Here is a 72,089-nt window from a genome sequence, read left to right on the forward strand (position 1 = left end):
TTTTGTCCCACCTGGGAAACTACCCTAACACAGTATGCCTGGCTTTTCTAAAGAACAGTGCTTGCAAACTCTGATATTACTTTGTTGATGTTAATGACTTGTAAATTATATTGGCTTAAATCCAGAAAGAGTTCCTGGAAGAGTTGTCTGAATGGCAGATGAGCATTCCTCATCTGAGTGGGAAAACTGAAAGTGTTCTGCTCAGCTGCCTTGTGCACATGATCACTGAGCTAACACACCAAGGTTGAGATTTGAGCTCCCTGGGAACACAGAAATTAATTGTTAGGCAGTCACCTGTTAGAAACATTTGTATACAGATTTCAGTTCTGAGTTCAAGACTATTTAATGCAGTAAATTACATACATATTCAATGTTTATTGATATGAGAAAGCCAAACTCCTAAAGCAGAAATGCTAATGTGGAGCTTCATTTTTTTTCACCATCATTTCCTCTGGAAATGGTGAAAACCTGAAGTATCATGCAAAAGTTGCATGGAGTAAAAAAGTTTGAGTGAGAAAGACATAACTGGATCAAAAATACATGCTTTTCAACAACAACTTATCACAATCTATGAAATATCTAAAGCAAATGAGACACGTTAATTTTTTCTAGAAAGGTCTGAAATTTAATCGTGTTTATTTGGCTTGAAATCAGAATTAAACCATCACATTAAAATAAGCCATTTTCAAGTCAAATCTTTTTCACTGAGTAAATGTGTAATTTCATAACAGGAAACAGGGCAGGGAAGGCTGATTCTGATTGCACATGGGATGATGACAAATGCACACTTTAAACAAATTGTATGGAACTTAATGAAAATAGTGTAAGATTTCTGACATTTTTAGTAGTAATATTTAGGCAAAAATAATCAGAAACTGATTTTGGTTGTTGTTGTTTTCCTTTCAGTTTCAATGGGAACTTCAGAACTGTTTGCTCACTGAATTCTTCCAACCTGTGTTGAAGTAAAGCAAGTTCAGATTATCATCTCCATTTTTCAACATCCTACCCAGTTAACATCACACAATTTGTAAGTAAAAGACAGTTGAAGCCTAACTTCAACTGATGTTGCTACTGCTTCTTATTCCATATGCTACAGTAGTCATAATTAAACAGAAGTGTGAAATAACAATAAGTTTAGTTAGTGGGGAGACAGGCTAGATCAGAAAAGATTCAGGTTGAAACACTGAAGTCACAGTCTTACATGTTTATTCAATTTATGAGATTTTCAGAGCTACCAAACATAAAATCAGTTTTGTTACTCAGTTGATTAGATGTGTAAATAAGCACAGGAAAGGTAGATCTTATTCACACACACACACAAAATAAATCTTTCATTACTCCTTCTGCAGCAGAAATGGGATTTTATCATGTTTCATATATACACATTTTTTGGTTTTGTTTTACTACAGTTTCTCGTGTGAATTTTAAGCTTGGGAAGAACTAATGCATGGTCCAAAATTTCAAAATCTTCCATTTCAAGAGAGAGAAATGATTCTTTGGTAACACTTCTGTGCATTTTGAAACTCACTCTACAGTGCCCTTAGTTCCAAATGAGTCAGCTTTTGTTTGGTGATAGACATTGTGATGTAGGAATTGACTCATCTCTCCTATGAAGTGGTTCACAGCCACGCAACTACCATGATGTTATCAGGTGGGGGACAGTTTGTGCTACAGTTGACAGCAGTAACTAGGAAATTTCAATGTAACAGCCACCCGTTCCATCCTCAATCCACTGTAGCACCTTTGCTCATAACTGCTATTGTTTCATTTTAAATGGTGAGAAAATGCAAAAGAATCTGTTACATTAGGATCTACTTGGGTCATGAAAAATCAGAAATTGCAGCTTGCAATAAGATATCTGTCTGAACTTTCTGCTTCTTTATTGGCTACTTATGGCAGATACTTCAAAAGGTAACAGAGAACCTGTGCACATACTTCATGTTGCCTTGGCTTTGCTTTGCTGTTTAATTGTGTACTTTTATGGGATAAAAATTGACATATGATGATGTGAGGGATGGACTAAAGAAAGAAAAAAAAATAGGAAGGTACTGAATAGAAAGATCTGGTGAATGAGCTGTTGTGTCAGCAAGAAACAGTAATACAGCACAGTAAAAATGGGAAATTGGTACAATGAAACAATTTCTGAAAATAAAATATTATTATTAAAACAAAGTGGGTATTGGCATTTAAAATTGAAGCTTTTGTCTGTAAGAAAATCTGCACTATGCAACATACATTCATACCGTGTAAGAATTTTACAATGAATGAACCGCGTTTTTTGCCAGCATCTTTGCAGACCTGTGAGTTGCTGATATTGACTGAGACTGAAGTGCTGCAGATGGCCTCATGCAGATAAAATACAGGTGCACTGAACAGCATACAGTCTAAACAGCATCCTCCAAATAAAAGAAACACAGTTATGAGTTTCCAGCATAATTTTCACCAAAAAAATGTTCAACCTTGAATATTCTTGTGGGGATTTTTCTTTTCAGGAATGTGTGCTTCTAGAATGGACAGGTATGTGCTATACCTGTAATACTGTCAACGTAGCTGCAGAGCTCTGTACATTTTCTTGATATCCTAGTAAGAAATACCTCACTGCTTGTTGAGATAGAGATTTGTATACAGATAACTTAGTTGCTTAGTCACCTAGCTATTTCTCTTGCTTAGTCTTTACTTACTCAGATGATCAAAAGAATTGTTTGAGGAGGGAGAAACTCAGTCAAAATCAATCTAGCTTTGAAGAAATCAGATTCAAGTCCATGAGAGATTCTGGACATGAGACTAGGTAAACGTAATAGTTTACCTAGACAAAAGGCCAAACTTCATTCTCTAATATTAGGGGAAAGCTTAGAGAGCATTTGCTGTTAGTAGTATTGCAATTGCTTGAAAAAACAGGTAAATTGCCTCTAGACATATTACAGCCATGTTGCACACCCCTAAAAAGTCAAAACCCAAACAAACTCTTGCACTTTGTTTTTACTTCAGAGGAATCTTCCTAAATTTAAACTGTAGAAGATAACATGTAAGTGTTGCTTACCAGCATTTTAAATCTGACCCAGCTTTGAGCTTTCAGTGAGAGAGATCTCAACCCTTCCTCCCTACATACGTTCCTACCCCATCCCTGGTACTTAATCTGGGGTTTATGTACCTATTGACTAGAGGACCCTTTCCCATAACTTATGAAAATCATGTAAATGATTTGTTTCACATTCCATTAAAACACTTTTAAGCACCCAATTGTGCCATATAATTTTCTCTTTCTAATTGTAGATTCTTATTTGGCAGTGACTGGCTCCACCCCTGTCTGCCTTCCAGTAGCTGAATCTCTGAATCATCGTCTTTGTCCCATCTGGTAAGTGTGGGCTCAGGTAGTCTCTTACTGCAGTTTCCTATACAACTGCTATCAGGATTGTAAGATAAAGCCTTCTTCAGGTCACAATTAGCTTGTCATTGACCTCAGTAGAGTTTTCATAAAAGAACTAACAGGGAATTTGCTTTACAGAGTATTTGCTCAGTCTGCTGAGCGCTCTGGGTACACATGAATGAAATTCTAAAGTTCAGCTTGGTATTCCATAAAATCCCAAAACATAACAAAAAAGTTGTTGAGTATCATAGAAATCTCTTGCTATTTAACTTTCGACAGATTTCATGCCCTTCATCCTCATTTTCCCTCCGAACTGAAAAAGCTGAGCTTTTTCTTTATTTTTTTCATATTACTATCTGCTTTTTGATGTCTTTCATTTTTGCAAGAAAAATCAAATCAAATGTAACAGAAAATGTTGAAAAGAAGCTTTCATTTTCCTTCACTAAATAAATGTATTTATTTGCCCGATTTGAAAATTAAGACACAAAATATTTTTAGTTCCTTCCTTTTTTTTTTTTTTCCTTTTTTTCTTTTTCTTTTTCTTTTTCTTTTTCTTTTTCTTTTTCTTTTTCTTTTTCTTTTTCTTTTTCTTTTTCTTTTTCTTTTTCTTTTTCTTTTTCTTTTTCTTTTTCTTTTTCTTTTTCTTTTTCTTTTTCTTTTTCCCTATTGGAATTGATAGTAAACTGAGATTTTAATGAGTCACATAGCTCTAGGCTTAAGTTCTTTCTTACAAAGCTTTTATGTTCATTAGGAGACATTAGTTCCCTATTGTATGTTAATCCTTCTCCCACCACTTCAGTGAAAGAGAATCTCTCATCTTCAGTCTTCCTAGGATGGTATGCTAATCTGTCTGTCATCAGCATCTACATACACGCTGAATGCATTTCTGAGCTGCGTACAGCTGTAGCTAAGACATGCATTCAGTCAACATGGGAAAGGCTTTTTTTTTGTTTTGTTTTCAAATTATAAGCTTTTTTTTTTTTTCTTTTCTTATGATAGAGCCTTTTTTGACCTACTCTACTTTACTTTGAAGTTTTTTCATTGTTAGCAGTGAAGTTTAAAAGGTATAAGAATTTGCTTCATTTTAGATAAATGTTTGCAAGTATGAATGTGTTCAGATGTTCAGGTACCTTGATGACTGTCTGCTTTAAAACTACTAAAATGAAACAACAGACTTTGTTTGGAGAGTTCCAGTAATTTCTTTATGCAGCTTGACCAAAAGATAAGCAAAATAACTGAGTGTATAGTGGACTTTGGTTTACCCAGTCCAAAGCACCATCTCAAGTGATTTGGGGAAATAAAAGCCTAATTAACTGCATGTCAAGAGGTTGGACATTAGTAGAACAAAATAACTTGTGAACTAGATGAAATAATGGAAGATAATATAAATCTGGGAGCAAATCACAGAAAAGAGGATCATCAGAGTTAGACAGAGAGTAGCTGAAAAAAAAGTGGAAAAAGAGAGGATGGAACATCAAACTAGCTTTTCAAAACTCAGAGTGGAGAAAGCAGTTTGTTTTTTTATTTGTTTGTTTTTGTTTGGTTGGTTGGTTTTGGCAGGCAGAGGGGAAGGCAGGGGAAAGGTTGGTTTTATAAGCCATTTCATCAGTCTCTTGACATCATGCCTTCAACATTTTAATGTTTTTCTTGATTCTTGAAAAGCCTGCAGTTATCCCTTTCCATTAGGAGGAGAATTTTAATTATTTTGGATGTCAGATTTCTCAACTGACTTCCAGTTGATAAGCAGAACATACTAGAAATTTAATCAACCTGTAAAAATTGGAGTGAATTCATAGAGGTTGTATGCCACTACTGGCCATTATAGGATATCCATCCAGCTACAGCTCCTTGTCTAGTGGGTGTTCTGGTGTGTTATTGTGTATTGGTTTCAGAGCTGTGATGGAGTTTTAAAACAGCATTGGTTAAATATTTTTTTGCTCCACTCCCACCCCTCTAAAAAAAGCATCAGAATCTGGAGGAGGAAAAATTATCCTAGAATCTCAGCCTGGGTGACCATTCTATTTATACTCAGTGTAAGTAAATTTTAGCTTCAAGGTAGGTGAAGTATCTTACCTCAATTGCCAGTGTGATATTAATAATGTTTTGTGTTTTTTTTTTGTTTTGTTTTGTTTTTTGTTTTTTTTTTTTTTTTTTGTGCACATCTTTTACATTTTTTTTTCAGAGGATACATATTTTTCTAAGAAATTAATCTATTTTTTCACATCTGGCTGCTGAGCCAAACTTCCAGTCCTATTGTAAAGATTATGTGGCAGGTCACATTATTCTCTCTGCTTCAACAAAAATTAATTTTAGTAAGATGGGGTAGGGAAAATAGCTTAGCTATGAAGTATTTTTGAGACCTATTTTTGAGTACCCGTATGAAGAGGAAGGGCTAAGTTGTGTGGTTAATTTTAATTTTAAAATGGGCAGAAATCACCAGGACATAATCATTGTATTTTTTCATATATAAAGTCTGAACTGTCCTCCCTTCCTCTTTGTCTCACTGTTGCATCTATGCCATTTCACTTTGCAGAAACAACTCTTGGGAATGATCTTTCCAAGGACCTCGTGAGGCTAGGTCAAGTTCAATCCTTGTGTAATATTCTCTGTGGTAGCAGCAGTTCTACAGCTGAAGTATGGGCTGGATTTGGTGCTCTTTGTTTAATAAGCATCGTTGTAGCACAGTTTATAAAGTGATTTATAGCCTGAGATATCTGCTGTAACGTGTGCTTTGTTCGCTAATGACTCAGTTGTGTTTTATCCCAGCTTAGCCTTAGGAAGGAGGAAAGCTCTGTCTCCCTATAGGCAGAACAGAGATGCCTATTGGAGAGCTGCTAGAGTTACAGAAGGGTATGGGAGCTCTTCTCAGTGCTATTTCAAGAGAAGAGACACGGTGAAGGTCTGTTCCATCTTTCAAAGCAGAGCTGGCAGGACACAGGTGGGTGGGTCTGGCACATTATAGGAAGTTTGAACTGGGCATTCTTCCATGGCATCTTATAAACCTCCAGATGTCAAATCAGATGTTCTCACAACAACACAGATCCACTGCTAGTCTCCTTGAAGACAATAAGGATTGTACTATGGATTTCAGCTAGGTCAAGATCACATCAGTGCTATTTTATGTTCTGCTGTTACTTGAAGGGAATAGGAAAAATCTTTCTGAAATGCTGTGTGCTTCCTCCAATAAGAAACATAAACACACTGAAAAGAATTGCAGCTCTTATGGCATATACAAGAAGTATGCAAGAATGAAAGAAAAGGGAACTGCAATTTGCAGTGTCCTTGCCTTTTCCAAGAAGCAACAATGTCTTCATAGAGTGCTGTCCTTGTTCACTGCTGATAGCTTGTTAGCTTTTGTAGCTGAGTATCTTAAAACTTCTCTGCTGTCTTTCATTTCTCCTACCATTCTGTTATCAAAGGAAAAAAATGTTAAAGCTTAGAATATTAGAGATAAACATATTCTGTAATTAATGTATATACTAACAGTCTGAAAATGAGTGACGTTTACAGAAATAATATATATTATACTTCAGCATTGGTGGCAACCAATCTCTTCTTACTTCCTTTTCTTTTCTCACAATTTCCCTTGAAAATGATTGCTGGAGTCTCATCACTCACAAGAAAAGAATGTTTCACTATTCTTAGTGTCTTGCACTTTTTTCTTTGCAAGGCTTTGCATTCTGTGCAATGAAGACTCTTAATTCTTTTAAGTTTTCAGATGTGATTCCTTTACCTTGCAGAATATCTTCATATGTTACTTTGTGTCTTTGCTGTTTTCTTATCTTTCTTGTCTTTAGTTATCACAGTTCTAGAATTCATAGAATCCTGCAGCTTCTCATGTTTCTATGCAAATAACATGTATCTTAATAGCATAGTACAAATGTATGTCTGTAGTGCAGGAAACACCAATCACCTATAACATAGCTGTTAATAGCATCACAGAAAGCCACTTGATACAATGCAAGTTTGAATTTTCTGCATTGTTGCAGGATTTGTGGTACCCTAGTATGCGGTATTGGGCTTCATATTCTTTAACTAGAAAACATAATTATAATACTAAGATTAAAAAATAGTTTCTTAAAAGTCTATCATTTGAACTTTCACTCTGCACATACGCTATGATGCACCCTCTCCTAGATTCCAAAGTTAAGTTCAAACTCGATATGTGTAACTGCAGTACTTTCAATACAGAAATCATTAGAAATGAATATCAATTGATAGAACATCTTTTCCCAGAGGTGGGGAGAGCGGAACAAAGGATTTTGGTCACATGCATTCAAATTTCTCTCCTCAGCACAGGAAGAATAGGAATGAGAGGCTGTGCTGACAGTGACCACTGGCAGGGGACTGGCAAGTCTGCACTGACCTCCACAGTCCTCTGGGTAGTGCTGGCTGTAAGGTGCTGCTAAATGGTGTAGGAAGCACTGTAGGAACAGGACTGGAATGCCTTTTCTAAAGGCTGACACCAGAGGTTGACATGTCTTATCCATAGTCCTTCACACAGTCAGTCACCTCGCTTCTTCTCATCTCTTCTGATTCCCTTTGCCAAGGACTGACCCAGCAAACTAAAGGGAAGCTCACCAGCTGGGCTCCAACACAGGTAACACAGAAACAAGCCCTAAAAGTGGCTTAGTGTTATCAGAAGATGTATGAGCACATACCAAGTAAATGGATCATACCTCAGTAATTACAAGGAAAAGAGTATATGGATATATACCAAGCATTTCATTAAACAACAAAGTAATTTCTCCTTTACACTTCTTGAATTCCAAAAAGGTTTAGAACAGGTGTATTATGTTAAGTTTATTACACATAAGTGTTTAAATAATGTATATTCCATTCTTCCATTCTGTAGTACTAGCAAGGTCTTCTCTTGGCGGTTGCTAAATGTAAATAACAATACATAGTGACATTGCCCCCCCCCCCTTTTTTTTTTCAATCGAATCTACAATCACTCCTGGGGCAACTTAGCAGCAATTAAAACTTTGTCTCCTGAGACAAACCTAAATGTGCATGAAATTAGGTGAGGCCCTAAGGTTATAGCAGTTTAAAGGTACAGCCCATTGTTATGCTTAAGGGTGGCCTATATACCACATTCGTTATTTGTCTTCCCTAACCTGACATCGTGTTTGCGTAACTTACTAGCTCTCTGCCACACAGTTCTGTGAACGCTCGCTCTGTTTTTGTTTTCCTGCCCATAGCCTCTTTTCCTAGTCTTTCAGTGTTTCCCAGACAATTTTCACTGTATTTTCATAGTACTCTGCTGTCATTTCCCCACAGGTATTGGAGATCATTAACAGCTTTGCTGATGGCTGAGTTCTGAATAGGGACTATGCAAGTGTTCACGTGGATTGACAGTGTAACGTGATACCACACTGCATACCAGAATGTCAGTGCGGATAGGTATTGTAACTTATTATCCCTATTTGCACATGTATTAACTGAAATCATATATGTTTTTGTACTGTGTGTAATTTGTAAAAGAGCTACAGGTGTCTCTGCATTGTAAGGCACTCTTTGCCAACTTCAAAAGTTTTGACTGACTTGTCTAAACAGACTGCAAGACCTCTGAGGGTCATTTTTCCCTCCCTGTCAAAGAAGATTCGAAGTATCTCCCCACAACACACATATATCTTACTAATGAATCCAGAATTGCCTCAGAAGAGATTTACTCCCAAGGTCACTAAACTTTATTTATGCCTCCACTTGCCTCTAGGAACTCTATTGCAGTTCTTAAACAACAAATTTATTCTCAGTACCCAGCAGGGTCATCAGCAGTGGTAACAGATGAACCTTCTGTCTAACACAGGGGCACTTTTGGGGGGCCCTTTTTGTCATGTACTGAGTCTTCAGGCAGCCATATACAACTTCAAAGTATAAAGTTGTCATTTTTTGGGGTGTCACACATTGACAATAGCTACCATTAACAAGCTACTAGTCTGAGTACTGACATGCTTGTTACCATGATAAAGCATTCAGTGAGTCATTGCAGGCAGCCAGTAGTTAGATAGAAGAGTATCCACTGCTTCCCAAAATGGGGCTTCAGAGGCATGGAGTAGTCTGGTACCTTTGTTTCCTGCCCCCCCCGCCCCCTTTTTTTTTTGTCATCAGTCCTTGGGTTGACACCTATTCCTCACTCAAATCTTACTTGTGTCTACCATTATATTGCATGGCAATACTCAAATATACTTTTTCACAAAACAGTTGCCTCAGAAGCTTCAGCCATAGTTACATAGTTACACAGCTGTGCCATTGCGAAGTTCAGACTTTGCTTTCCCTAGAATAGGGCATTGCAGACTGATGTCTCACCATCTTTTGGGCAGTCGTGTGTGTGCATGTGTGTCTGAACCCCTGTATCCATGTCACAATGCACGACTGGATCCTCTGAAGTAAGTCAGAATAATTCTTGAGAATAATTATTGTCCTTGATTTGTTTCCTTTCTGCCTACACAATTTGTAGTATCATTAGACTCTCTTAAAAGTAATATGACTTTTGGGCTTAAATTTGCTGTTCTTTTGAAGGAAGGCAGAATTTGTGGGAACACCGATTTTGACGAAGTTCCCAGCAGGAAAGTTTTTGAAGTCCAGCTGAGTCTTATGGTCACTTTCAGAAATAAGAGAATGACTAAAAGATCCAGAAAATTGGCTTACTTCAAAACAAAAATGTACCTGACACACTTTCAGTGTGGAAGAATGACATAGTTTGCCACTTCAAAATTTCTCACAGAATTAAATTGTCATTCTCCAGCCAGCTCTACCCCATAATACTTCACTAGAATAAAAAATTGTTTTATACTGCAACGATACATGTTTTGCTCTGGAAAGTCTATATAAATCTTTCTGTAAATTCCCTGCATTTTCCTCCATTTCTCTTCCTTTAAAGTTCATTTGAAAGACTATTTGTCTCAGGTAATGTATTCCTTGTCTTTCTACAGCACTGAGGCTCCTCCAAGTCTTTACCATACTTATCCACAGAGTGTGGTGGTTTCACCCTGGTGGACAGCTGAACTCCACCACAACCGCTCTCTCACTCCCCCTCCTTAAAGGGAGAGATGGGGAAGAAAGTATGATGTGAAAGAAAAAAGGCTGGTGAGTAGAGATGAGGATATTCTATGTGCAGGATAAGGATAAATTGAGCGCAGAGCACAGCACTGCATAGACTGCTGTGGGTAAAGTTAAGTCCATCCCAGCCAGCCCCTCCATAAAGAGGAAGAAGGAATCAGGTGCACAAAAAAAAAAAAAAAAAAAAAAAAAAAAAAAAAAAAAAAAAAAAAAAAAAAAAAAACCTACAAAAAATTGGTTTGGTTGTGTTACACTTTTACAACTATTGTTATGCAGACCTTTCTTTCTTTCTTTCCTTTTCTTTTCGCACACCCATCAGCCTCTCTCCACACCAGTGTGATCTCTCTGCACAGGGTAGAAACTTTTCAGAAAAGGACTTGTCCAGATTCTGCCACTAGAGTTGGGATTGTCTGTGTCTGGAACATACCCACAACAGTGTTCAGCATGAATAACAATCATATTTAACTAATCCTGTACTTCTGTGGATTCCCATTACCTCAGACTTTGCTCTCAAGTAGCAGTCATGGATGGGTTCAGAGATTTGTTTGCCAGGACCTCAACAAGCTGGAGGAACCGGCCTACCACCGGGACCTCATGAACTTCATCAAACACAAATCCAAAGTCCTGTACCTCAGACAGAAAATCTCTGTATCATCTGAGGACCCCATCAGTAGGCTGCAGCTGTGCAAAGAAAAGTATCTGGGAGTTTGGAGGGACAAATGAAATGTGAATAAGCAGCGCTTCATTGCAGTAGTGACTGCAGTAACAAGTAAATAGCTGCCTGGACAAGGCTTAGTGTCATGCATGGCCTTCACTGAAATCATCTAATTCTCAGCTCTGACCCCCGTAAGATTATATTAAATGTACATTAATGTATATTAGTGTATATTAAATGTAGCTAATGAAGCTATGGATTTCAAGAAGACAGCCATTTTCACAGAATCACAGAATCATCTGGTTGGAAGAGACCTCCAAGATCATCTAGTCCAACCTCTAACGTAACACTAACAAGTTCTCCACTAAAACACATCATTAAACTCTACATCTAAACGTCTTTTAAAGACCTCTAGGGATGGTGACTCAGCCACTTCCCTAGGCAGCCCATTCCAATGCCTAATAACCCTTTCGGTAAAGACGTTCTTCCTAATATCCAACATAACCCACCCCAGCACAACTTCAGCCCATTGCCCCTCGTCCTGTCACCGAGCACATGGGAGAATAGACCAATCCCCGTGTCACTACAGCCTCCTTTAAGGTACATACAGAGATTGATAAGGTTGCCCCTGAGCCTCTTCTTCTCCAGGCTGAGCATCCCCAGCTCCCTCAGCCGCTCCTCATAAGACTTGTTCTCCAGACCCCTCAACAGCTTCGTTGCTCTTCTCTGGACTCACTCAAGCACCTCGATGTCCTTCTTGTAGTGAGGGGCCCAAAACTGAACACAGTACTCGAGGTGGGCCTCACTAGAGCTGAGTACAGGGGGACAATCACTTCCCTAGCCCTGCTGGCCACTCCGCTTCTTATACAAGCCAGGATGCTGTTGGCCTTCTCCCAGGTCCTTCTTTGCCCCGCAGCTTCCTAACCACTCATCTCCCAGCCTGTAGCTCTGCTTGGGGTTGTTGTGCCCCAGGTGGAGGACCTGGCACTTGGCCTTGTTGAACTTCATACAGTTTGCTTCAGCCCTTCGGTGCAGCCTATCCAGATCCTCCTGCAGAGCCTTCCTACCCTCGAGTAGATCGACACACACCTAACTTGGTGTCGTCTGCAAACTTACTGAGGGTGCACTCGATCCCCCTGCCCAGATCACTGATAAAGATATTAAAGAGAACTGGCCCCAGTACTGAGCCCTGGGAGACTCCACTAGTGACCAGCCTCCAACTGGATTAAATCCATGAACCATGACTCTTTGGGCCTGGTTACCCATACAGTTTTTAACCCAACGAAGTGTATACCTGTCCAAGCCATGAGTGGGGAAGTATTTTGCATCAGGCACCAAGCTGCAGAATGAGCCATAGTGGAATTAGGATATACAGTCCAAAGACAGCAGGGTGAGGATTAAAAATAAACAAAACAGCAACAAACAGCAACAACAGGTGGTATAAGGAAGGTATGTGTCATGGTCTTGACTAGGACAGAGTTAGTTTTCTTTACTGAGGCTCGCATGATGGCTGTGTTTTGGATTTTTGGTGAAAATAGTGGTGATAATACACTGATGTTTTAGTCCTCATGCTGTCCTGCCAGCGAGGAAGCTGGAGGTGCACCAGGAGGGAACTCAGCCAGGACAGCTGGCCCAGGCTGGCCCAAGGGATGTCCCACACCATGTAGTGTCATGTTCAGCAATAACAGCTGGGGGAAAGAAGGAGGAAGGGGGGAGCGAGGGGATTGCTGGGGAGATGTTCAGAGTGATAGCATTTGTTTTCCCAAGAAACCATTATACGTGGTGAGCCCTGCTTTCCTGGATGTGGCTGAACACCTTACTCTGATATATCAGGTCTGAGATGGGGTGACTATGAGCTGACAATACTTCATCACCATTAAAAGAATATTTTGCATGGTCCTGTGCAGCTGATTCCTTGTGCAAGGGATATAACTGAAATTCTGGAGGTTCTAAATGTAGAAATTGAGTAAAAGTTTGCATCCATTTTATAGATTCACTTGCTTCTTCTAAGGTGCACAGGTCTTTAGAGATGGAGAGCTGGGTGCTACTACATGCAAACTATAGTGCTCATTAGGACAAGCTGAAATACTGTTGTGCTTGGAGCTGGGAGCACGTGTCTGAAGTGCTTACCGGAATGTCTTCATCCTCTAATAGGTACATCTTGAGGAAAATTAATATGCACTAAAACATCTATGACTTTGTCTTTGCAAAGAGATGGCATGCATATATAAAAACATAAGCAATAGGTGAAGCACAGAGTCTCTTCCTGATCCACTTAAAGCCATTACTGAAGACCTGACCCAGAGATTATATTAGGAGTTTCTGACTTTCCTTACTGTAGGAAGCTGCAAAATATCATTATTACATATGTGCTCCAGAGGCTGGTAGCTGACATCTTGCAGCACTTGCCAAAGCTGAAACAAAGAATATGTGAGCTGATGAGAAAGAGAGGAGAAGTAAAATTCTGAAGCAGTTAAACTGCACTCTTTAATATATATATTGTTATTAAATGAAAACAGGAGAAAGCTTCAATTCATTACTGGAATAGTACTGAAAATGAAATCTTATGTATAGCTAGAGCATGTTTTCCAGCCAGAAATTTCCTGTCTGTTCAGAGGTAGATGAAAATTTTATTGTTTAAAAACAAAGTCTTCAAAAGTAAACAAACATGAAGCCCAGCTGTATCTGAAAAATAGAATTTACAGTGAAGATTTCAACCTTATCAGACTTGGTCAACAGGATTCTTGCATAATCGGGTTTATGAATAATTCAGGGAAAGTTGGACAAGCTACCGTGCATTTATAAACCTCTCAATTGTAATATTGGCTGCTGTAGCTCCAGCAGGAAAAAAAAAAATCAATTTATTTAATTAATGTACTAAGTGCATTTCTCTCTTTAAGGGTGTACTTAGGTTATTTAAATTGCTCCAAATTTAGACAGAAGATAGCAGAGCTTTGTACCACTTATGTGCTTGCATTTTAGGCAGTCTGTAATTCAGTGATTATTAGCATATATGGTCCTGATTTGTCTGAGGGAGGACAGAAGGGTTAGGTCTACATATTATGATGCAGAACCAAGCATAATAATAGTATGTGCTCTTACTTAGGACTGGGACTTGTGTAGTCTCTCCTGGTATGCATCTACATAATACCTGAGATTGGAATGCTATCCAGGTTTGCATTTCCGTGACTAACAGGCTTTCAGGTGCTATCCCTTTCACTCTGTACTCAGCATCTCACAGACCTCAGGCCTTGACTGACAAGCAGCAGAAGCAGTGAGACTGGTTACTGCCTGTTGTTGCTTTACTTTGGGGTATGGCTTCTTCATCCTTCGGGAGATCAATTATTCTTTGGTGAAAACAAGTAGAAACAATGGTGACCGATGCAGGGATTGTTCAATGCCCAACTTAAACTGTTGCTGTAGTTTCCAGATCTTGCTTACTTTATTCTTATTTTATATTTTGCTAAGCAAAAAACACTTGATCTCATACTGATATAAATGTCTTTTTGCAAGGAAAACATTGTTATCTTTTCTCTTTTCTCATTTTTCGTTTACATTGAAAAACTATCTCTGGAAGAAATGCGGGGGGAAATTGCTCTGCTACTTTCCCAGTTGTTATAGATAGCTTTCTCTGAAGTGTTCTTTTTCCTTGCTAGGAGTCTTCTAGTCTTGCTTGTTGATCTTATGTCAATAAGGGCTTTATGCTTGCAATGGATATCAGTGGCTTGTGAAGAACTAAGCAGAGCTTTCAGAGACTTCAGTACTTGCTTAAATGCCCTACTAAACTGAAAAGGAAATGCTTCTCAGATTAAAATATCCTGATAGAGGGAGTGGAAGAGAAAGCAGTGGGAAAGAACTGCTAGCTTTTGGACAACACTGAAGCTGGAAAACTTCCTTCATAACCGTGCCATGCTATATAACTTACAGCTTTTAGGTGTGTGTTGATTTCCTTTCCTGAAAGATAGGTCTAACTGGAAAAACAACTTCTGTTTCTTCCCGAGAACTAGTCATGATCATGTTCTGTTAATTCAAGGTTTGTTCTTCTAACATTGAAAAACTTAAATGCACAATTTAGAAATCTCCAAGTAATCCTGTATTTTGAAAGAATATGGGAAAGTCATGTGAACTTAAGTTCGTTGTGCTAAAAGACCATACTGGGTAATAGAGATGATGACAAGCATCATCAGAAAGACATAAATAACATTTCATGGGAGATGAAGGGGGACAGGGAAGTCAGTGTTCTGCTTTACCGTCTGTGGAAGTAGCCTAATGAGGAATTAATGTTGCTTGCGTGATACACTGCTATTTCTCCTCTCTGTTCAACAGTATTGACTGGTGCCATTACAAAAGGAATAGCATGGATAAATTCTCTAAACCAGATAGCAAGCTCAGTTCCTGCAACTGGTATTTTAGAACACAGTTGGAAAGAATGCCAAATTCTTTACTGGTTTGAAAACTCAAATAGCTCAGAAGCGACAGCATTTGGATCATGTCAGTGAAGAGCAAGAGCTGACACCACTGTCCTGGAGAATTTTTTTGCAGTAATACATAGGATACAAAATACTTCAAGGAGTTGGGAGCATAACAGAATTGGATTTGGAGATAATACTCCAACAAAATCAATTTGGAGGAAAACATGGGGTGATATTAATTGGGTAGGCCAATGCGCTGTTTTGCAGTAGTGTATTATTTATGACATACTCTAAGCTAGTGTATTTTGCTTCATCATACTGTCTTCTTCAGTTTTCTAAGACAACCCATTAGCCAGTATTCTGACCTGTCTACTAACTGAACTCCCTATTACCTCAAATGTAGATTATTGTATTTTTATTTTCTTGCCCCATTTTTTGTTTCTGAAATGCTCCTAGAAACTGTGACTCTCTTGAGAGTGATGGCTGCTATTAACTCCTCAGAGAAATTAATCTTTTCCACTGTAACACTAATGCTGGCCAGCATTTTGCATTATAGTAATTATTAGTAATTAAAAATGAATGAAGCCCAAAATATTTAAAATCAAGTCTTAGTGTTCTGGAATGTGTATGTGCATTGATTTTTAGACTGAATGGAATACATTTCCCTAAAGAAAAGACGCATCTGTTTCAGAATGTGAAGATCTAAAAATAAAGATATTCCACATCCCACCCTCCTATTGAATAGTGGGAACTACAACAGACTAGTGTGCTACTCCCTAGAGCACATCCACAAAGCAACTAAGCTTTCCATTTTGTGGGATATGGTCTCATGTGTACCTGAAACTGTACACAAAAAGCTACATCTAATATCATACCCCCTGAAGTTACATTTAATAATTAAAACCTGCCATTTTGCTCCAAGGTATGCTGCACAGTAGTGCCTTTGGCTTATATGTGAAGTAAGGGAATCATACACATGACAAATTACCTCTTTTATGGCTCTTATTTCTATATAAAAGCTTTTGCTTCAACTGCATACCTACCTTTATTTTATTTTATTTTATTTTATTTTATTTTATTTTATTTTATTTTATTTTATTTTATTTTATTTTATTTTATTTTATTTTATTTTATTTTATTTTGCCCTTTGTGCTAGCTGAACTTTGATAGTTCAAATAGTAAAGCAATGGCTGGCTGATCATAATGTCTGCCAAGGGTGATTAACTTCTTCACTTGTTTTTGGTCTTTAATCTGTTTTCCAAGATTAATTACTACAGCTGGTTATTAGCTAGTTTATTAAAAAGAAAAAAAAAAAAAAAGCCAAAAAGCCTCTGCAGAGGGCAAATAGCCTTATATTTAAGCAACAGGATTGCAGATTAAGGAACTCCAACTCAGTTGTCAGCTCTATTACACTCTTAAGCTTAACTACATGAAGTAGTTAAAAACAATGAACAAATTAAAAAACAAACAACAACAACAACAAACAGCATTGTAAATACAAGCTTAGTGCACTTTATATTCTTTCTCGAAAGAACAGTTGGCTTACAGCTGTAAGCCCTTTCTTGTGCCCTTTTACCTTGTATAGGTATTTCCTAAGTTAATGTAGTGAATTCCATCCTGAGCAGCAGTGAATACTACTGGCTGTGCAGATAACTCCTGACATCAGAAGGGCTGAGCTATCCATCATTCTCAACCCTTACTGATGCATTGCGTACATTTCTGCTCCCTAGCCGACAACTCCAAACTGAGGCTCTTATTTCCTGCCTGAACGTTTTGTAAATAGTAGCTATGTTTAGCTGCAGCACCTGCCCAGTGTGTTACGATCTGGAGGGGCTCTAGGAAGCTAGAATAGGTCTGTTCATGGAAGATCTGCTCTGTCTCTGGGCAGTACTGGCAGGATCACACAATCAGATTCTCATCTGCAGGCAGTCTGGCAATTTTAGCTGATTTCTACTTTAGCAGAATTTTGACTGTGCCTTCTTCAGGAAAGGGAGAAGTACAATATGCTCAGCATCAAGTCACAAATTAAACAGCAAACTTAGTTTTTTCCTCAATTTGCCATTGTACTATAAAACCATGTTCACACAAGTATACTTTGAAGCCACAAAGTCATATACAACTTACTGTAGTGGTGAGCTTGCAAGGTATGCAAAATTTAGCACAGATTTTAATCATTTTAGTGTCAATCTCTTGGATTTAATTTTCAAAAGGCAAAAGGTCCACTTTAGCAAAATAGACCTTTTTCAAAAGGCAAAATTGGTCCACTTTAGGTACCATAAGATCATTGATTATCCAGAACTTAAGAAATTTTAGCAATAGAAAGATAAAATGGGAATTTAAATCTCTCCTAATCCTATGAACACTTCCCCAACAGTATTTCAGGAAAGACAGCATTTTGTTCTTTGCACAGTTGTGTTCTGGCTTTTTAAGGTAACACTTTAAGCAACAGTCAGCTGTTTGTTTTGTTGTTTGCCTTATGTGTGTATATGTGCATAAATATGCATCAATTAGAATTAAAAATGGAAAGTTTGCCTTTGGCTGAAGGAGTAGAAAGCAACATGTATCATCCAAGCCATCCAATAAATCTGTTTGCAAATCAGTCTATTGGTTAAGTTCATCCATTCTAGTCCCAATTTCCTCTGCAGTTTATTGTTTTTCGATGTGCCATCCTCTAAAAGGCATAGGCAAAAAACTGTCCTAGTTTTGATTCACAGTCCTTACGAAGGAGTCATTAGACATAAGGAATTTACAGACATTTGTTGCTATCAGGGTTTAATAGGGTTGTCTTACACATTTAAAGAATTCTTAGATCTCTTAACACAACACTTCCCAGTTCAGAATAAAGGCAGCTTTGTTTCCTGTTGCTGAGTATACAGTTAGGACAAGTGCTTTGGTTTGATTGGTTTGAAACTGTTTGAAACTATTTCCTTATAGAAAGCATTGGACATGGAAATAATTGCTAGGCACCATGTATGCCTTATATGCCTTCTGCTATGCATTACAGTGTTACTACTTGACCTTAAGACAAACGCAGTATTCAAACAAGTACTCAGTAGCTGTAATCAGATAATGTCACTACCCTTACTACCCTATGGAAAAAGCAGAGGCTTAAAAGACTTGGGAAAAAAAAAATAAAAATAAAAATGTGACTCTCATGTGTGTGAGAGCATTATCCAAATGCTTCCTGAACTCCATCAGGCTTGGGGCTGTGACCACTTCCCTGTGGAGCCTGTCCCTGTGCCTGACCACCCTCTGAGTGCAGAACCTTTTCCTAACACTCAGCCTGACATTCCCCTGTTGCAGCTCCATGCTGTTTGCTCGAATCCTGTAGCTATCAACAGAGATCAGTGCCTGCACTCTGCCTTGTGAGGAAGGTGCAGGCCACCATGAAACCTCCCCTCTGTTCTCTTCTCTAGGCTGAACAAACCATATGAACTTGGCTACTCCTCACATAACTTCCCCTCCAGACCCTTCACCATCTTTGGTGATCTCCTTTGGAGGCTCTCGAATAGTTTTATGCCTTCCTTATGCTGTGGTGCTACAAACTGCACCCAGTATTCAAGGTGAGGCTGCACCAGGCAGAGCAGCACAGGACAATCCCTTCCCTCCACCAGCTAGCAGTGCTGTGCCTGATGCACCCCAGGGAACAGCTGGCCCTTTGGGCTGTTACGGCACACTGATGGCTCATATACAACTTCCTATGGATCAGAACCTCCAGATCCCTTTCTGCAGGGCTGCTTTCCAACCTCTCAGACTCCGCTCTGTACATAGACACAGCATTTCCCCTTCCCGGGTGCAGAATCCAGCACTTGCTCTTGTTAAGCTTCATATGGCTGGTGACTGCCCAGCCCTCCAGTTGGTCAAGATCTCTCCACAAATCCTCTATACCCCTGAGGGAGTCAAGAGCTCTTCACTTAGTGTTGTCCACAAACTTACTATACTTTCAAGTCCTGTATCCAAGTCATTTATAAAAAACAAACAAACAAACAAAACTATGAATTGGCTTGATTTTAAAAAACTAAAACTAAAAATTAATAAAAAGAAAACCTAAAAAAATAAAAAATGGTATTTTTTTAAAAGAAAAACTATCAATTCAAATATCAAGTGATCGCCAGCTGCCCTGAGCCAATTAAAAAGAAAAAAATAGGCTGCTACCACACCTTATTCTGTAAAGGAGGGAGGGTTTGAGTTTCTGTTTGCTGTATTTGAAAAGTTAAGTTAAAAGGGGCTTTTATTGTAGTGGGAATTCTGCATTTTGTTGGGAGTACAGAATAGGAAGAAGGCCTGGCTTTCATAAGGTGAGTGAACTGTATCTAAGATGTGGGGGAAAAAAATGTGATTTTTTTTTTCCTGTTAAGGATACATAGGGAGGGAGTAGTGCAGCCTTCCCCTGGGGTTTGACTTCTCATTTGGAGCACAGTATGGGGAATCTAACAGTGGGTCTGGTATATGTGGGGTGAGCAAGTGGTGATTGAGACCCTGAAGAAAGGGGAGAGGATTCAGGAGTGAACTGAAAATTCTGTATTGAAGCTAGAAGTACTTGAAGCCTGCAATGGAGCGGCTTTTGTTTTGCAAGTCTGTCCCCTAATATTGTACTGGTTTTGTTGGTGTTCTGCTAGGACGTGATATATTTTTATTTTTTTCCTTGCTTGAAATAGCGAACTGTTTAAATTACTCCAGGCTTAGAAAAATCTGTCTTTCTCAGCATAAAGTATTGTTGAAGTTAAGGAAGAAATCTGAGGTTAGTGACTGTAAATGTTTTTAGCTGGTGTTGTACTCCTAAGACAGAACACAAGCAAATTTCATGAGTTTGTGTTTTTTGCTGTATTGCAACATGCAAAGATAAACTTGTTGATGTTTGTGACAGTAAAATGCTTATGCAAATACTATGCCTTATTGTCTACTTGCAGATCTTCATAGAGAAGCTCTGTCCAGTGTATGCTGTATTTAGTCTGATCTTTTTTTTCCACGTTCCTGTACTGTGATGTCTAAACTTTACTTAAAATAATTGTGAACCACCTGTATCTCTTCTGTGTTTTGTTTTGTTTTGTTTTGTTTTGTTTTTTTTTCTTTCTGTATCTGTTTTATTCTTTAAAGATTTGTTTTTAAACAAAAAACTAAGAATTGGTATCTACTAAATGAGACCATGACTTTAAAAAAATAGCTTGCTTGTATAGATCTGGAAAAAGCCTTGTTCAAGTATATCCTGCCCAGCTGCTCTCATAAAGGTTAAACACATAATGCTTACCTGTATAGCTCTGTATTTTATTTACTCTTGGAGCCTGTTGGTTGTGAGTTACCTTTGTATGTCCAACCAACCACAGATTCACTGTGTTCATGTCTTCATGTCCTGCCACAGCAGAGTATGCTCTCACAGCTCTATGCTCAATACAGCATACAGTAGTCTGTCTCTGATGCTGATTGATACACCCTAAAGGGAACTTGTTTTTACAGAAATCTGTATTTATGGACTGTTTAAATGGAAAATAGAGTGGTTAATTCCATTGACTAAACTTCTTGTCATATCCACGCGTACTTGACAAAACTTTATTTAATAAAAAGACTAGTTTGAACCAGACTACATGATAATAAGTGTAATCAAATAATAATATGCCTTTAAAAGTAGTTATGTATATAAATTCATGAGTTTGTGAAGATAGTCCTTTATATCAGAGAGCTGATGGGATTGGTGGAGGTGGATGAGTTATATATACTGGAGATATATATACTGGAGGTAGCCCTGGGCTATCACCAGTCACAGCTGATATAGGAATGAGTGTGGAGTACATGAGCTAGATATAAAACAGGTGTAAAAGCATATTTCCACTTGAAATGGAAAAGACATTATAGGACTGATAGGACTTTAAACTATGTGGTAATTCTCCATTTTCAGATGGTTGTTGTCTCTTACAGTCCTATTTGTGTTTACCTTTTTAAAATTGTAAATCTGACTTTGCTTCATGTTGTACTGTATTTCCATAACAAATTGAACCTTGTTAGTCAGAAGAAACTGCACATGTTCTTGTAACATACTCTTGCTTTCTGAAAGCTCATTTTTTCGCCTTTGTTCTCCAGCAAGTTTATCTTATATTCCTGCAATTCTATGAATCCATGTTCTAGAGTATCTTTTCTAATTCATCAAATGCAACAGTTTGTTCAAGAATTACTATTGAGCTTTGTTTTTTAAAGCCTTCGAAGTTGTGAATGCACTTCCCCCAAACACCATTTGTTGTATTATTAGTTATCAAGTCCCAAGCAGCAAGAATGTATTCAAAGGCTTGTTGAAGCTCTTCCAAAAATTCAAGCATTGATGATTTGTGTGGTTTGTCAATCACTTTAAGTGAACACATCAATGTTTGTTGTAAATAAATCATCCTAAAATTAGCAACTACTTCCTTGGTCTAGTAATTGCAAAAATGAGGTAGTGCTTAGCAAAAATATAAGTAGGACATTTGGATGCAAATCAGAAAGACTAGGTGGATGTCTTGGTGCATTAATGAGAATCAGCAAGACTTTGAACATCGAGCTATGCACATAGCAACACTGTGTAGTATTGTAGCTAAAGCAGTTCATTAGCAGTCTTTTATAACTGAAATTAAGCCAGGCTTTTTGTTCAAATGATAGTGAACAGACAAAGTGTGTAAGCTTAAGCCTTTTAGCACTTGTGAATTTTATATATGTTATACTGATAAGAGGCTGTACTCAGAGTTACCAGCAACATTGCTATATAACAATCAAGGACACAAAGACCATTGAGCTGCACTATTGAAGTTTACAGTTCTCAGTGACAAAGGTCACGTATATTCCCATTAGCCCTGTTGTATTCACACTGGATGCTTGTTGTGGTCTGCAGCCTCCCACCGTATCTTTCAGATGATCAGGAAAATCAGAGGGAGCCCTTGTGACTGGCACAGTACTTTGTACTGTAAATATGGTTATGAGGGGACTCTCAACACTTTTTCTTTTGAATCATCCTTTTGTTATCCATAGGTTTATGCATGATTTGCCTTGCTGATAAGTATGCAGATTTAGAAGTCACGGAGAAGTCTTTAATTAAATAATTAAATATATAATTCTGCAGAATCAGGTGCTTAGTGATCTTTTGCAAAGGAAGCACACCAGTGACTTGAATCACCTTCGGTAACTTGTGAAACTCTCTCTTTGGCTACTTCTGATTGGTTGTTTTATCTTGTCTAATTTCTCTATTGAGTCTGCATGTTACAGACGACCAGCAGGAGGAACACCAAGTCCTACTTTTGCATACATTAGCATTTTGATGGGTGTGTTTTCTAATGTGTTATTGACCCTTAAAGAGCAAAAGGTCAGTCTGGAATCTTCCTTCAGCTGTATACCTCCTTGTTTTTTTTAAGCTTTCATCCCTCATCTCCCTTGCTTCTGCTAGCTCAAGGCTACCAGTATCCCTGTTTTCTTCAAGGTTTCCTTGTTTTCTTCACTTTAAGACTACGCTTTACTGACTTGAAAGTCCTTGGCTGCTGAAGTGCTACTATATTGTTAACGTATTTAAGAGTAAACTTTCAATGCTTCTACCAAATTAAAGTAGAGCTTAACAGCAAAGTTCTACCCTTCATCTTCTACCCATGGTAAAGGGGTTTGTTGCTGTATCAAAGGCTCCTTGTGTGATTGGTTACCTTCATGGATATAAATTGCTGTGTTTCGCATTGAAATATTTCTCTAGTGATTCAGTGCTTAGTCTATTGATCTTATGTTAAATTTGTTCACATTATGACAAACAGCAGGAGCTGATGTTTCACAGCTCACCAGACTCTGCAGCATTTTCAGCTCTGTCACTAATAATGGTTACGGCTTTTGTGAGTATTATCCATTGGGATTGATGCACGCTTCTTTTTTGATCCTAATTCTGATATTTAGTAGCATTTTGCACGAAGATACTGCAAAGCAAATACAACTTCCTGGAATGCATACGGGCACCTTGAATGCTGAAGGCTTACTGTTAAGTTAGTATTTTAGCTACAGCGCTCTTTGAATTCTACCTGAAGTACATATCCAGTACCAGGTTATTGTGATTCTTTTTTTTTTTTTTTTTTTTTTTTTTTAATTCATGCTCCTCTTTATTGGAATAATTTTTCTAAACAGTTTGTGTGAATTCTTGTCACTACTTGAAGGCTTTTTGTATTTATTTCTGTAGGTTTTTTGTTTCCCCTTGTCATGGCCTTGGGGAAAGGTGACTTGGAATATATAGGAAGGCACTTAGCAATTTAAGGTTACTTAGCACTGCTGAGTCTGCAGTAGCAAAGTGCTGCAAGAGGCAGATTCAAAACTGAAGATCTTCTGGGGGGGGAAGCTGTCAGCTGTTAATTTTACCAATGACTTAATTTATGGTTTAAGTAGCAGTGTTGGTCTGTGTTTGGCCTGAGCTGTGGGAGATGATGCTGGAATAATACTTCTGTTCTTTCTGTTGCCCTACCTGGAGTTGTACCTTCTCGTTTGCAGTACTTGGGGTATTCATGGATGTTGGGCGCGTGTTTATTCTCTAAAACTGATTCCACTCAAGGCTTCATTCTCTTAGGAATCAGTAACTCACCCTTGCATATTTTTGTTTATCCTCTTGAAGGTGAGGAGAGAAGAAAGTAGCTTCTACTGTTGTTCTGGCTTTGTTTACATCACACATGAATATATAAAAAAATAAAATAAAAAAAAAAATCAGCCTCATAAAACTTACCTGGTTGTCTGGAGAGGTTGAGGAGCTGGTTCCTAAGTTCTCAAGTATATTTTAAGCATATCTAAAAGTGCTTGATGTTTTATGCACCAATTAATAGAGTATTGGAGTCACTTTAGTATCTACAAGATGAGAATGCATGAGGGGGACCTCAGATAATGCAAGATCTAACAAGAGCTTTACCATAGCAATGGTTTTCTATAAGTAGGTAGAAAAAACAAATTCCTAGAAAACATAGTATAATAGTCAACACAGTGAGACAAATCCTTCTGTTGCTCTGGTTCTTAGCATTCTTGTGCTTTATCATCTTTATTTAAAGATAGTAAGTAATGATAATCTTCATGTAAGCCAAGTTGTAAAGGGAATAAATGCATTACACAAAATGAGTAAATCCATCTGGGGCAGATATTGTTGTGAGGGCTGTGTGAGAACAGGGGATAAGAGATTTGAATCTTAGACATAATGAAGTAGTTTAGATGACTTCTCTACCTACAGTTACATGCTACAGTTAAGAAAATACAGGATCTGTTAACACTATCTTTTGAGGACAGCACTACAGACATTATTTAATTGAAAATATACTTGATCCTCCTTTATTCAAGGATTTCATTTTTTTCCTGAGGCTGAGGAGAAATATATGTCTTATTAAAACTACTTATATTGAACATTTGATTAGGAAAGATTAATTTTCTAAGTCTTTCATGCTTGACTGTTGTCTCAGATTTTGCAAAACACTGAAAATTCTGAGGGATAGATGTATACATGAATGGTTAAAATCTCTCTGCTTGCTTTGGATACTGCTTTGTTCAAGACTGATTATACTTCAGCCAGTGTTCCTATGGCGTTAGCCAATCCTGTTATTTAATAGTCATCACAGTAAAAAGAAAAGTTTATCTAATGTTCTGAAATTCACATTATACTTGTAGTACGTCCATGTGTACAGCTTTTGTTGAGTGGTGTCACCAAAGGGGCTTCTGTGTTAAAAGAAATGTGACTAAAAAGATCCCGATCTGTTGGGAACAATAGGGGATGGGACCAGATACCTTGTAAAGCTTGAGTTTTCGGGAGGGTCCCAGATATGTAAGTTAGCTTTAACATCAGTATCACTAACGCATTCATGAAAGTTCTTAGCATATGCTTTTAACAGCTACTGAGATCATTGCTATGTGAATAATGGCCAATTAATGAGTTATTTCTGCTTTGCCAGAAAGCCTAGCTTCTGCAAGGAGACCCTATTCATTTTTCCCCATAGTCCCTACAGACTGGAGCACTGGGAGGTAGTAGGGAGCATCTGAGATAACCACTGTTTCTCTACTGTGATTCATTCCCAGAAGCTAACAGAAGTTGCTTGGGAAGAAGTGGGATGGGAAAGGATAGATTCTTTGAGGATTTAATGATGCTGAGCACTTAAATTGGTAAGGAGGAAGTTGTTTGCTTTCACAACTATACAAATCACTCCTTTAAATCTATAAAGATGGGGTTTTATTTGAAGCTCATTAAAGTTCATGAAAAGCATTGGGGGCAGGACCTGCAGTGTGGTTTTGGTGGTATGCTTTTTGTGTGGCTTGTGTTTAGGTTTCTTTGAAAACCTCACTGAAGTTTAAACAAAAAGCTTTTTTTTTTTTTTTTTTTTTTTTAACAGTCTTGAAGAAAATAGAATTGTGAATAGGCAGTGTACTGGGTCTGGCTGTCTGGAGTTAATTTCTGTCGTAGTAGCTAGTGTTGTGCTTTTTTTTGGATTTGTGATGAAAACAGGTGTTAATAATGCACTGTTTTTTCACCTGTTGCTGAACAGTGTGAACAGTGTCTTCAGTGTCAAGGCTTTTCTCACTCTGTACCCAAAGTAAGACAGTTAGGGATAGACAACAGGCTGGAAGGAAATGCAGTCAGGACAATTGATCGAATAGGAAGGACAGCTGATCAAATAGATATTCCATGCTATATAATGTCATGTGCAGTAGTGAAAACTGACAGAGGTGAGAAGCAGGGTTTTCTATTTGTTGTTGTTTTGTTGTTCATATGATGGGGTTCTGATTTAGAATTGGCTGGCTGGTGGTAAAAAAAAATTGCTTTTCCATCATTTTTCTTTTCTCCCCTACTGCTTTTCTTTATTAAACTGTTTTTATCTTAACTCAGGAGTTTCCTCAGATGCTCTTCTGATTCACTCCCCCATCCCACTGGAGGTCTGGGGGCAGTGAGAGCAGCTGTGTGGTCCTTAGCTGCCTGCTAGGGTTAACCCACAGCAAGTGAAAATCTATCATCTGATTTATGGTACATACATGGGTTGCAGACTTCCTGCTGTCAATTTAAACAATTGACGTTATACAGGTTAATGTATTCTAATCAGAAAAGTCTATTTTAAACCAAGAAAACAAATGGATAGTAACCATATCAAAAGGAGGAAAGCTGGAGGATGGTAGCTAGTGGGTATATCCCAGGGGCCAATGCTGGGTCCATTTCTGTTCTGCAGATTTATTGATGATCTGGATGATGGGGCAGACTGTACCCTTAGAAAGTTTGCAGGTGACCCAAAACTGTGAGAAGTAGCTGATATGGCAGAGGGTTGTGCTGTCATCTAGAAGGACCTTAACAGGACAGAGGGCTGACAGGAGCCTCATGAAATTTAACAAAGAAGTGCAAAGCCCTGCACTTGAGGAGGAATAATCCCATGCACCAATATGTGGTGGGGCCCACCCAGCTGGAAAGCATCTTCTTGCAGGAAAGAAGCTTAACAGTATCCTCGATTTCATTTGGCAAGTGTTGCCAGCAGGTCAAGGGAGGTGATTCTTCCCCTCTCTTCATCATTGGTGAAGCCACACTTGGAGTACTGGGTCCAGGTGTGGGCTCCCCAGTACGAGACATACAGATGTACCGGAAATAATCCAATAAAACATCACTGAGCTGCTGAAGAGACTGGAACATCTCTTACAGGAGGGAAGGCTGAGAGCTGGGACTCTTCAGCCTGGAGAACAGAAGGTTCATAGGGTAACTTCTTCAACATATATAGACATGAAATCTTTCTTCAGCAGTCCCCTGTAAAAGGACAAGAAGCAATGAGCACAAACTAAAATGCAGGAGGTGCTGTCTGAACATCAGGAACCACTTCTTTATTGTGACTGTGATTGACCAGTGGCAGATGTTGCCCAGTGAAGTTGTAGACTCTCCCTCCTTGGAGATATTCAGAACATGTCTGGACATTGTCCTGCCTGCTCTGTCGTTGTTTTAGCAAGGGATTTGTAGCAGATAACCTCCAGAGGGCCCTTCCCACTTCAACCATTCCGTGAAAGGCAGAAGTGAACTTCAGGCACAAAGACTGGTAATTCAAGGAATGCTTTAACATTTGAAATGCTTCCTTTTGATTTGTCACCTTGAGTGCAGAGACATCTCTTCTACAAGTCTAGCTCTGGGCTACATTTTCTATAACCAAAATTTAGATGTGCTTTACGTTCAGATTTGTGCTCCCCATTTGGAGGCCTCTCTCTTTTTTTTTTTTTTTTTTTTTAAGCCAATGGTTAGTTCTGGGCTTACATGCTTTACTTACTTGCTACCTCAGCATGGGGATGAAACTAAGTGTAATGAAAGGCCTAAAATCACCTTATTTGTTGTCTTCAACAGAAGCCAGCATCCTGAAGTTATAATGATGTTTTGTGCAGCAGCTGTGGAATGGAATTGTGTCCTTGGGGGGTTGGGAGAGACTTGGAGAGAGGAGATGGGGCGTTTGCTTTTTTACAAGATCAGAATTTAAATACAATGATCAGCATTGGCTTTCTAAAATGACAATTCCTGAATATCAGCTTCATAACTGTGATAGTGTAGGTATTTTATTTAAATTACATCTTTATCTTTGCAAATGAGAGTGACCAGAGAGGTTATTAGTCTTTAGCACTGCTACTGCACTTCACATGTTTAGAATGCTTACAAGCTAATTAAGCTTTTCCAGTCAACTTCTCTTGAACTATTGAGTTTTGTAGGCACTTATTATACTAAGTCATAACATAAATTCTTCCCCATAGCTGCATTTTAGATGCAGACAGGAAATATATGGTGAAACAGGAAGGGAAAGTGCTAAAGAAATCTAATCATCTGACTTGAGACAGAGTTGTGAACAGATCTAACAGAAGCTGTTTCTAATTCTTGTCTCATGTTATAGTTTTTTTGATTGCTTCTTAAATAATGACTTCATTCTGAAGACAATAAAACTTAGTGTTGTCTGTCTCGATTTGAGAATGGAAACCCTGATTTCCTAGCCTTAGAAATAGGGAATCCTAATTCTAGAGCCTAATCTCTGACAGATTCATGATTTTATTCTTGAGAGACTGTTTTATAGATGCTGATGACCCATGACATTTAAATAATCCCACTTCAAAGTGAAGTGCTTTCATAGTAACATGCTTAATTCCAATTAACTGAACTGAAAGAGGTATTATGATTCCTAAGAGCAAGCTAGAGTACAAGTAACTTTGTCATAACTTCATTTTATGTCCATTCATGTTTTTGTAATGTGCTTTGGGGCTTGCGTAGTTTTTTTCTTAGTGTTATTTTCACTAAATCTTTCAAAACATTGTTTTTTGTCTAACGAAAAGAAGCAGTCTATAATTATTGAGGCAGATGATGTTCCAGACTACCTAAGATTACCTGGCATTTGTACAAAAACAACTTAGGTTATTGTGTAGGCAGCTACTAGCAGAAATATTATTTTGTTACAATTTCAGTAGAGTCTGATGGTTTATGGGATTATGTACTAAAGAAAGTTTTTGGAGTTGCATGAAATCTTCCAAAATATTCAGACCTCAAAGAGAATAAAGGAGCTTTTGTTAAATTCTAGAGGCTCATTCTAGATGATGGGAGGATAGATTTAGAAATTCCTAACAAGCCTTTGAATGAACTTCATGGCTTCTTGTGAAAACCCTTGGGGAAACTGATGTCAAGCCCACTGAAATGTTAATTTCCTCGTTTTTGTCTAGTTTGATTTTGACATTCCTTTCGCTACATACCTTACACTTGAATCAATTCTGATGAGTTCAGGTGCAATCAGATCTGACAACATATTGTATTCCTGTAAACCACCACAGTATTTTATATTGCCATTTGTCGCTTGTGAGCCTCTTCCCCAAAGAAAATGTGGCAAGCCTCTAGGGTTCTCCATGTTTTGCATGGTTCTTTTTTTTCCTCACTTTCCTTGATCTTTGGAACTGCTTAGTCTATGTTAATTTTGTAAGATCTTTGTGGATTGAGATGCCTAATGTAAAGATTGGTGATATTTTATTGTGTACTGACATTTGCATGTCAAAGGCCTCAAAGGTAGCCACATTCCTTGTTCTGTAGTAGCAGAAAAAAAAGGAAAGTCTCTTGCGCTTCTGAGAGTTTAGTGGAAGTTAAGTTCAGGAAATCTGTGTTAACCAGTGTATCTACAACTAGAATGGAACTAGAAGGACAATTGAATAAGTAAAATATCATATGCTGATTTTGATTGATGTGAAGGGGAAAGGTGTCCTCCCTCTGTTACATATATAGCTTGTGAGAAATGCATGAAATTACATTCCAAGTTAACGTTCACACCTAACTGTTATCAGCAAATCATTACAGTCCAAGCATTTTTAATGACCTCTTCATGTACTTATGAAGACTGTGATGAAGCCTGAGATATCTTGCTGTGAAGCTTAGCTGAAATATTAATGGAAACACATTCACTGAAGCTATTTGAAAATGACAAATAGAAATGTAAAACATTGAACTATTGAAAACTAACTTTCCCCTGGGAAATGGGACAGAGGGGAGAAGAGCCCAGACCTAAAAATGACATAGAAAAAATATTGCTTTCAATGTAAGTATAAATAAGAACTAGTTTGAACCCTAAAATCTTCATTTTAAAAGTGCTTTCCTTCAGTCACTGTTCTCTCAAGAACTGGTCTTTGCACTTGCAAAAATCTCAAATGCAATATTGTGACATTGTACAGAAAATGGGAAAAAATCATTCCAACTTCCTCCCTCTATTAAAATCAGTGTTTAACCTAGTTGGCTAACATCACGGCTTTTGGCCTAGCTTAAGTGATCTAAACTGCTCAACAGCAAAGATGCATGAAGACATCCAGCTTTAGGAAGATGTGCTTGTTGTGGACTGTATCTGTATGTCTGCAGACTTCCTGAGCTGTGCATGGGGTATTTTGAATGAAATCACAACTCAAGCCTGAAGCTGCAGAAATTATTCATTATGCTTTTTTCAAGATAATCAGTCACTTACTTGGGTTCTGTGAGGAGTGGGGAAAACCTTATTTGGATCAAAAATAAGAATATTCTTCTTTCTAGAGTATAAATTGAAGAAAATGCAAGTAGATCTAGAAATGCTGACTTTTGTTCCTTCTTGAATGTGTATAACTTAGTTTACAGATCAGGAAACAGAAAGTTGCTTCAATGATGTTTCACGGAAATTGTAATTAGAGAACCCTTCTTTTAAGGGCTGGGATATCTGAGATCCCAGCTTTTCTCAGCTCCTGTCTGCACTTCTTAATCTGACCACTGCTGATTTGTTTGTACCTGTAGAAACCTGGGGTTTCTATCACCAAGCACATGCCCCATTTCTCATTATCCCATACGTGCATCTTATGCTGCCTCCACTTCTCAAAGCCTCTGCTGCAATAGTAGGCTTCATCACTAGACTTCTGTAAAATTTGTAGAATGTTGTAGGAGATATTTGCAAAGAGTAAACATTTGCTTCTATCTATGTATAGCTGTGGTTGTACCACATAAACAGAAGGGAAACAAATCAGCAATAGACACCTGTTCAATGAGACAATTGTTGTCACAGCTGAACCAAGTGAAAGAAAGCTGAAGGCAAATCAAGAAAAAGTCTGGTGCAGCAATTGTGCCTAGCCTCTGTTCTGATGCCTTGAAAACTTGGACCTAGCAAGGGCAATGATGTGCTGCAGGGCTGTAGAGCAGCCAGTTCTTGCAGCTGGCTGAGCATCCAGCCCTCATCACCTTCATTATGCCCCAGAAATGTCCAGCTGAGCAGTTGGACTCTTTCCAGTGACAAGGGAAAAGACTAAATGGTGGAGGCTGTCATTGTTGTTCAAGCTGCAGATGTGGCCTCCTGTGCTGTTTAAAAGGTAAGGGCACCTACCAGAGAATCTAGGCATCTTAAGCTTTTCTCAATCTTTCCTGTCAAATAGAAGGGCAACAATTTCTACTAAATTTGTCTCCGTCCTCAGCTTAAGTCTAGGGCTAGGCATCACAGACTGATCAGACCTGTCTTCAGGACAGGTGGACTGCATGTGATTCTTAGTGCAGATGCACTGAATCCAGGTAAAGAGCTATTTTAGCTGTTAAATGTGGTTCCGTGTTTTTTTTTTTTTTTGGCTTTGGTGGTTTGCTTTATGTAAAAGGACCTTTTACAGAGAAACTTGCTCTTCAATTGAATTTTCAATTATTTTTAAAAGCAGAAAGTGAACAGAGCTTTACCAGTCTGCACAGTGAGGCTTACATCTGTGTTAACTCATCATTGTTTTTTAAAAGTTTATATTAGTTGAGAGATGAGAATAAGAATCTTCAGATCTTTATTAAAAAGCAGAAATGTCACAGCCACAACTTCATGGCAGAATGCCCTCTATTGCAGATAAAGATCTATGAATCTCAATCATACTGAGCTATTTTGGATAAGCTGGTAGGTTGCCATCATATCTGTCTGGGGCTAATGTTGGTTTTAAATCAAATCAGAGGAAATTCAAAAACAACCTCAATAATAATAATAATAAAAAAGCCAGGAAACCAAAAAACCCACAACACCTTGTCACTAAGGAAGTAATCAAAGTATATATTACTATGGACACTTCTATAGTCTCCATTATTGTTCTGTGAAATATCTGGTGATAAACAATTTTAGAACAATGCATTCATTAGCACAAAGTGTATTTAATTAAATAAGTGATTCTAATTGCAGTTACAGAGATTAGACTTCATGCATGTTTAATTCAAAATGTAAGGATTTAAAATGCTAATTAGAGATTAGTGAATACTCATATAGTAGTAATATCCTAGCTAATCTAAGAAATTTATTCAAATCAGATTGACATTCAAAAAAAAAGGGGGGGGGAGGGAGAGAGAGGGAGGAATAAAACCAAGAAATACTATTTCTTGCTGCAAAATGAGTTAGCAAGCCAGAAAGCCAGACAACTTCATTTCAACTTTGATTAGATAACGCTCTTGGATTACTTGAAGTTGTAGTTGTATTTTACAGGGTTTATTAGTAAATCTACACAACTCTTCTAAAGGCTATTTATATTTAAATGTAAAAATTCCTGTAAATATTCTTAAAGCATATTAGAGATTAGCTAGTAAATCATTTCACTCAAACATTCCACATGTAAGCACTTAGCTAAAAACTAGTTGTAGACACCTTTTTTTTTTAAGATGACTCTTAGCAAACAGCTTCCACTGGTGAAAACGGTGCTCATTCAGAGATACCGTCTTTGAGTTTATAAGCCATTTCTTGAGCAAATTACTTAAGTAGTCAATATTTTCTTCCTAGAAGAGGTGGACAAAACTGTCTATACCTTCATTGCATCATTCATTAGCCCAGTAATTTCGTTTGAAGCTTTCTAAGTGTGTTTCTTCTGTTGTTTATCCTTATTTAGGAATGTCTCTAGTAACAGGAACTGTGCTATTGCCTGCAGTGCAAGCACAGACAGTCCCTTAAGATGAAATTCCACTTCAATGCAAAAACAAATGTTAAGAGCTGCCTGGTTGAACATATCTAAGTACAACATCTAATACTACAATATCTAATATAGCTAGAGCTCTATGTGGAAGTTTCTACTTGTCTCTCCTCCTTTGTGCTGAATTTGTTTTTTGAGTAGACCCCTTCATCTTCACACATGCCTTTTTCCTACATGCACAGTAGCCTGATTTAAGGCAAAATTTCTTCTTTTGCTCTGGGATACTTGCACTACAGTTCTTGGCACAGATCCCAGAAATGGTACACCATGGGGGAATTCAGAATGTCATGCTGTGTTATGAAAAGCAATAATATGAAGACTTAATGCATTATTTTAGCTGCCTCTTGTCTGTACCATGACCAAATTTTATCTGCTTGTTAAGATTTCTAGAAAATAATCTCTTGCAATTGCTTGTTAATCTAAATAAGTGATCAGAGGCTACTGTGTTCAGAGAACACCCTAGAGATTTACTGCTACCCATAATCTTAGATCAGAATTGGCTAAAGACAGCTTTAAGCCTCTGTACAAAAACAAACAAACAAAAAAACACTTCTTAAACACTGAGAGCTTAAGGTAACTTATAGAAGGGCAAGACAGTGACTTAACAGGCTATTATGGCATGTTATGGTTCTTATTAGATAGCAGGAGCACGTTTTGGTGGCTGTTTGCTGTGATATCCAGTGTTGCTTATTGGAGTTTATCTACCATGAATCTCTTGAATTCCACAGTATGGGCACAGTCTCTGTTCTAGAACCCTAAACCTTTTCAGTCTTTATTCTGTTAACCTATCTACTTTGCTCATTCAATGCTGCCCCTAAGGGAGCAAAAATCTGTTAACATCTTCAGCATCTTTTACAGTATTTGTATTCTGATCTTAGATTCTGTTTCCTGAATTTCAAATGCTCTGGAGGAAAGTCTTACTCTGTACAACAGTCAAACAGTCACTGAAACAAAAACATTTTTTTCACTCCTGTGGCATCACGCTGAAGGATTAAAGTATTATAACTGCTTATAGTCCAGCAGTGCACTGTCACTGTCATAATTTGTATAGCTGTGTTAAAAACAAGGTTTAATATACAAGCAGAGTATATGCAAAGTAAAGAAACATCAGTATTGTAAATCAGCATAATAGTGTATTGAAAATACTTTTAAGGCAAGTTCAAGTCAGTGTAATTAGAGTTCAAATACATGTATAGATGTCAGTGTTTGAAGTGGTTGGCAGTGGACTCTGATTCACTTTCACAGTAGTGCTTTTACATCAGGAAGGAGCCTGGGATTTAATCTTTGTAATATCTATTGGAAATACTGATGTATGATTACTGTAATCATTCACTTGGTTATCATTGTTTCATAAAAGTTCAATAGAAAATGCTCCTTAATGCCAGCTGAGTGAATAAAAATACTTTGTGAGGAACATATGCAAGAGTTAGACCATGTTTCTTCTTTCAGCTGTTACTGAACTTAAACTTTTTTCCTGGATCTGTCTACCCCATCCCTCAGTCAAACTGAATTTCCTAAAGTTCTATCATGTCGTATAGCTGCTGTAAGAAACATTGAAGTGAGCTGTTGAAATGTGAAGAAAGATTCTCGTGCACCAGTGATGATATTTCCCATACAAACACCCATTGAAAAAGACTAATTTCATTTATTAAATTAATGATTTTTTCCACACTTCTTAACCATATTTCTAATGGAACTTTTTCTCTTATGTGACCAGATCACTTGGATAACTCCCTAACTAGCCAGTGTGTTCAGCCACAGATCTCTAAATGATAAACCAGATTAGTGATTACTCTTGAACGCTGGCTTGGCCTTACTGAAAAAGTGATCTGTCTCTTCAGACTTCTCCCATTGTCTTGGGTGACACCTGTTAAAACTATTTCATGCTAACACTGAGTGCAGATGTTTTCCTGTTTGGGAAGCTAAAATAACATCTTGAAACACATCTCTAAAGGTCAGTGTCATCCTTGTGCTTTACAGGATTCTCATTTCATTAAAAGTGGAGAGAGCTTTGTATTCAGGATACCAGCACATGATAATCAATTATGGTAAACCATTTAACAATTTGAGCTGGAGGCGATCCATCAGATACAGTGACAGTAGTCTGACAAAGGACACCTTTGTGTCCTTCAGGCTGTACTGGTATCTTATGTGTTGTTTTGTCTGTGCCCTTATATCTAAATATCTTGTAATTCAGAGCCATGACTCCGTGGTGAAGGTGTTGCAATTACCTTTTTTCGTTTCCTGGCTTTGGTCTTCAGCACGGGGTTCTGTAGCCTTGAGGCAGTGATGGGCACAGATGCTATGCTGGCACATCACTTCAGAGGGTGCGAGCTCTGTAAATCAGTGTCCCAAGTCCTAGTTAAGTAAGTTTACAGGAGTTGTTGTTCCCACCAAGCAGGCATGAAAACATTACAGAAATTACTAAGGTGCTACTGCCTTCCTGGGACCCTAAGCACAAGGCTACCTAAGTGAGCGGGATAGAGCTGCACTTCTGAGTGGCTTGTATTTTCGTTATCATTATTCATATTTTTATTACTTAACATTTGGAGAATTTGAAACTGTCAGGATTCCCACCACCTTCCTAATGGACTCTACTAAGGCAGTGCTCTAGCAAATGTTTAGTTACTACATACGTTGTGGACTGAGGTTTATTAAAGTGAAAAATTGTAGTTTGTAGGATAATTGCAAAATTGGATTTATTGAACACTTAAGTCCTCTGTACCTCATTCTCCATTGACTTCTCTACCAGTTCTACTCTATTTCTGAACAAAATCTTTACTCCCAGTTTTATGACAACATATAATTCAGTTCAGAAGGTCTAAACAAGTCTTGTCTTTTCTGTTGTCAGATGTTAACAAAATAGTGTGGGGTCTAGCTTGGTCAGAACTTTACTAGAATACATTTCTATCCTTTATGATCAACACCCCAAAGGAAACTAAAGGGCTTTTGAGATTAATTTAAATAAAATAAATAAAAATAAATAAAATAGAGTCTTAACTATACTTTTCTTAAAATGTAGACAACTTGGTAATTGGGTCAGGTAAAACAGTCTCAGTCTAATAAACATTTTTTGTGCCCACTGTACAGGTGAGCCACTATTTTCAGGCTTGGTTGCAGGCTACGAATTAATTTCTTGATCTGCAGTGATTCCTTTTAGTCCCTAGAGAGTTGTCAGTTGCCTCTGAAACCTGATTGTGGATCTCTCTCTCCAGCTCCTTTTAGGTAATAGACCCTGCCATCCAAATATCTTAGAGTGTATGTTCTTGTGTTCAACAGAGAGTGTCCTCTCCTTTTTCCAAGGGCCACACTGGTACTCATCTCTCTTTTTAAAGGAGTGAAATAGAAATTGAAGCAAAATAAAATACCCAATACCCTTTGCACCAACCTGAATATTCCTGCCAGTAGAATTACTGTACTAAAGGAATCAATTTACACCATCAGATAACATACGCCAGGTCCTGTTTTCCTCAGTTGCTTTTAGTATGCTATATGTTTACTGAATGTTTTACAAAACATGGCTGTTTTTTAATGTCAAATACTTACAATTCACCTTAGCAACTGAGCTAGTCTTGTACAGAAAGGAAAGAAATGAATGAGTTAATACAACATGTATATAGGCATTACAATGTAAACTGCAGTTCTTATTATATACAGCTTCATTTATAAGTAGATGCGAATGTTGGGATCTGTGATCAAGACAGAATCTGGTTTAGTACTTTTCCTTGCCTACAGAAAAATTAAGCTTGATTTAAACTAAATGTTATTTTTAGAATAATGAAGCAGTAACCTTTTATCAAACTGTCTTAATACTGCATGACTTGTAAGAAAATGCTTTTCCTAGCTGATATAGACTTGAACAGTGAGGGGAAAAAAAGCAGCCATCAAAGTGAAAAAGACTTAAATTCTTATGACAAACAAATTACTAACCTTATATGTTGTCAGTAAACTGTTTCCAAAATCTCTTCACTAGCTTTACTAGACGCAAGGAGTTAAGGTTAGTGCACCTGAAATTTCCTGACAGTCCTGGGAGCTTCAAATCTTCTTTTCTTTGAAGTGTGGGCGGCCATGTTTCATTTGATATTTTCTGGGTCTGTGTTCTTCAGTAAGAACTTTTTATATTAATTGTTATTCTATCGAAAGAGTACATTAAAAAATAATAATAATAAAATCAGAGCTCCGTAGAATAGCATTTAAGCTTCTGTGGGAAATTTTAGTGCAGTATCATAATGTCAGTTGTCCTAGAGCTTTGTCTTGTGACTAGCTGTTAAATCTTAAGACTTAGCTAAGGCTTCTTGCAAAAATGAAAATGAGTTCTGTAAGCAAAGATAGCAATCCTGGAGTAAAACAGTCCTTGGCTTGTGTAAAGCTTTAGACAACAAGGGGCATTGTCTTAACAGTCTCAATTAAGAGTTCCTCAGTGTCTTCCAGCAACATTTACAGATTTTGTTCATGCTACCAGTGCCACAGAATGTTTACCAAATTCATCTCTTGAAACAGAAGTGAGAAAAAGATATACCTGCACTGCAATAGCGAATGCTTTCCAAAAGGTTACTGACATGAAGAAAAAGGAGGGTAGAGAAACCTTGTAACCTGCTATGTAATTGAGTCCATGGTTGTTGATCAAACACTTTTCTTCCCCTCAGTAAAATAAACCAGAGGCAGGCTTTAAAGATATATTAGCTTATTTAACTGCTTGAGAGCATGTAATATCAGAATGAAGGAACATGCTGCTAGAACACCCCAGTATTTGCTTGGCTGCTTATGGTAACACCAACACATTGCAAAGAATTTCCACTGTTTTCAGGGTTCCCTCTGTTACTTATGCCACTTCAGAATAGTGTTAAACCATTAAACTGTAAATCTTCATAGAGCTTTAATCTCTCTTCAGTTTAGAAACTTACAGTACTAAGAGCTGGGAAAATATGCAAAATACAAAAGGCATTTCCAGTGTTGGTTGGGAAAAAATAGAGTGTTTGACTTAAGTTAGCTTATGTTAGTAAGAACTCAGGAGGCTCTATCACTACTGCTTCATTGCTTCATTTAAACTAATGTCAAAGCAGGAATGGGTGTAATTAAGTGACTGTCCTTTTTGCCCTCTACCTGTTCGAGTTTTCACTGGACATTTGCAATGACTGAGTGAAATTGAGTGAAATATTGGACTGCTAAAGGATTCAACTTAGTCTTGCATGATTGAGCTCTCTTGTTATCCATTATTATAAGCTTAAACATGTCTTGAGGTAAATATTAATTTAACCCTGTGAACTTAATTCAAAACTCAAAACTTGTGGTTTCATGTTGGTATGAAGGTTTGTAGAACTGTAATGCAAGAAAACTTACTATATATCTGATTCCTTATTAAAAAGGGATTAAGAGAACAGTTTTTTTTTTTTTTTTTTTTAGTAATCTATACAAATATTTGTCAGTGATACTTCCCATTTAGACTGGTTGGGCTGAAAATTGACTAAAGCACTACAAACAAGGCACTATGTGGTGATAAAGCAGTAACATATTATGAAGGGGAGATTTTAAAACTAATTCAGGGACCAGTGTAAATTGCAGTCCAAGACAACTTTATAAGTCAATGCAAAATGTAGTACTGTCCTTTGAGTTTAAATGACAGCACATGGATCTGCAGGTGTTAGTCTACTGGAATATGCCTTGAGGGAAAAAAAAAAATGAGGAAGACTGATTATTTTGCTGATTGTAAAAGGTGAAAACTGAAGTAAGTGAAAATGTCTAATTTTCATTGTTGCACACTCTAGGAAAATTTTTAAAAGGCAGTTGGAAGGAAAAAACAAACAAACAAAACAGATGTTGTATGCCCTACCTGTAACTTGTGATCTTTTTCTTTGTAAAATTATTATGAAGGAATTCTGAGAATGCCTCTTCTATCTTAGAAAATAAGTGATGCAAGAAAAAACACCCTTTCCAAAGTTTGATGGATACTCAGAAATCTGTCAGAAACCAGCATGTTATGGATTGAGATAATCCTTGTGATAATTTAAATTGTGTACAGTGCTATGGCCTGTTAAGCAGCTGAAATTGAGACAGAGCTCTGAGTTCTCTGAATTGTTGGGACCACATGAAATCATTAGTGGTACGGCTGTTGTTTAGCCATTTTACTCCTTGGGTTCCTTTCTGTTTTAAGGTGCTTTAGGATGAAAGATATACTCTAAGCTACAAAACATCTTGATTAGATATGCTAGCATTTTAGGGTGATACAAAATGTAATCATTAGTGGTTTAGTACAGGCTGTGGTACCAATGAAGGTACTAGATAGATGCATCCCTAATCAGCTGCTTTAACAAAATAATGCAAGATTAAACTCTGCCAGTAAGGTTGTGATTTGTGCATGATCACATAATAAAGTGAGCTGTAAAAGCAGAATTTTTAACTTGAAAAAAAAACAAAGGTATCTTCATGTACAGGAGGTCCCATAGACAGGACTTCAGCATTTGTTTGGTTTGGTATTTATTTAGCAGAAGCACCACCATGTCTTTCAGATGCTATAATAAGGACATTCAGACTCTCCATGTGAAGTATAGTATTACTTACTCCATCTTGAGCCAAAAGTCTCTCCAGTAGTCATGTGTGCAATAGCTGATCTGGTTCTGCTGGGAAAGACTATTCTGGTGGGTTAAAAAAAAAAATCCTTACCCATTTTCTATGATTCAGGGCTGTCACGGCCAACAGGGATCATTCAGGAAGTAGTTGGAAGGGAGGGAGCTGAAAAGCAACTCCATCCATCTGCTTTCCCCCAGAGAATCAGGGAAACAGTATTTTTACTTCTTCAAAGTTGAGATTGAAGTGAGTCTGGCCTGATTTCCAACACAGTTATGGGAAAAACTAGAAAAAATGAGTGCTGGTAGATAAGAATTAGTGGAGACAAATGTAAGATGTTACAGAAAGATGGTGATGAGAAGGGAGAATGATACGCTTTATCTGCTTTCACCTCTCCCAAAATCAGTAATTTACCTCTTGCTGACAGCAAATAAGAGACTAGCAATGCAATAGCATTCCTTTGTCATAAATATGACATCCACATCACCCATATCATATCGGCACCTTCTATTTGTACTTTTTTTTTTCTTTTCCAAAAAAAAAAAAAAGCAATCCAGATCTGACCAAGTTAGGTTGTATGGGAAGGGAAGAAGCTGAGATGCTGATACTCCCCACTCCAAAAGGAGTGGGAAAAGGAGGTGACTGAGGCAGGAAAGTGGCAGACAGGAAGAAGCACCCACCCCAGCTACAACTACTGCAGTTGTCCCCTTTCATAAGGAAGGACTTTCCAGATTAACTGGGGGATAGTTAACCATTTTTGAAAGTCTTTAACCAGAAGGTGAATTTCTCTTAATCTTATGACTTTCTACCTCATACAGCTTGAAAGCATATGTAACAATGTCCTAATTCATGCATGCTGCCTGCTAACAGGCTTCAAAATCAGCAAGTAATGAACCCTGCTGATTGGAAACACTGAAAAAGGCAAATTATTCTTGGTGCTTGCAGTAATTCTTCAAAAATCTTATTCACCAGGCAGAACTTGTTAATTTCCCAATTAACATTGCCTTGGCCCTTTTAGAATTGTATTACTTTTCAGATAGGTCCTGATTTTTTTGTGCAAATATGAGTAACTTTCAAATGAAAAGGGGTATAAAGCTTCTGGAAAAAATATGTATTTTTAGTTTTTTTTTAAGTAGCATATATATATATATATATTTTTTTTTTTGGCATAGCTGTCATGGTTACTAGAACTGTCACATGACTATTAGAAGAATGGGAAGGTAGAAGACAAAAAAAATACTTCTATTACTAGCTAAAGGGAGTTAAGAGCCTTTTATTTTTATGTCAAATGTTGTCCTCAGACATGAATGGGCCACATCTCTCAGTTGATGGACTCTGCCATTCCTGGCACTTTAAAATGCATTATGGCCACTTAAAAATTCCTTCTGGGGCCAATGCCCTATGTTTGCGGCTCTACTTCTGGCTATTACATTTTCAATGTTAAACTTTATAGAAGCCTACTAATACACTAAAAATACCTTGATTAAATAAGCTTTTTTTTGTTTAAAAAGTAACTCTGAATATGCTACCCATCAAATATATACCCAGAAGGAATCTTTTAATCCAACAAAACTTACATGGCTTGTTTTTAAAATTTAATATTCCATTAAAGATATTGGAACTTTGTCAAATTTAATTTCTTTAATCATATGATAGCCATGGGCCATTTTTTGAACAATATAAATTGGAACAACTCTATTGACTGTATGAGGTATACCAACAAAAAGCCTGAATAAAAGTGCTTAGTGTAAAGCTATGGGACGGAGCCTGATAAATATATATTTATTTTAATGCTTATATCATTGTCATAAATTAATTCATAATTCAGTGTGAACTGGCAATGTGTTAGCCAAAAGCAGTCTGATTTTCAGACTGATAGTGTTTTTAGTAAGTGCAGTATGATTTCTATTAATAATATATATGCACGTATATCAGACAGAACTTTATAGAAATATTAATGTGATTAGGCAATATGAAGACAAAGCTGTTCAGTGCTTGATTTTTGCTATAACACAAGTAATGTCCACTTTGAAAGAATAATGAATAACGTTTTCCTTCACTGTTTTATTTTGTCATTTTATGACTTCTGTGGCTTTTGTAGGTATAGTAAGAGAGAATCCTTACAATTTATAGTAAAAGCTTGATATATCATTCTGGCATACAAATACCTCTTCTGTTCTGGGACTAGGGACCTATTGTTTACTGAGAAATCCATTCAAGATAGAGAAGGACATTTGTAGCAGTTGATGGAATGTGTCCTAGGTGTGTTGACCTCCAATGTAGTTTAAAGTTAAAAATTTGAGTATCGAACACTGGCTATATTAAACAAAAATGCAGTACTCTGCCTATTGAACAGTTTACAACAATGAAGAAATTGTGTTTTGAACACAAATCACATACAATATAAACACTGCAATGTAGAAACAGATGTTTTAGCCTTTTTATTTTTATTCTGTTGTCCTTGCATATGTTTCATATGGAGAATACTCTCAACTGGGACAGATACAGTGTGACCTTTAGCATTATAAGTAAGCGTGTTTTCTGTTTCTACTGCCTTTATTCTAAACCTAGGCTATAACATTCAGATCAAGAAAAGAACAAGTGTTTTCTTTTTCTACAGTTAATAGCTGGAGCTGAGTCTTTTAGGGTTAAAAATAGTAGGATATGTATATTCAAGGGAGTACAGCTTGCTTAAGTCCTTTAATGTATACCTCTCATAGATACAAGGTGCTCAAAACCTCTTCTAAATTATTCTTTCATGTTCCTCTAAGTTGATGCTTCTGTATGAAACTCATTATGAGCCTCTTGAAATCAGAGCAATTAAAAAAAAAAAAAAAAAAAGGCAATATATCTAAGAGATTTCCTAATGAATTAGTTTGAGCTAACAGCAATCTTGTGATCCTGAATTCCAGAGTAATAGCATATTTTGCTTATAGGTGTTCACTGCCTTCTCATTGATATAAAATAGCAGGAAAAAGTAGTTTGGTCTGAAATGTTTTCAGAGGTCATAGGAAGGATATTTATAGAAATAAGTTTCTTTTACATTCCAAATATCTTTTTCCCCCTTTTCTCCTTCCTCTGTATTTTCCCTTGTTATAATAGGATAATTTGTGATACGCATCTGGTACCTTTTCTTTACAAGTTGTTATAATGCTTCCATTTCTAACCTTTAATTTATATTCTATTGTGTCCTACAGAAATTATTTCCTATTGCACACATTCCCCAGTTCAGATAGTTTTATTATTGTGTCCTTTTCAATTCGCTAAGGACACCTTTACATTCTGACAGAAACATAGTTCTTCAAAACACAGATGACCTAAATCTTAAGGAGGAATGTAGTATCATTTCCCAAGAAGATTTCTATTTCATTCTGTGATCCTAGAAGATCATTCTTAAGTATTACAGATATGAAATTGTTATGAAATGAATTTCCCATGAAAGTGACCTCTTGCCCATGAGAGATTAAACACTTGCTTTGTATGTATCATTCCTTCTGAATGTGAATTACACCATGGTGCATTGGGGAGATATAGCAGGGCATATTATTGTACATTATACTGGCCCGGAAAAAGAATACTAAAACATACTTTAAAAGAAATTAAATAATTTCTACTAATGTTAGTATTTATAAGTGTAGTATGTTCTCTAAAAAAAATAACTGAGGGGATGCTTGAAAATCGTTTGACTATTAAATATTCAGTATTGCTAACAATTCTGCAAAGCTAGTCAAAACAAAATTAAGCATAAACTTAATTTCACTTCCTTGCTTGTCTGCTATTATAGTCTTCAGCTCTGTGACAATCTTTTTTCCTGTATATTTCTGTTTCAGTCTACAAATCTGAGTCCTTACTCAGATTGGTGTTTGAGATATGACCCTAACATGTTTTCTGAACACTGCTAGCACCCTATTTAAAGATTGACTTAACATTTTTATGTAATTCTTGTGATCGCAATGTCTGGTTCAGACCTAACGTACCCTTCCAAAGGCAGAGACCTGCAATCCCTAAGGCATAGGTTGGAATACCAGATGAAGTTTGTAAGAAATAACCTGTAATTGTACATAGCTCGATTCAGTCTAGGATATCAGGGTTCAAAGCGCATTCCCTTGACCTCAGCTGAAGCAATGAATGTTTTGAAGTCTAATGTGTTGGAGACTCAAATCTATTACCAAGAAGAAGGGACAAAATTAGCTATTCTTGCTACCTTTTGAATATGAACAAGGGTCACTGAGACTGATTTCAGATCTGGGTGGTTTGAATCATTTGCTCTTTTTTTTTTTTTTTTTTTTTTTTTTTTCTGGTGGGAACTTGGGTTGATTATGAGTTGATTTACCTGATTTATCTTAAGGATAGTTGGCTTGATCTACTGTGTAATGCTTTCAATCTTCCTTCAAGGATGAATTGGGTCTATTGGGTCTTACGCAGTGAAGAAAGTTGTATTCTGTGTTCTCTTTCCCTGCTCCCTATCTACATTTGCTCCCTTTCAGACTGTTCTTCTTTGCTCTTGTTTTCTTGCCTAATCATGTTCAAGACTGACCCTGTAATGATCACATTTAACTGATCGTAAAAATTATATTGAGAATGATAATGAGGTCTGCTCATTATCTGCTCAAAAATACCTTTTGTATTGGGTTTATATGGCAAGGTTTTGGTAGTGATGAGGAGCTCCAGAGGTGGCTTCTGTGAGAAGAGTCCAGCAGCTGCCCCGTGTTAGATAAGGGCCAGTTTCAGCTGGCTACAAAGGGACCCGCTGTTGGCCAGGGCTGAGCCAACAAGTGATGTTATTTGCATCTTTGTGAGAGCAGATTTAAGGAAGGGAAAAACTACTGTGCAACAGCAGCTAGGAGAGCAAGGAGTGAGAAGCAGCCCTGCAGACCCCAAAGTCAGTGCAGAAGGAGGACAGAAGGTGCTCCAGGCATGCAGCAGCAGCTCCTCTGCAGCCTGTGCAGAGGCCTTTGGTGGAACAGGCTGTCCCCCTGCAGCCCATGCACAGCAGAGCAGATCTCCATGCTGCAGCCCATGGAGGAGTCCCCAGTGGAGCAGGTGGATGTGGCCTGGAGGTGATTGTTTAATTGGTTCAATGTGCAAGCCTGCAAGTCTGATTTAAAGGCCCAATACTTAATCAAGACTTCTCCCCCACACACTACCCAAACTAAAGGATTGAAGTTTCCTCGTGCTCTTTGAGGGCTTTTTACTCTTGACTGTAACATTGTGATGCTATTGCTTCTAGATTGATTGTATTGCAAATTAGTGGATGCAAGAGTTTGGCATACATTTAAGATAGACATTTCATAATGAGTTTAATCTTGCTCTAGATTTCTGATCTTTAGTTAGATTGTGCAAGTTTCTCATCTGCCTTTGTTTATTCACACTTCCCCCGTCCTCCTAACAGTTATACTGTATTCATGTAATGATCAAAGTGAAATATTTATCAGTATTGAATTGGAATGTGTGAAACAGCACAAGAATTAAGGTAACCTTACAGTTACCTTAATATTTTAAGTCTTCTTAAAAGGAGAGTTTCACTGACCAAAACTTTAGACTATTTTTTAATCAGGCCTTGATTTAACTGATATAGGAAAAGGTAATACATCTGAATTGGTAGAGTGACAAGCTGGTAAAATCTAATAGAGGACTAGGTCACTGTCACAGTTGCATTAGATTGATACTCTTTAATCAGTGAACCGTAAATGAAAAATTATGTTCTCCAATGCAAATTGAAGGAGGGAATATAAAATATTTAGTCATAAATGAAAGATGTTAAATACTACAGTGGTGTTCCATAGATATCTCTCTTTAAAAACAATTCAGTTACTGTGACATCTTTCAGTGTTTCTTTAGGTAGCTAAGAACTACTGCTTTCTTAAATGGAAGCTCTCTCCTGTCTGATACTGAGTACCTCGGAAGCAGTTCTTTTGCATGGGTGACAACTCAGGAATCTTACACTCAGTCTTCACTCCAGTAGATGCTTTTGTGGTTTGTTATTTTGTATAGCATTAGCAGTTATTTCAGATAACCATAAATAAATTTGAAGTAGATTTTTTTTTTTTTTTTTTTAACGGACTTTAGACAGCTCTTGCACCTTTACCACTATCTTCTGTCATAAATACTTTGAGATGGAAAATAATGTAATTGGATTCTGCTGTTACCATGAAAAGTAACACATCTTAATCTCTCACTGATCTGAACACGTTTCTTCCATGGCCTGGGAAGGCACTCAATGGATGTGTTGTTTTCAGACTTATTCCTGAACTTCATGTCCCAATGCAACTTTTCTTCCTGTCACTCTGAAAAGAGAATGCAAGTCCTGTAACTGCATTGATGTTAAAACCGACAAACTGTGCTCTCAGATATAATTGAACTTGATTTCTGTCCTCTAAGCTTGAAAATCTAGGGTGAGTGCTAAATTCCTCAGAACAAGTAATCATAGCAAGACTATCCTTGAAAATAATTTAATGCGACTGAAAACGCTGTTTTAAAACTAGACCACATCTGTACTTCCAGTACTGTAAATAGTATGTTTCACAATAATCTGTCCTTCAGAGAAATGAGATTGCTGATTGTCTAAATAACTTTAAATATATTTAAAAAGGTGATAAAAATGTTCTTTGCAGTAAGTATAGCAACTTCTTTTACTCCATCCCTTACTCTGAGAAAACAAATGACATTAGAGGTGAAATTTTCTGTGCAAGGATTCTTTTCAATCAATCCACAAATTAAGTAAACACACTCAGATTGTTATTACGTCAAGTAGGCAAATGCTACCTCCTTTCAGATGTGTTCACTTTCTTTATTCTGCTCCTGTTCTCAACAATATGTCACTATGACTGATGCATGGTCACTCCTTTGCCTGCAGACAGTGCCTGAATTGGCATGCTGTCTTTTGCGTTGATCAGCCTTGAAAGCTGGCAAAATATTCAGCCTTGAGGAGGAGAAGAAGATAACTTAAGTCAGTATGTTTCCAACACTTCAAGACTTGATATTTTCTTCTGTTATCTTATAGAAAACAAGGAAATGATCAGGTTTAAAGTTTGGGTTATGCAATGCTTTGAAGTAGTGTGGTGGTTTTACTCGAGTGGGCAGCTGAGCTTTACCACAACCGCTCTCTCACTCCTCCCCCCCTCCCCCCCCCAAAGACGAAGGGGAAGAAAATACAACACAAAGATCTCGAGGTTTGATATGAGAATGATTTAATTAAAGGGAAAGGGAATGGGGAGAAAAAGAAACCACAGAAACAACAAGGCCACGCGGAAGCACAGAGAGAAAGGAAAAAAGGTTATTCTCTACTTCCCATCAATGAGCGGTTTGGCCATGTCCTGGGAAGCAGGGCCTCAAAACACAACGATTGTTCAGGAGGAACAGTCCCCTCCCACACAAGAGCCCCCCTTTTTATTGCTGAGTGTGAAATCAGGTGTTATGGAATATCCCTTTGGTTGGTTTAGGTCAGTTGCCCTGGCGATGTCCCCTCCCCATCACTTGCCCACCCCAGCCTGCTGGCTCTTGGGGGCTTGGAGAGAGTCCTGATACTGTGCCAGCACTATGCAGCAATAGACACAACACCGGAGTGATATCAGTGCTATTCCAGCTATGAGTGCAGAGCACAGCACTGTGTGGGCTGCTGCAGGGAAAAGTGTCTCCATCCCAGACTGACCCAACACAAGTAGCTGTTGGAGCTCTTGGAAACAGTTTTGTGAACTCTGATAGGTAACTGACTAAGCAGCTGGCTTACCTCCTCTGCAACCCCAACATAGTGCAAGCTGCAAGCAGCAGTGTGCTGCTGTGGCACCTGGTGGCAGCACAAACTGACCTGTGCTGGGGAAAACTGGTCCCAGCCAACCTGGGGTAACTAAAAATGGTGGGTGGAGAAACCTCTGACAGGCATCAAAAGATGCCCAGTCAGATGAGTGCGTGGCCCTCAGTGGTCATTGGGGAATGGTGAGGTGGGGTAGTGGGAGCACTGTGATGGCCGCCTGCCCCTCTGCCCTGCTAGGACTGGGGAGGGTGAAGGCTGGTGTCTGTGTGCCCCTGGGGTGGGGTAGAGGTCCCAGCCACTATCTGGCTCCTCTGGTCACAAGTTTGTGTGGGCTGACAGTAAATTAACTGGGGTAAGACTTGATGCTGTCCTGCCTGCAACATCTGCCTGTAGTTGTGCCCTCATGGAGAAGTACGGGACCAATAGTGCAAAGCGTTCATGTCCTCCGGGCTTTTTACCTGCTATTTTGTTTGTACTGTTTGAATTCTGGGAATCATAACCTGTTTTCCATGTCCAAAAATAAGACTATTAAAAAGTTGTATAAGAACTCATGTGTGAGATACTATTCCTAAACTTAACATGATCTTAGGTATCCTAAATCATGTGGAGAAAGCAAAGTGAGGAGGAAAGTGTGTCAAGAACTGACAGTCTGTTGCTTTGGGTCGAGATTAATTTGTTTGAATGTAATGATTGTTTTGTTTTTTAGACTGGTGGTGACATTGAACTTAAAGCAGGGAGATGGCTAATGGAAGTGATTATGAAAGTGGAAGTGACAGCAGCTGAAGTGGAAGGGAAAACTGAAGATTTAAAGTGCTGAAAATCATGTGGGTGAGAAGACTGGTAATTTCCCTTTCACAATGCTATGAAAACTGATGCACACTCTGCTTGATTATGGAGACTTAATATCTGTAATTTGATACTTGTTCTATGTGGGGATAAAAATCAGGGCATAGATTTAAAGAATATTCCTTACAAATTGACTAGTCTTCAGTAATGAGAGAATCTGTAGAACACAGTTGAAAGTACTGCAAATGGATCTTAATGTGACCTAGGCTTGCTAGTGATAGCTAATATTATATTGATAGTTAGCTGGGTTTGGGGTTAAAGGTGTTGGAGATGAGCTTGGATGTTAATAGATTATATGTAAACACTAGCATTTTGGTTGCTTTTAGATGCCTGTCCTAAATCTGTTATTGTAATTACTAAGATAAAGGTAAACTGTGGTGGATTGATCTTGGCTGGCTGCCAGATGCCCACCCAGCCACTTTGTCACTCCTCATTAGCAAGATGGAGAGAAAAGATGGACAACACTTACTGTTCTATGAAAGGACAGGGAGCTCACTTCCCAATTACCATCATGGGCAAAAACAGCCTTGACTTGAGGAAGATTAAGTTATATAAAAATAGAGCAGGATGCTGACAAACAAAAACAGAACTGATAACACCTTCCCTTCTTCCTAGGCTGAACTTTGCTCCTTTGTTCATGACTCTTATGCTTCCATACCCCTTTCACCCCAAGCAGAGCAAGAGGATGAGGAAATGGGGGTTGCAGTCAGTCCACAACACTTCCTCTCTGCCATATCTTCTTCCTCACATTTTTCCAATGCTCTAGTGTAGGATCCTTCATAAGACATACAATTCAATCCTGCTGCCTGTGTGGGCTTGCCACAGGCTAAAGTTTCCTTCAGGGCACTTCCACCTGCTCTGGTGTGTGGTCCTCCACAGGCTGCAGTGTGGATATCTTCTGACGTGTTCTTCCATGTTCTTCTGGGGAGCAACCATGGCCTTCTCCATGAGTTGCAGAGGGTGCCTGGAGCACCTATTAGCCCTCCTTCACTTACCTTGGTGTCTACAGGGTTGTTTCACTTTCCTTGCTCCTCTTCCCTCACTCCCTTTTCTCAGCTACTGCCCAAAGTATAATAAAAAAATAAAATGAATTCTTAGATGTGTTATCACAGTGCTGCCATATCTATGGCTGGTGGTCCAGTTGTGCCCTGTGCCTGTGAATAATCTGTTTTGAAGAGAGCTGGCTGGAACTGACCCTGTCAAACATCAGGGCATCCCCTAATCTCTTCTCACAGAAGCCGCCTCTGCAAACCTCCAGCTATCACAACCTTGCCACATAAACACTGTACAACTTAAAATAATATTAGAAGATTTAGATGGTACTTGATTTGAAAGTCAGGAATTTGAGTAACTGGAAGATAATTTGGAGATTAAGAAAGTTAATTATGAAAATGCTTTTTTTTGCTTCAAGAGAGGATTTATTAATTTTTAATTATTTTGTCCTGCATTGCATAATTCAATTAAATCTGTATTGGAACTTTGTGAACTGAAGAAAGATCATGTTTTTTGTGCTGTTTTTCCCCAAGTACAGGATCCTATTTCAATAAAACTGGGAAGAAAAGTCACTTATGTTAGGGAATGGCAAAATATGCTAAATTAACATATATCAATATGAAAAATACCATCACCACCTTCTAATAGCTTGAAAGGCATGTTAAGCTAAAATAGCACACTAGGAATAAATGATATTTAATGAATCGTGGAGGTAGATTATGTATACCTGAAACTTGTTTTTCCTTCCTATTTTCTTTTATTTGTTCTATTTGTTATTTCAGATCACTAGTGCTAGTCACTCTACTGGCATTTTCACTACAAGGCTAGAAACTTTGTATTGATCACCAAAATATGAGACTATAGATTTTATAAGTTTGGTTGTTTCTCAAGAAATCCTTCACGCTAAGGGGTTGAGTGAAAGAAAAAGGGAAATAATGGTGTGTGCGTGTGTTACAAACATGCATAATTAATGCTGTTCAGTATTTGCTCATCTAAATATAAGAAGAATGGGGATTTTTACCAAGTAAAACTATATAAAGTGGTGGTGATGCGTGCCATCATTGCCATATATTTGATTTGAGATGCAAAAATTGCTAGAGTATATTTAGGTACATCCATACTATTGCAAAATATGCTTAGACTGTGAAGAAACTCAAACAGTAATGTAATTATATTTATTCAAAGGAAGCAGTCAATCTTCTTCTGAATACTTTTCATTTGTAAAATACATATGCCTCTATATAAGGTGATTCAAAATGTAGAATAATGGGCAAAATGAATACTAGAACAAGAATTTGCAGTACTCATTAAAAATACATTTAAAAACAGAACTTTCTTCAGTACCTGTTTTTGTGGATTTCATTAAGTGAGGTTCTTGACACAATTCTACTTTCTGAAGTAGAATTTAAAAAGGGATAAAGTGTTAGCTGTCTAGACATATATGATTTCTGATGGAAAAGCTCTCTACTGTCGTGTTTTGGACAGACTTCAGCTCTGTTAAAATGACCATGGAAACCAATGAAAAAGGAAGAGCTAATAACTGGCACCTATTCTTATGTCCGTCACGTGTGTAAGATTCTGCATCTGCTAGTCTGCAATTCACTGAAGGAGTTCTTTGTTATAAAAAAAATTTCTCTGGTCAAAGTCTCAACAATTTTACTTCCTTTGACTCAGCATTTAAATATCTTTTTACTGTGTGTTTGCGTAGGGGTGTTACATACCCTTTACTTGCCTTGTTGGCCTGTCTTGTACAGCAATAAAAAATAAAATAAAATTAAAAAATGCTGAGATTTTATGGATTGATTGTGCTATGCAATATTGGTTTTATAGTAGATATTAAAGTGTCTAAAGTCATCCTTAAGAATGAATATGTGACTGGAACATCTTTCAATGGTCTGAATAAGATTTTGTCCATGTCCATTTTGGATAGCTGCCATGTCTCCATTTTTGAGGTCTCACTGATCCTCAATGTTGCTGCCATAATCTGTCTTCTTGACTTTTGAGGAGAATATCCTGCAGACCTCAGTCGTCTTCACCTGAGTCCTCAGAGCCATGTAATTTCCCTTGATCTTCTCAGTCCCCTCATACCTATGTAGATGGGCAACAAGGAGTAGTACTTCAAGACCTCTGTGGGTTCCAGCATGCTCTGCAAGGTTGAGGTTCTGGGCCCTGGAAAAGCACCAAATCTCCTAAAAGAGCAAATCTGTTTGGAAGATGGGCTTGTATGCCAGCCTTCACCTACTCCTACATCCTAACTCATGCTAACTAGTTCTTAAAGAGTTTTTATATGTGTGCATTATTATCAATCCAAACTAATGATTTCACTGATCTTAGAGAAAATAAACCTATTTTACAAAGTCTAACTTCTCCCAGTTCCTCCACCACAAATAGAAACTTTCTGTCCAACCGCCCCCCTTAAGGAACTGAATGACTCTGCTTGCATAAATGAAGACTTATGATTGGAAGTAATTTTATGAACATCACTTTTGAAGAAGAATGATCTATTTCTTTATGTATGCTGTTTAAGTATGAGTTTCACATACAGAATCGTAACAAAAATACTGTCACTTCAATTCTAGGCTCCTAAAATGTAACTGCTGTTCATTCTTGGGAACTTTTTACAACTTCTTTCCTGACACTTCAGTAAATGTGCATCTTGGACTAGAAGTTTGGATTAAAAGGTAACTGAGTTTCAAGCCTAATGAATGAAGGGCCAGTCTTCATGAATCATATTGCTTCAGACTTCTATTTGATGTTCGTGGAAGCTTAGTGAGGCTTCAGACCTAGTGCTGCTTAACCATCTGCATTTGAATATTCCTTTAAATAAGAGGCCTTTGAATCTGGTTAGGTAGCAGAATAACTGGACTGAAGTTCTCAGCCTGTGGAGCTTTGATTTCTTTGCATTTAGGAAAATGGTTTCTTAGAAGTTGAAGTAAAGACTTAGTTGCCTATGATTTGGAAATCAGCTTCAGAGCTTAGTTTTCGCTACTGAGTGGATGACTTAAAAGGTGATAAAAGGAGAAAGTAGGAAGCTTTTAGAACTAAAAAATTTTGAATGAGAAAGTAGAATATTCAAGCACTCCATCCTCATTCTGCGGTAAGTGGATCTTGCTCAGGCTTTTGTCTTTCTAAGTCAGAGCTGACTTAGAAAGGGGCAATGCTTCTGGAAATTGATTAAAAATGAGAAAATGAGGTATCAAATAATTAATTATTTCAAAAAGCAAGTCAAATATTAGCCTGTTTTGTTCATTAGAGAAAATCGGGAATAATTATGATACAGTAGGGGATTGTCCTTCAGTGTCTAGGATTAGAGTTTCTCACTGTTTTTAAGCAGAGTATGTTCACTCTTTCATTTAACTAGCTGAACAGAACTGTTCTGGCAGTCTCCAAAGACTGACGTATTCCAACTACAAAACATTCCCACTGCATACTTTGATAGAAAACTTTCACCAATTTTATGTAGGCTCAGCTGCTTTGTGAACTGAACTAGATAACATGTAGAGAAGGCAGTTCATCTCTGCTAACATCTCATGTGTTATCTTAATCTGGCAGGCAGCTAAGCACCACACAACTGTTTGCTCACTCCCCTCCAGATGGATGGTGAAGAGAATCAGGAAAAAAGGTAAAAACACATTGGTTGAGATTGAGACAGTTTAATAGGACAGAAAAGGGAGGGCAGTGTTGATTTAAGAATATACAGAGCAAGTGATGTGCAAAGCAATTGTTCACCACCTGCTGACTGATGTCCAGCTGGTCCCTGAGCAGTGGTGGTCCCTGAGCAGTAGCAGCCCCTCGCCAACCCCCTAGTATTATTGTTCTCCTTGATACCACAAGGTATGGGACATCCCCTTGGTCAGTCTGAGTCAGCTGTCCTGGTTTTGTAACCTCCCAGCCTCTTGTCCACCCCAGCCTCCTTGCTGGGAGGGTGGTATAAGAAGCTGAAAAGTCCTTGGCTCTGTGCAAGCATTGATCTGCAGCAACTAAAATGTGTGTTATCAGCACATTTTTTTCTCTTAAATTAAAAACAACATACCAGCCACTATAAAGAAAATAAATCTATTTCAACTGAAACCAGGACAATATCTACCCCTTATTCTATACTGTTTACTTCATGCTCAGGTTCCATGCTTTTTATTAATCCTAATTAATCACATTTCTTCATATATATACATATACATACATATATATGTATATGTGTGTATATATACATACATATATATATATATACACACACACACAGATACCATTCCCTTAGCTTATTGGCCACCCCCCTAACATGTCCATTGAGTTTTAGTCCATGGCTCTGGGCTCCATCTGTCATAACAGTCCTTCAGGGTAGGAGAGATGGTGTGCAATGTTGGATTGCTGTGTGCTGAGGCCAGCTCTGGTTCCATCGTTGTTGCACTTTTGTGGTGGTTTTTCTTGCAACACATGTACCCATGCCTCTAGGCTGGGGTAGATTTTTTCCATCTGAGTTTCTCATGTCCTCTCGGTGGTCACACAGGTAAAACCACTGGGTAGCATGTGGTGTGTACCCACTATATCCTTCCTCCTTATCAGAGGAATGCTTACTCCTAATAGCTGAGATACTGCTCTGTACAAATGGGGAATAGGGCATAGCCTCTTAATTGCCGGAACTCCTGGTACAGTTCCTCCACAGCTGAGATGCAAGCCCATAGAGAAAAAGAGAGGCTTTCTTCATACAGCTGGAGTTGGCAGCCAATTCATCCACTATTTGTTCCTCTCAATCTTTCCAAATCTTTCCAAGCTATTACTGCCAGTGAGTTGGCATACAATGATGTTGCGCTCCATACAAACTTCTGCCACATGGGTCACATGTACGTGACTTCATCTGGATCTTTGGATAACTGCTCATTATCACAGAATCACAGAACTGTAGGGGTTGGAAGGGACCTTGAAAGATCATCGGGTCCAACCCCCTGCCAAAGCAGGTTCCTCAGAGCAGGCCACCCAGGTAGGTGTCCAGACAGGCCTTGAATATCTCTAGAGAAGGAGACCCCACAACCTCCCTAGGCAGCCTGTTCCAATGCTCCATCACCCTCACCGTGAAGAAGTTCTTTCACAGAAAGAATTTGCAGAAAGAATTACCTAGGTCATCATAAATAATTTCCAGCATGGCGAATTCCCTGGGGTACTCTCCATAGTGGTCTGGTTGGTTGGGTGACACATATCATCTTCCTTGAAAGAATGCCTTTCTTCACGCCTGACAAGAGCTGCCTCCAGAGGTTGAAGACTTGTGCCCCTTTTCCAACTGCTTTGTCAATGCCTCCATCCCTAGAAGGATCCCAGCTGTCTGGCTTCCCTGCCTTCTGATTTTGTGCTACTAGCCCTGTTATCCCAGCCTCAGAGCAGCCAGGTAAGTGTGCTCACCTGGGCAGTGACTGAAATCTTTACTCACATTTTGTGGGTCACCTAGTGATAGGGCGGTTAGTGCTGCATCTGTGAGTTCTGCCTCCTCCCTTTTCTGATGGCCCTGCTTCAGAGTAGCCTGTTTTGCCCACTTCTTCTTCTGCCTTGTCTGAGTAGGAGTTTCTTTCCTTATTAAATGAGCTGACTTTCACATCCATTGTGTCTTCTTAAATATAGGGAGACAGATAATAGCACAGGTTGGTTCTCTGGTTCAGCTTCCATGCCTATGATTTTGTCATCAAACCCCTTGATGGTGCTGAATAGAGGTGAGTGGGGCTCGGTAGGCATATGTCAGGCACCTGTGCTTTGCGGTGATTGTGTCTCTCTGGATTAGTCAGGGTGACAGAATACTTTTTCTAAATAATTTACTAGCTTTTCAAATGTTCTTACTTGTTCAAGGGTGAAATTCCAAAACATAGGAGGTACCCACTGCCTTAGGTGCCTGCCCATACTGTCCCACACACCCTGCCACTCATAACTATCCAAACATGGGGTAGATCTCTGGGTAATATTCATAAATAATTATTTAATCATAAGCAAAGCCTGAAACACATTCAGGAGACATAAAAACAGGAATGTGCTAGTTTGAACGTCCCAAGGACATTCAAAGTTCTCAAGAGCTAATGTAGCTACCCAGAGGAGAAGGGGAAGGTCAAGGTGAAAAGGAAGGTAAAAAACATGGGGAAAGTGTCTCCCCCATAGATTGACTTTCTGAGGGGGAAAGGTAGAGAGTGTAATTATTAACAGTTTTCAGGAGATGGCTCCAGACAGATTGAGATGATGGGATGATGGTAATGCTGAGTACAAATGCTGGATTAGTCTAATGACTGGTAATTTTATCATATTGTGTATGTGTAACCTGGTGTTACACGGTACAGCAAAATGATAACCAATCCACCACCGCCATGCCCCACCCCCCCCACCCGAAGTGATAAACGGCACAACAGGGAGCATACATTGCAAGTAAGGTACTACAAAATACAACTCTGAGAGCAAGCACAACAACACAGGGTAAAAATCAATCAATTAATCAACATTGTGACCAGCAACTATTAAACTAATATAATGCTTATAAAAAACTTCTTTTAACATGCTTTGGTCAGATCTATCATTATCGCACCCCTTCAAGCCCCATGTTGGGCGGGCACCAGAAGGGCTATTCTGGTTTAACCCAGCAGGCAGCCAAGCACCACATAGCCATTTGCTCACTCCTGGGATGGGGGGAAAGAACCAGAAAAAGGTAAAAATTATCAGTTGAGATAAAGATAATTTTAATAGGACAGAAAAGGAATTGATAATAGTAGCAATGATAACAGAATATACAAAGTAGAATATTCAAGACTATAACAGAATATACAAAACCAGTGATGCACAATGTGGATGCTCAAAGGACATCCCTTTGGCAGTTTGGGTAAGCTGTCCTGGTTATGTCCCCTTCTAGCTCCTTGTGGCAAAGTGTTATGAGAAGCTGAGAAGATCTTGACTCTGTGTAAGCACTGCTTACTCAATAACAATTAAAACATCAGCATGTTGGATTTAGGATGAGAACAATACTGATAAAGCACAGCACCATACCAAGTGCTAGAAAAAAACACAGCTCTATCCCAGACATAACCAAGATGTCATGTTACGAGAACTAGACAGCGTGTGCCCACTCCCCCCCCCCCCCCCCCCTTGTTCATTTACAAATAGTGAGAAAGAATTATCTATAAAAAGAAATCTGGAATCCAGCCTTGCAAATGGAAAGTGAGTTCTAGGACTGATGAAGGTGGGAAGGGTAACTTTCATGTGATTCCTGTTAGCCTGAGCTGTGGCTCATCCACTTCTCAGGACTCAGGAGTTTGCAAGGAATCTGTTCTACCTATCCAAAGAGCAAGTCATCAGCATTTTCTTACAGTGCATAAGGGCTGTTCTTTTTTTTTTTCCCTCTTCAACTCTAGGTGATTAAGGGCTTTAGACTAGTAGATTGCTTACTTAATATCTGTAATGATTATGGCTTTTCTTCTTTTCTTCTTTTTTACTTTTTTTTTTTTTTTTCCTGGAGGTACAGTAAAGTCAACCCTGATTTTTTTTTTTTTTATTTTAAAATTTTTAGTACTGCTATCTGTTAAAAAAAAAAATGTCCTAAAAGCCATAGGTCAGTCTTGCAGTCAGACACAGAGAGATCTAAAAGACCTGTTACCCATTACTGTGCACACAGTAATTGGTCTTTAGCAAATGAGTATGAAACTTCAACTAAGGACTAAAAGCTTCATTTGTTCTTGCATCTAGGTGGTTTGTAGAGCCTGTACTTAGCTGTGAGAAACTACAGATTACTTCATATGTAATTTTCCCCCGCAGTGTTTCCAAAACCTTATAAGGGTATCCTGCTTCTCAGTAATAAAGCTCTGATAACTCATTTGTGAGTTTTGATTATTTTGATACAAAGTTATTGTCAACCTTTAGATTTTTAATAAAATGTCTAAGATTGTGACCATAATGCTACAAATACAAATGATTTGGATGAGAGTGAATTGATTAACCAATTGATTAACCAATGGGAAAAAGCACTCCCTGCTGTGGAGTAAATTAATATTTTAGTTAGATAACACAACTTATAAGTAGATTTAAGAATTAGATCTTCGGGCTTCTTTTCTCCAGAATGATAACTTTCCATGTGTTTCTGCTACTTAAGGAGTTTTATGTAAGGTTTGTTATGGAGAAAGCTTTCTTGTTTTTAAATGCTTTCATTGTTACGTCTCAGTCTGTGATTTGACATTCATTGTTAATAATTTGACTGGTCGGTGTCATGCTGTTACTTCTGCTAGTGAAGGTAACAGGAATGGCATACTTAAGCATTATGTAATATAGTATTTCACTGTGGGAGAAGAATGGTGGTCAAAGCACAGGAGTTCTGCCGAGGACATCAGTTCTCTTAAAACATTACACTTTATGCCTACGCACTTGTACATAGGAGTTCTTTATTGTTGTATTTCCTTATCTGTATTTAGTGAATTTTGAAGTATTCTGGGCAGAATTATGGATCCACTGAAGTCAGGAGTTGTCCAGTTATACTGAATGCAGATGCATCTTTTGGTACCATAATCACGCTGATGTCTGAATGCTGAAGTGTCGTGGAACTTGCATAAACTCAATATGAGAACATAGTGAATTATTTAAAACAAAACAAAACAAAAAATACAACTCCAAAATAAGTGCAGCTATTCTTCATCTATGTTAGCATAGGTGTGACTAATTTCTTTCTTACTTCTGAGGATGAAAAATTCTTCCAAAAACTGCATCCAAAATTTTACCTTCTTTGCACATACCTAAATGAGATGAGGAGAAAGGTCAGAGGAAGAGGACTTGGATTGTCATTTTATAGCACTTCACATGTGCTTTTGTTTTTCTTTTCCTAAATAACAGAACAAAAGAACCACTGAGGGAATCTGTTTGAAATTGTTAGTGAAAAGTGGCTATCCTAGGAGCATGAGTGGGACCAGCTGAGAGAGTAAATAAATATGACAGCTTGGATGCAGACAGAATAAATGCTTTCTTCATTCTTATAGGGTAATAGAGCAAAATATATTTGGTCAAAATGAAGTCCAATTGTATTGTAATCGTGGCTTTGTATACAGATGGTTAAAAGGTAGGCCTTAGTTCAGTTTGCAAACTAGTCAAGGCCAGAGAAATTATGAAGCATGTGCATGAAAATAAGAGCTAGGCAATGAAAAGAAAGTAGACCTACTACTGCAGGATACGAAACCTCTTATGAAAAGGCTTGTATATTTCTAAGGCAGTAGGCAGACAAAAACTATTGTGTTTATAGGATACAATCTATGTATGGGTAAAAGTGTTGTTAAAAGAAAATCCCTCTTGAAGCAGCAATGTCTACGATTTTGTTAGATCCCCAAAACCAATCTTAGTTGCAGGCAACTATTTAGCATGAGAGAAAAACCTCTTACAATGGCAATTCCTGTTTAGGTTTTCATAAGACTTTCTATTATACCTGAAAGATTCTGCGCTTCCACCTTGCAGTATACAGATGCCTGTCAAGATGCAGGAGAAATGAGTAAACCAAAGGAACTTATGGATTATTTTTATGGGGGAAAAGTGCATATTTAATTAAATTCTGAAGATATCATTCAAATGTTTTATGGATGTACTGCAGAATTTGTTCATTCTATTTGCATTTCTTACAAAGAATGAACTACTCTCATTATATGAACTGCAGATTGGAAAGTCTGTTTGTCTTCAGTGTAGTGTTATTGAAAATTCTCTGAACATCTATGAAATTAGTCTCATTTTGTGACTTCTAAAGAATACCAAAGCTAAAGAAGTTAGCCTAGTTCTGAACTTCATACTAAGCTTCTTTAAATGTCAAGCACTGGAGACTGATCCAGCTGGGTTTGTGTGTGTATTGAGGTCAAAGTGCCAGTAACTGGAGGGAGTCTGTTTCCTTAGGGAGCTACAGTGCTGCACAGTGCAGTACAGTGCTGTATCTCACCAGCTGACTTCAAGTCAAATGGCCTGCTGAGCATGGTAAGAGATCTGGCAGTCAGATACAGGAGAGACTGTAGGCTTTCAGGAGGCTTCTACCATGAGGTACTAGCAGGTGGAGAGACCAGAGAAAATCTAGGGCCACCTACCAGATAGATTTAGTCTATAAAGCCACCACACACGTGTGTTTATAGTCAACTAGCAGACTCCATCCTGATCTGCTGTAGAAAACACACGATTGGGCGTCTGTGCCATTTATTTTTATGCTACATGTTTTCATTTCATGTTGATCTGTGTCTGGCTGCATGCATGTGTGTGCCTGCTGGGGATAAACCTTCAGCTGCACAAATTGATGTTATTTATACAACCTCTGCACTCACAAAACAGACGGAAGCAATTAGTAGTAGCAAAGAGTAATTGGAAATGTAGGAAAGAGGTACATACAGATTACTACAGTTACTAAATATAGGTGAATTAAACAGATACTGTCATACAACATGCATACGTTCACTAAACTTCCTGATTAGTGATCTGTTTTCAGAGATAAAGATGTAACACTATCTCCACAGTAAAAAGGCTTCAGTTTAGCTACATCCACAGAAAAGATAGGAAGCATGCATTAGTGCTCACTTGTCTACTAAGGTATTTTGTTTCTCATGCTTCAGATATTCTGAGTGATTTCAGTCAATCTAGAAAGTATATCGCTGTAAAATTTTATCTTCCAGAGGAATTTGGATAGGTGGACTATGTATGAGGCTAATGATGAGTTTATTTTGTACTTCCTTGTTTAGTTATAGTTTTGCTTAAAGAACGATCAAGTTTGTCCTGATTTGTGAGAGAACAGTATTGATTTGATGTTTTAGCTCTTTTCAAGTGCTAGTTCAGTTATTCGGGATACCTAGTAGCTGTGTGTCTTGGGAAGGGTGGAACTGTAAGAGTAAATTGGTTTTCAAACCACTTCTGCACCTCATATTTGTATTCACGGTCAGGGAAAGAAACAGTGGTTGAAATTTCTGGAGTGTAGAAGTGGGCAAATAAACATCTGGTGGTAACACCAAAAAAAAACCCACCTACATCATTAGTCTAAATTTTTGCTGTTTTTTATAGCTATAGTTATTTATGTCTTTGCTCAAAGCCTAATTTACGTTGTGAGAAACTAAGTTGTGTTTTTGCAGTAGAGAACTAATTTTCTGTATTCCAAGGTAGTTGTGTAGTCATAATAAGGAGAAATGCTAAGTAGATAAGTGAACAGTAGAAGGAAGAAGTGGACAGAAGAAGTAGAAACTGTTCCAAAATAAGTTGGAAGCTTGAAGAAAAACAGGATGAGCAGTGTGGGAACAGTAAAACAAAGATCACAGGTTCTCAAAACATAAGACGGGGAAAAAAAAGGAAAAAGGAGAAATTAAAGGGTTAAAAAAAGAAAAGAAAAATTGTACATATATGGTATAGAGGAGCATCAAGTAGCTTGTGAACCTGTAGTACTCAGCCAATGAGGAAACAGGGGAGGTGATCAAGTGTCGGGTAATAGGGAATAAAGGTTATGATTTGTTTACTAAAATGCGCTCCTGATTAACAGGACGCCTGCTGTTGTAATCGCAAATAAAATAGCTTCACAGAAGATCCTGTCTGAAGAAAACTATTTGAGATTTTTCTTACAACATGAACTCCAGTCTGGAGAGGGTACCCACACTGAAAGAAAGTTTTGGCTTCAGTCAATGCTCATACTAACAGATGATGAGAAGTTAACAGCTTGAAGTTGTTCAGTGTGACCAAATGACGTTAAAAGTAATGCCTCACTTGAGCTAAGTTTTCTTTGTGCGGAACAAGCTCACATGAAAGACAATTGGATTAACTCAGCAGTGAGTAGATTAGAAAGAGAAAATTAAGGAGTTTATTTCCAAATTTTATAACCTTTAAAGTTTCTGTCTTTTTGTAAGCTTGTGTACTCTTGAGAAGGGACTCTGAAGAGCAAGGCAATGAAGACCAAGGAAAGAATGACCACTGTTGCTATTTCTCCTCAAACAGCAAATACATTTTGCTATTTGTGTTCCAACCGTATCCAGTCCTGCACAAAAAGCAGCACAGAAATGCTTTCTGATTTGCTGCAGATAACAGATGGTGTGAAAGAAGTCTGTCATACATAATATTCAGCTGCCAAATTTCATCTTATAAAGGATTGAGTAAATATCCAGTGCAGATGATATTTTATGAAACAGATAATCTCCCCAAAATAGAATTCTTTAGAGCTTTCCCTTTCCTGTAAGTATATAAATGTAAACACAGTAAGGAAAAAAAAAAAAAAACAAAAAAAAACAAAAAACTGTTTTACGGGGACTGACAGTGAGTTCTTTTTAAAGCATATTTTCTTAACTTTATTTGAAATTGGGTGGAAAGCACAATGAAGATTTAGATCAACTTTGGAACCTTGGAGTTGCATGTAATTCCCTTTATCACTGACCATTTATTTTCTGATTGTGTCTCAAAGAACATTGATTTTCTTACTAGATTATTAGCTTCAATACTTTCTAATGTGGGTTAAGAAGCTAATGAGAACAAGCAAATTTCTACAGCTGGAGAACTGTGGAGATCTGGGGTCCTGCCATGGTTCATGATATACAGTATTTGTTCAGGCTTAAGTTGGTTTCCCAAATAAAAGGGGAAGAATTGTTTCACATTGTTAATGATTTGTCACCTACTTCTCTGTGGTTACGTTGGTTCTAAATCGTCCTGGTTTCTAGGTCCTTGAATTCTAGGTCCTTCCTGTGGTTGGAATGAACTCTTGTTCATGTGGGCAGAACTCTCCTTTTAGAAAAGAACTGCTGAGAGGTCAGGCTATCTGGTATGCCACCTTCCATCCCACTGTATGTCTCCCCTGAATGATAGCTAGTATGTTTTCCCCAAATAGTGTAATCACAATTTCCACCATGTAGGGTTATTTTTGTTTGTTTGTTTGTTTTTGTTTTGTTTGTGTTTTTTTCTACATTAGTATATGACCTTTGCCCAAGTTACAAATTTAGTAATAGGGTTACTTTTTTTTTTATACTAATTAGAGCATAGAGACTAGAGCAGATCTGAGTCTTTATACTGCTGATCTCAGGAAGAAAAATTCAGATCTTGAGACTTTTCCTAAGCTGTGTGTATGACAAAAGGAGAGTTGGATGCAATTGTACGCTTGACAAATTGTTAATATCTAACAATTAAAATGTACTTTATGGGTAACATCCTGTCCTGTTAAGCAATTTGTGGTTTTACAGGGAAAAGACAAATTGCACTACTATCTAAACACTTGAGACTGGTTGATCTTGAAACAGACTTCATCTTTTTTTTCCCCCAAATTCCTTGGCATAGAATTATCTGAGGATGAAGGACAACTCTTCCAGTACCACCTTAGCACTTCTGCTTTGCTCTGAAGTGAACGCTGCAAGCCAGAAATTTAATTCAATACTTGCTGCTATTATCATTTTTATGATGATATCTGTCATTTACCTGTTCTTATTCCCATCCATTTCACTGATGTTATTCCAATTTAATACAGAATGGTGGACTTCTATGCTATTTTTTTCTTGACTATCTTCAAGTTTAGGTCTGGTTGTCCATGGCTGAGCTTTATGAAGTTAAACTACTATTGCAGATAGCCCTATAGTCTTGTAGACACGAAAAGAAAAAGTATTTTTGCATCAGGTTCTGAATCAGTAAGCTAAAAGACACGTTCATGCTGAACAAGAAGCAAGGGTATTCCTTTAACTGTAAATGAGCAATGGTCTGGTGAAATTTGAGAGCTGTTTTTTAATTATTCCACATCCACAGCTAATGTGAAAGTTAGAGGCCTAAATAACTTTATTAAAAAAGAAATAAAATCCTGTTGTCCAGAAGTTAGCTATAACCTTTTGAAAAATAGCTAATCTTAAATACAGTGCTTTCTTGCAACTTGATGGAATATTTGTCGCTGATATAAGCTTATTTATTAACTCTGCCTCGTGAATCACTGTGTGTCATTGGCAGTCCCAACAGGGCATAATTGGCACCAAGGAAATAAACAAATACTTGCAGTTAATAATAGCACTGCCAAAATCTGATCCTGCTTAGCTGAGGATATCCAATGTGAGCACAGCTGGTTGCTGTAGATAGTACAGCATACATTCCAAAAAGCTACAGAAGCAAAAGGTGTGAAAAGCTTTTTACAGTTCTGGCTTTTGCATATTGTACGGAGAATAACTGCAGGATGTGATTAGTGAAAAGGAACTGCCTATTCTTAAAAGAGCAATCATTTTCCCACAAGAGTCAAAAAGCTATATCGTGGCATGTGATGCATTATCAGTTTTTCAAAACTCTTGTAGTGAAATTATCGTAATGTTCTTATTCTGTGTTTTTATACTACTTGCTATGGTATGTGCTTTAAAATGTACTCTCCTGTGAGTTGGATGACAAAACCTATTTCTTTAATTCTGTACTATATTATAATGTTCTTGAAAGTTAAAATTGCATCTTTCTGTGGCTAGAGAAGCTATGTTTTAGACTGTCTCTTTAACTAAAGTCTCATAACTTTCCACTGCAAGTTTCTGTGTTAGCTGGATACAGGTAGTAGGCAGATAGGCCGTATGCTCCATGTTTGTCCCTTGAGTGTCTTCCCTGCGCTTTGAAGAATTCTGTACATTTTTTTTTTTCCTTTTCCAGATTTAACAGACAAATTTTGGTGTTTTCACTGAGGTCCATTTGTACTTCTACTGAAGCTAGTAGAACTTCTGATTAAGTAAAATAATTCTGCTCTAATGAAGGAAATGAGGATTTGATTTTGCAGGACCAAAACCACTAGCACCTTGGTTTTTTTTGTTTTTTTTTTTTGTTGTTTTGTTTTGTTTGTTTGTTTGTTTTTTTTTTTTTTTTTTTTTTTAAGTGACAATGAAACTTGATTTCATGTAAAAGTGAATACAGACTATTTAAAAGCTATATTTTTCTTTATTTTGTGGAAGTAGTCTGAGTCACTTTTTAACATTTTATCGACTAAACCTATGTTGTAAGAGTGGAAGAGGACTGAGAAGTAGATCTTTTTAACTTCTTTTGAAGGATATATTAAGGAGGATGTACAGAGATATTTAAATTATTCAAACTTTTCAATAAGATGCCAGCAATAATTCAGTTATATCTTCTTGATTGATAACTGGAAAGGAAGTAGAAAGTCTATGCCTTTCATAGAGTATTTTACCTTTCATCTACATAAATATTGGTGAAATAATAGAGGAATAGAAATATTCATCTAATGAAAGCATGTTGCTGTCATTTTTTATTAAGATCACCTACTCCAAAGTACTATTGAAGTCTTTACATCTAGCAGAACTACTAAGCCTTGGTCATTTAGTATTTTTTAGCATTAAGAAAACAATGTTTATAGATGGATTAAAGGAAAGCATTAATTTGTGTGAGAGATTGATGTGGACATATGAGTAAATATATGGACATAAGTAAACAGGCAGTGTCTTATTACTTAATAAAGTGTATTCTTCAGTCAATACAGAGGAAAAGTGACTTCACAGAGCCTTTACTCCCAGTTGTGTGGAGCCATGCCTTTTGAAACACTCTGGTATAAGCCAGTATGGACTATGCAAGAGTCTGTGCTGAGGTGTTGGCTAGTTACAGTGATGCAAACCTCATTTGTACTCCTCAATGCCTTACCTTTTTTTTTTTTTTTTCCCCTCTTACCCTGCTATCACTTTAAAAATAGCTTAATGTTTTCTGAAGAAGTAATTATAATAAATAAATAAATAAAAACACAAAACCTGCCTGTTTGGTAGCTCTCCAGAAATGCAGTGGGTATGTTTTTTTTGTTTAAGTGAACAAGTCTGTTGTGGAATTGAGTGTGTGGTAGTATTGAAAAAAAAAAAAAAAAAAAAGTATAATTTGAAGATTTGAGGGGTTTCTCCCACTGAGCTCTTAAATTGGATGCCTCAGTCAGTCAGTCAGTAGAGAGGATCAATCCTCCAGAGAACGATTTAAGTGGCTGTGGTGGGTTGATGCTGGTCAGCAGTTAAGCTCCCACCCAATCAGCAGGATTCAGGAGAGAGTCAGAAGGACAAAAGAAAACTTGTGGGTTTAGATAAAGACAGTGGAACAGGTGAAGCAAGCAAACTGTGCACAAGCAAAGCAAAATCAGTTTATTTACGACTACCCCTTGGCAGGCAGCTGTCTAGCCACTTCTTGGCAAGGCCTCAGAATGGTTGCTTGGCAAGATATGCCATAACCGTGAACGTTCCTGCATCCTCCTTTCTGGAAGCTTTCATTGCTGAGCATGATATGGAGTACAAGCCAGATGTATTCAGTCAGTTTGGGTCAGCTGTCACAGTTGTTCATTCCCAGTTTCTTGGGCACCTCCAGCCTTAATGCTGTACAAGCACTGATCAGCAATTGTTTCAAAAAAAAAAAAAAAAAAAAAAAAAAAGTGTTATCAATGCTGTTTTAATGACAGATCCAAAACATAACACCATACAGGCTGCTGTGAAGAAAAACTAGCTATCCAAGCCACACCCAGCACACTGGCTTAAGACCAGGGTGCTCTGCTAAGGCCAATTCATTCCTTATTTCTTAATCAGCTAATGCAGGGGGAGAGAGAAAAAGATGCTTCCTGAAACCTGAATTGCTTTCTGAAATTGAGTGATTCCTGCATTTAAAATCTGCAAAGCAAGACACAGAGCTTCTAGTTAATTAACATTAACTATGTTAATGAGTTTGGACATTCCAAACTGACCTGAGGCTTAAATAAATAAATACATCTTTGGAGTATTGACTGTTTAACCAGTACTTCTAGTAGTTTGTGGAGTCAGGTATTTTTCCTGAGAGCAACAAGTGGCTACTGTAGGGGCAAAATGTGGTGGACATATAACCACTCGACTACGATCTTGTGACAATGGAGATGCTGATGTCAAAGTGAAACACCAGAAAGTTCCCAAAGGGGTCATACTCATTTTAGCTTACCTTTTACTTGCTTGTTATACTATTATCTTGTTATAAACAGGAAGATCTTTCCACATTTGTTTAAAAGATTATATAGAAGCCTATTTTAAGTGCTAGTAATGGATTTTGAATCTTCCTACTGAATAATTTTATCTCAATGCTGAAGAAAGAAATACTGGCACCTGACTTCCCCATTTTAAGTTCTTTTAATTCTTTATCATCCAACTTGCATATTAGCTGATCTTACTCATTGGTTCAGTTGATTGCAAATTTCTTCTGAAGTTGAAAGAAATTATTTTTAGAACTCCTGCTATTCATTTCTTATTTTGAATATGGGAATGCTGTGGACTGAGGTTGTTTGGAAGAAGAATTATCCCCCAAAACTATAAGCGGAAGCTTATATGTGAATTTTCCACTGCATTGATGCACCCATTACATCATGGCTCACTTTGACTAAATATACCACTGAATTCCGATTCAACCTTTTTTTTTTTCTAAATAATGCACTACACTGTAAAGCAATTCTAGTTAATTCTGCTACAGTTATTTTAATTGACATTTCTTTTATGGTTTTGACCTTATGACTTACAGTTGTATGTAAAAAGCAAGTTTGAATTTCTCATAAGTTGGATTTGATTCACAGACCTCTAGATCTTTAAGTGAGTTTTATCTAGGGTTTTCAAATCAGTGAGAAATTTTGAATCCTTTTCTTTTTATCTTGCAATATAGGCTTATTCAGAGTACATATAAGCACATGTGTAAATATGAATGATCCTATCATACTTAAATTGAGCATATACGGGGACAAACTTTACCTGAGTTCTGCTAAGGTTAGTAGTTTTTAAGAGGAAGAATTTATCTTCCATAATGTGTGATTGTCATCGGTATTGGGTGTCAAAAAAATTTCTGCCTGTATTCTGTTGTTGACTTCTTATTGCTGCTGCTTTGTATATACAATAGATGTCTTGAATTGATGTTTTCAGCTATTTGATAAGCAGAATAAGTGTTCTCATTCAGTGGGCTTGGTACTGTTCCTGTAGATATACTATGCAGTTGCATAAATCAGTGTATTTAGGAGAGCTTTGCTACAATCTTACTTGCCACTGAGGCATGGAGAAAATAATCATATCCCGTTTGAAGAGAGAATTTTGTTTTTCCTGAAGACTTCTCATTGGTGTTTTATCAGGTCTTTATTGCAGATTTTGGAACAAAGGAATTGATATGGGCAATTTTTTTTTTTTCATTTTATGTTCCATTGATGCATATGTATTCAATCTGGAGTTGATCATCAGTGCCTTAATCTTATTTTGAATTTCCAGAGACACTCTGAGTACACAAAAACACACTTCAGATTTTTGTATCTCATGCAAGGAAAATAAACTAAATAGTCACATGTTTTCTGACAGCACAGTAGGTGTACCTGCACCGTTAGCTTAATCTCTGTGGAGAAACTACAATTTAAATACAATATTTTTATAAGTGAATAAGATATCCATACTGCAGCTTGTGGAGCACCCTGTGCTGGAGTGCATGGATGTTCTCTGAAGGAACTCTGGTTCATGGAGTGTCCATGCTGAAGCAGGTTTGTCTTGAAGGTTTTTAGCCTGTGAAGGGATCTACGGTGGGGCAGGGCAAAAGAGCTAAGAGGAAAAAGCAGCGGAGAAGAGCTGTTAAGGACTGATCCCAGCCCCTATTCCACAGGAGGTAGAAAAGTTGGGAATGAAGGAGGGAAGCTGAGCCTAAGAAGAGAAGGTGTGTGGGGAGATGTTTTTGTTATTGTAATTTCTTACTGTAATGCTATATTTTAATTGACAGTAAATTATTCTTATTTTAACAACAACAAAGTTCTAACTTCTGTAGTTTAGACAAAGAAGTAATAAGTTATTGCTTTTTGACTTGGGGAGGTATCATAGCAACAATTAGATTCCTTTTTTCATCCTCAGTTGTGGATGGTACCATTCCTAGCATCTGCCGGGCAAGGTGACTTTGGTACTATAGCTAAAGTCAACACAGGTGGTCAGGAGAACATTTGTTACTTTCACCTCCCTTGACAGTTTCATCTGCACCTGAGCATTGTCCTTTCATAAAATTGTCTTCCTCTTTGATAGTCTTGCACATTGTCTTAAAGATTTCTAAGATTATTTTTTGTATAAGTAGTTAGACTAAGTGTGGGGTGTTTGTTTATTTTTTAAACTAAAATGAATCACAGAATTTCTAGGTTGGAAGAGACCTCAAGATCATTGAGTCCAACCTCTGACCTAACGCTAACAATCCCCACTAAACCAGATCACTAAGCTCTGCATCTAAATGTTTCTTAAAGAATTCCAGGGATGGTGACTCCACCACTTCCCTGGGCAGCCTGTTCCAATGTCTAACAACCCTTTCGGTAAAGAAGTTCTTTCTAACATCCAACCTAAAACTCCCCTGGCTCAACTTTAGCCCATTCACCCTCGTCCTGTCACCAGGCACGTGGGAGAATAGACCAACCCCCACCTCACTACAGCCTCCTTTAAGGTATCTGTAGAGAGCAATAAGGTCGCCCCTGAGCCTCCTTTTCTCCAGCCTGAACAAGCCCAGCTCCCTCAGCCGCTCCTCGTAGGACTTGTTCTCCAGATCCCTCACCAGCTTCGTTGCCCTTCTCTGGACCCGCTCAAGCACCTCCATGTCCTTCTGGTAGCGAGGGGCCCAAAACTGAACACAGTACTCGAGGTGCGGCCTCAGCAGAGCCGAGTACAGAAGGACGATCACCTCCCTAGCCCTGCTGGTCACACTGTTTCTTATGCAAGCCAGGATGCTGTTGGCCTTCTTGGCCACCTGAGCACACTGCTGGCTCATATTCAGCTGACAATGAAAATGAAATGAAAGAGAATGCCCTTGCCTAGAGGGGAAATAAAAATCATAAACCCAGGTATAGTTAGAGGATACAGCTATCTGGGTAAGGGAAGAACAGACCTTAACAGTCACAGATAAATGTAGTTTATGTAGAAAGATTGTGCACCATCCCTCCAGGTATCTTGCCTAATATTTTTAGTGTTCTGAGATGGAAATTGTTAATGCTTTCACAAAGGGAGAAAACAGGAGCTAGAGAAAGCTAAAACATCATTTAATAATAGCTATGCTGCTCATTATGAGACACCCTGGAGCTAAAAAAGGAGCAGTTGAACCTATTTAGCAAAATAAAAACCTGGACTAAAAATAACTTGAAAAATAACTCGAAAGTGGCCTAAGCACTTCCACTATGTCCTAGTGATACAATTCAGTTAAGATGCACTTTTGTTGATGCAACCCTTATATGATATAAGGTATGCTAACCTGTTACTAGAATTCTGGCAAATTACTCCAACTTTTTGCTTCTCTGTGTATGAGTCCTTGTGCATATATTAAAACACTGGAACATATGAACTGCATCATTTCATTTCCGATACTGAGCTTGCAATTGCATTATTGATATTTACTTTTTTGAGAAAGCACTTGGACTATGAAATATTTTCTTCATACTTTCTGAAAAAGAAGTATAAAATGTGTGGATTTGTTCTGAAAAGGGAGTTTTGTGGGTCATGAGAGATCAGACTGGTGATAAATATGATCTGATGTTTGTATGTTATGTGGTGACTCTAGATGGTGCAGGTATACCTACCGTGTTGTCAGACATTTACACTAAGGTGTAAATTAGTCAATGTTTGTAGCTATTGTCAGTCTTAAACATTCCTTTTTGTTGTTCCTACATTTTCAGCCATGGAGTATCAGATATGAATGAGAATACTGTGCCTGCATAATGAGCACCAAAGCATTACAGTTCCATACTATAACAACCTTGCAACACCATTGATGCTGTGAAGAGTTAATGTTATCTGCTTTCTTCCATTGCCCATTCTTGTATCTTTCATCTCTACTGTACCTCTCAGGAAGATGGAAATGCTGTCATGTTTCTGCAGCCAGGGACTTGATGCACAATGAGTGACCTTAAGTCCAGGCAGTGTCAGGAATTTAATTGTATTTAGAATCCCAGCCCAGCATTTTATCTAACAACTCTAAAGAGCAGTCATACCAGATCACACCAGATCTCCATGTAACACAGATCTCCTTCCTCCTGTTCAATGGCTGCAATAGGATCGTGATGTGGGCTCCCAAAGAAGATTAGAAGGCTCTTAAACTCAACCAGGTTCTATTCAAATAGAAACTGGAAAAAAAAATATTTTTTTTTTGCTTGTTGGTTTACTAGAGAAACTGATGAAAATGAACTTCAAAAACAGGTCTTTTTAAATGCAAGTCTGGCCCTGCCACCATGCAGGCAGCTACTTTGTTTATTTTCCCTTTTATTCAATGAAGTTTCTTTCATCATCACAGCATTTGCAGCCTGTGGTTCTCCCACAGCTCCCAGGTCCTTCATGTCAATTTTCAGTAGAGGTTGTACTAGCATTTGACCATAGGCAGTAGTGCACCTTGCACATATGCATTTGGAAAGTTAGTTCTGATGGGGAAAACAAAAAAAAAAGATAAATATTTTGTTTTTAAAAAAAAGTTTTTTGAAAATTCAACCAGAACTTTTGATGAAATTTCAAATGCTTTTAGGTCTACAAAAACAGCAATTGATCAAAACATGCAGGAAGTTCTACTTTCCACTTGGACAAAGTGGCTAGATTTGAAGCTCTGTATAGTTCAGGTTGGTGACAGGAAAGGTACATGCTGCAGTACTCACCTCTTTGGCATCCTTTAGTTAGTTGCACTTCGGGAGATTAAAATAAACACAACTCTATACAGGGCATGTCTGTTTTTCCTTATAAAAACAGAATGTTTTAAAAGGGACACTATCCTACATCAGAAGAAGCACGACCAGCAGGGTGAAGGAGGTGCTCTGCTCTGCTCTCATGAGACCCCTCATGGAGCACTGCATCCAGCTCTGGGGGCTCCATCACAAGAAGGACAGGGACCTGTGAGAGCAAGTCCAGAGGAGGGCCATGGGAATGATCAAGGGGGCTGGAGCACCTCTCCTGTGAAGGCTGAGAGAGCTGGGGTTGTTCATCCTGCAGAAGAGAAAACTCTGTGGAGACCTTATATTGGCCTTCAGTACCTAAAGGTGCTTCAGGTAGCTGGAGAGGGACCATTTATCAGGAAGTGTAGCAGTACAACAAGGCTTCAAACTAAAAGAGTAGATTTAGGAATATATTAGGAAGAATTTCTTCACTATAGTGAGGCAGTGGAATTGGTGGCCAAGAGAGGTTATGGATGACCCCTTTCTGGAAGTCTTTAAGGCCAGGTTGGATGGGGCTTTGAGTAGCTTGGTCTAGTGGAACCCCCTGTGGCAGGGGGTTTGGAACTACATGACCTTTAAGGTCTTTTCCTACCCGAAACCATTCTATGGTTATTTTTATCTCTTACTCTTGTATTTGCAAAATAATAAAATCATAGACTATCCTGAGTTGGAAGGGACCCACAGGGATCATGGACCCAACCCCTGGCTCGACATAGGACCACTCAAAAAGCAAATCATATATTTGGGAGTCTCGTCAAAATGCATCTTGAACACCAGTGGGCTTACTGCTGTGACTGCTTCCCCAGGGACCCTGTCCCAGTGCCTGACCACCATCTTGGTGAAGAACCTTTTCCTAACACCCACCCTGAACTGTCCCTGTCCCAGCTCCATGCCATTCCCTCGGGTCCTGTCGCTGTCCCCAGAGAGCAGAACTCAGCGCCTGCCCCTCCACTCCCCTTGTGAGGAAGCTGCAGGCCACCATGAGGCCTCCCCTCAGCCTGTTCATCCCTCTGGGATGAACAAACCAAGGGACCTCAGCCACTCCTCATACATCTTCCCCTCTGGACCCTTCACAATCTTTGTAGGCCTCCTCTGGACACTCTATAATAGTTGTATATCTTTCTTATCTTTTGGTGCCCAAAAGTGCACACAGTACTTGAGGTGTGGCTGGACTGGAGCAGCGCAGGACAATTCCTTCCCTCAGCCAGCTGGCCTTGCTGTGCCTGATGCAACCCAGGATATGGCTGGCCCTTTAGGCTGTCACAGCATGCTGCTAGCTCATATTTAAATTGCTGTTGACCAAAAATGTCAAGAAGGAGGATCGAAAATTCATAAAAAGCTGTTTCAATAACAAGACTGATCCAGACTAGCTTTACAAACCATTTAATTGATACTGAAAACTAAATCAAAATTATAATTTC

At 38.1% G+C, this 72,089-nt stretch overlaps 1 long non-coding RNA gene across 1 annotated transcript; it reads left to right on the plus strand.

Annotated features, from left to right (window-relative positions):
• The first annotated feature begins 928 nt into the window (after positions 1-928).
• Positions 929-48,018, plus strand: LOC309874828. Its single transcript, XR_014316923.1, has 3 exons — positions 929-1,027; positions 3,274-3,355; positions 47,929-48,018. It is a non-coding gene; the product is annotated as an uncharacterized lncRNA (long non-coding RNA).
• The last annotated feature ends 24,071 nt before the right edge of the window (positions 48,019-72,089 follow it).

This window comes from Aythya marila, assembly GCF_965140915.1.
Source record: "Aythya marila genome assembly, chromosome: 2".
NCBI classification, from domain to species: domain Eukaryota; kingdom Metazoa; phylum Chordata; class Aves; order Anseriformes; family Anatidae; genus Aythya; species Aythya marila.